At 36.9% G+C, this 68,684-nt stretch overlaps 2 protein-coding genes and 1 long non-coding RNA gene across 3 annotated transcripts; 1 reads left to right on the forward strand and 2 right to left on the reverse strand.

Annotated features, from left to right (window-relative positions):
- Positions 1–8,032: 8,032 nt before the first annotated feature.
- LOC145953390 (F-box/LRR-repeat protein At4g14096-like) lies at positions 8,033–9,396 on the reverse strand. The gene is made up of 4 exons (XM_083067330.1): positions 9,016–9,396; positions 8,681–8,914; positions 8,407–8,598; positions 8,033–8,104 (listed from the first exon to the last, which is right to left on the reverse strand). Exons 1-4 carry the CDS (start codon positions 9,394–9,396, stop codon positions 8,033–8,035), a joined length of 879 nt encoding a protein of 292 aa, XP_082923456.1.
- Positions 9,397–17,222: 7,826 nt separating this feature from the next.
- On the reverse strand, positions 17,223–18,656 carry LOC145953391 (uncharacterized). The gene has a single exon (XM_083067331.1). It carries the CDS (start codon positions 18,654–18,656, stop codon positions 17,223–17,225), a length of 1,434 nt encoding a protein of 477 aa, XP_082923457.1.
- Positions 18,657–35,790: 17,134 nt separating this feature from the next.
- LOC145953166 (uncharacterized) lies at positions 35,791–39,517 on the forward strand. The gene is made up of 4 exons (XR_014430721.1): positions 35,791–36,872; positions 37,306–37,924; positions 38,209–38,349; positions 38,505–39,517. It is a non-coding gene; the product is annotated as an uncharacterized LOC145953166 (long non-coding RNA).
- Positions 39,518–68,684: the final 29,167 nt, after the last annotated feature.

Here is a 68,684-nt window from a genome sequence, read left to right on the forward strand (position 1 = left end):
TCAGCCTCGGTCAACTGGCGGAAACGAGTTTTTGGAGCAGGAGTGGGCAACAAAGGGGGAGCTCGTGGCGGTGCGGCTGTTGGTTGTTGCGGTGGTGGTGCGGATGTGATGGTGCGGGTTAGAAGTGGAGCTGGCCAAGATGAGGCTGGTCTAGGGCGCTGGAAGCGAGAGAGATCAGAAAGCCTTTCCTCTTGCAAACGAGCCAAACCCACCGCCGTGGCCAGAGATTGAGGTTGCTGTGCTATCACTTCCCGGCGAATCTCCGGCTTCAAACCGGAAAGGAAGCAACTCAGGAGGAATGGCAGTGACAACCCCGTGACCCGGTTAGCCGTAGCCTCAAAATCTGTGAGGTAAGAAGAAACAGAGGAAGTTTGGGTTAGCTTAAAAAGTTTACCTCTAGGATCTTCGAATGCAGTGGGGGCAAACCGAGCTTCCAAAGCTTGAAGAAGGTGAGTCCAAGAAAGGATCTGGCCATTCCGGTACATCCATTGAAACCAAGCCAAAGCAGCACCATCAAGATAAAAGGAAGCCACAGTAATACGTTCTTCTTCCGGTGTGTTGTGGTAGTCGAAGAACTGAGAGATCTTGAAGATCCACCCCACTGGATCAGTACCATCAAAACGGGGAACATCCAACTTCAGAAAGTGGCGCTGGGAGGAAGTGTTATCTGAGGAGTGGATGAGACGAGGGGAAGAAGGAGTAGAGGTGTGGTGAGATTCCATAGTGGAGAGCCTAGTGTGGAAATCAGCCATTTGAGTAGAGAAAATGGCCATTTGAGAAAGCATTTCATCAACTTTATCTGAGAGACTTTTGGAACGTGTACCCTCAGCCATGGAAAATGCAATGAAAGCACCAAATGATACTAAAAAAAACAAGTGCACTGAATTTGAGGTCAGGCTGCCTCCTCAGAAAGGGAAAGATGAGGAATGAAATACTTTCTTTCTACCTTCACCAATAGCTTCGTACATGAATATAAAGTGCTGATCCTAAAGATTCACTAGGACAGGTGGCACACAGGCCCAAATAGCATAATAATAAAATCCTAACCAACTCCTTCTAGAATGATTCAAAAGCAACAATATTAAATAAAAGGGACCAAACGGTCAAAACACTAATGGTGAATGAAATCATCCCATCCAGCTGGCTTCTTTGACACCCTTTTAGGCCTTCTTTCATCCTCCACAATGGCATGCGTATCACCACATAAGTATTACCTGCAATTAAAATTTCGCAGAAAAATTTGTAGGAACAACGTTTCCTGCGAATTTTTATGAAAAATTCGCAAGAAAAATCACTCGTAATAAGAAAAATTATAGTTGTAGTTATATTTTAGATTTATGGTAAGTTAGTATTTTAGCCTATGAAATGTTTCCTATATATAACTAAAATTATATTAAAAAAAAATTTACCATAAATTATATATACAAATAAATATTATATTTAAATATATAAGTTATATTTAAAATTTACATAAATAGATACTTTTAAATATGTATATTGTATTTTAGATTTATGAAAAATAATTTATGTTATAATACAAGATTATTTTTATTTATTGATAATTTATTATAAAAATATTAAAATTTAATTCATAAATAAATATGTAAATTAAAATTAAATTAAATAATAAGTTAAAACAATTCCTAAAAAATTCTCTCGTCGAAGAAAAATTTCTAAAAAAAGAATTTCGATAGATATTTATATTTAATATATAGTGAGTAATGATTTATATTATAATAAAATATTATTTTTACTTATTAATAATTTATTTTAAAAATATTAAAATTTAATTCAATAATAATTGTGATAAATAAAAGCCAAATGAAGTTAAAAGAATATTAAGAAATCTTCTAATTGAAAATAAGTTTCTAAAGTACTTTCATATCTTATTCATATATAAAAGTTGATTACATATACAAACTAGTAAGTAACTTATACATAAGCATAATTAAATATAATATTGTAAATATGATTTGTTAAGTAGTGATAAACAATTTAAATTTAATGCATGTAGCATCTGCTTTATCATCTTATTTTTGGGAAAACAAGGATATTAAATCATAACAGTAAAAGAGATGCATGGACATGAGGGAGGAGTGTGGGTCTTAGCTCAAAAGGGAGGGGTCTTCACTTTCAAGTGATAGGTTTTGTGTCATAGTGTGTGACAATTTTATTTTGCTAGGGGAACAATGGGTGGTGTTGTTCAGTTGTGTATGTGAGCCCAAATTTTGCCAAAAGACCCATTCTCTGGCAGCATTTGGAGGAGCTGAGGGGAAGGTTAGTCAAACCATGGAAGTTGGCGAGGATTTTATCGATATTCTCCTACCATCTGAACAGCGAGTGGTGTCTTCTTATGAATCCATGCAGATGTATTTGCTGGTTGCCTTAATATATAGGTGTGCTCTAAATTGACATGCAATTCTTCCAAGGCCAGATTACATGGCAAAAACGTTGAACTAGGGGGTGTGTTTATCTCTAAAAGGTTAGATAAAGGGAGTATGTGATTGTGCTTGGAAGCTTGCTTTTCCTGAAGCATTTGTGGAACATTTACAAAGGAGACATTCGGTTTGCAACCCCCTCCTCATTCATTGTAAGCACACAATGACTAATAGGAGGGCTAGGCCTTTTCGATTTCAGGCAACATGGTTTAAGCATGATGACTACCCCGAGGTGGTCCAAGATGCATGGATTAAAAACAACGGGTACATGGTGGTTGTGCTAAAAAATGTGGTGGAGGTTTCAAAGCAATTAATTTAACTCTCTGAGGTCTTTGGAAACATTTCTCATAGGAAGAGGGAGCTTGCGGCTGTTTTTGAGAGGTATACAAAGAGCCCTAGAGAACATCGATTTTGCATAGCTTGTTCGACTTCAATGCATGTCTGTTGAAAGAATACGAAGACATATTGTTTCAAGAGGAAACATTCAGATATTTCAAAAGTCAAGAGAACAATAGGAATACTTCCTTCAGGAGAAAGAGAAATAAGGTACATGGCCTTTTCCTTCCATCTGGTGACTGGTGCACAGATGCAAACATCCTATAGGAGAAGGTCATGAGGTATTTTAAAAGCATGTCCTATATAAGAGAGTTTAGGTCAAAGTGATCAAGGTGTAATACTCCCTTATTTTTCTATGATGCTAATTAAACAGGCGTTTTTTACTCTAGTGAGTAATTAATGAGGAGGTCAATAAGTCTGCTGGGTATGAAATCTTATAAGATCCCTATGTCAAATTGTAACATCTTATTTTTTAAAAATAAATAATAAATTATTTAGAATAAGTAGAAAATATAATATAAATATTTTAATAATACAAATAAAATAGGGATAGTGAATAAAAAAGATTTTGGGTTAGACTATGAGTTTAATTCGAAGACTAATTCAAAAGAGAAAAATATAGAGAGCGTTAGATCATATACACATTTTGAAACCTAGAGCATGTTGATCAAGTTCAAAATAAAGACATAATCATAGCTAGTTTTGATGATTACAAATAAGCCTTTTGAGAGATAAAAGTGCAGCTTGTAGTTTGTTTTGAGTTTTTTGATAGATAAGAGTGTAGGTTGTATCTTATTTTGTGTGTTTTAAGCTTTGTTGGTCATGTCCTTTGTGTTTGGTAAGTAACTTAGCCTTTTGCCTCTACCTAAATGATGATTGATGATTTAGATGTGTTAGAATTGAATCATAAAGATAAATGATATAAAAACTTGAGATATTAAGTCTTTACTTAAAATAATTGATTATTTCAAGTAATAATCGATTATTTATTTTATTTTTTTGTAATCCGAGGAGTAGATGTTGTGATAATCAATTATTCAGTAAAACAATCGATTATTTCAAAACTTGATTTCTAGAATAATCGATTATTGTTCAAAATAATCAATTAAACTGTTATTGGTTGATTTTCAAACTTGCTAAGAATAAAATTATCGATTATCCATGTAAATAATCGATTATTTCAGTCGAAAAACTTATATATATTAGTTTTTACACTTTGAATAGAGAGATTTGATTCTTTGTGATATCTTTTTTTAAAAATACTATTTGAGAAACATTTTTCATTGCAAGAAGGGGTTATTTAACCTTTGGGATAACCTTATGGAAGCTTTCAAGAATTGAATTGATCATCAAATTCATGGAATGAAAGGATAAGCTACTTGATTGATTCACCTACTCGAATATGTTCTATACATAAGGTGAATTCATTCCTTAAACTTTTGTATTGATTGTTTTCTTAAGTAAGTTTCTTAAGAAGGGAGAATCTTGTAATGAGGTGCTACAAGTGAGTGTTTCTTGGGGTGCAAGAAGTGATTTTTTTAATAGTATATAAGTGTATTGCATATGGTATTGTGACTGTAAAACTTTTGATATCAAAGATTAGTAAAAAATCTCAATTGTGTTGATTGGAAACTGAATGTAGGTTATAAGTGGATATGGTCGAACCAATATAAATTGGTTGTGCATTTCTCTCTCTCCCTATACTTGATCTTACATTCTTGCATTTTTATTTTTATGCCTGTTAATATTTGTTGTGAGGTACAAACATTGAATAAAGACTTGAGTGAATTTAGAATTGTATTGAATCTAAACTACATATTCTATATGCAGCTATAGATCAATACACTTCTTTGAAAAGATTTAGAAAAAAAATTCAAAACCAAGATAGATGGGCAAGAAAATTTTTAATCAACCAATTCACCTCCTCTCTTCTTGGTTAGACCATCTTTTCTAACAGAGCACTCACAAGAGAAGACTAAGAGGAGACCACCAAGGAAGACATATATTAATAGCTGACACTATAAGAGGAACATCGTTCTGCGAGAATCATCCCCCATGTAGGGAGAAGTGAGATTTTTGACTCCTTGGACATATATGAGAAACAAGAATAGAAGGACGGTTCCTAAGTCCTATAGGTTATATGTTTAGTCGTATTGTATGTATGACTACATTGGTGAAATTGTTAATGCTTTGTTTACAATTTAGTACGATAGGTTGATCAATTTATTTGAATGATGAATGGTATATTTGAAGGGTGGGTTTATATACATATGTATTTGGGATTTTGGATTACATTGTATGGATCTTAACAATTGATTTTTTTTCCTGATGTGTATCAAAGTATGTATTAATTAATGGACCGATTGAATTGTAAATTTCATGAATACATGAGTTGTGGAGGAGAAAAATGCAAACTGCAAATATGCAATGCGCAAGTTCAACACCACGTTAGGCGTGAGAATGACCACATCGAGCGTGAGGTTTCGCATCCAATGTCATTTGACATTGATTTTATGATGAAGTTGACATCGAACGTAACTTAGACCATCTCAAGCAAGATTGAGACAAAAAAAAAAGTCTCAGACCTCACCACTTTGGGCACAAGTGATACCACGTCGGGTGTAAATACATTCTTGTTGGGCATTACTCCTTTTTCCATTTTGAGATGTTTTATTTTACTAATTAATTATTAAATGAGGAATCATGAAGAGGGATTTGATATTGTACACTAGTAGAAAGAAATAATTAATGAATAATTATATGGAAATTGATGAAGTCTGTTATGTTGATCATGTATGAATAATTATTTTGATATATTATTGAATGGTTATGATGGATTCTTTGATGATGTATATTGTGAGAATGTTGATGATGAAATATGATGAATTAGTGTTGTGAACAGACACTCGAGGAGTTAAGTATGCATATTGTGTTGTTGCATTAAGTGTATTGAGTTCATGCATTCACATATTTTTTTCATAGGATAATATAAGTATGTGTAGGTGGAATATCAGAAGTCATCTACTTGTGTCCTGGATGTTATGGTTGAAAACCTCTGATGGAAATGGGATGCTACCATGACTAGGTATAGGGATAAGAATAAATCAGGGACCTATAACCTCATCTCTTTAAAGTTTGGCCTATCCTACAACTTGTTTAATAAAAAGATTAGATTTATACTTTTAGAAAAAGACTATTTATATATATATAAAAAAGGTCAGATTTAGCTTACAAAAAATTTTGTTAGATTTGATAGGTTAATCTATTTATTTATATAATATAATAAAAATAATATATATATATATATATATATATATATATATTATTAAAAACATAGATAAACTAATAAATTTATAAAACAAATAAATTATTAAAATTTAAAAAAAATACATAATTATTTTTTTTCCTTATAGGTTTATTAACTTACAACTACAACTTATGCATAGTTATATATCAACATACATGACTATGTATGAATTATCGCTTCAATATTCAATTTTTCTCCTATTTTTTTTTAAATTTAAATTTTAATAATATTGAGTAAATTATATTTTAAAAATAATTTTGTTGATTTTAAAAATTAAATTTATTGATCTTTTAAAATTGATTCTTTAAAAGTTTAATAGTGTGTTTGGATGGAATATTTAAATGGAGTAATTCATTTTTTGAAGAATTTCAAATTCTTTGAGGTAAAATACCTTGTTTGGATGGAGAATTTATAAGGAATTTGAAAATAAAGTATTTGTGAAATTCCTTGAAATAGTAGAATTTCAAATTCTCCCAAAAAAATAAAAATTTGAAATTCCTCATATTTTTTTTCTTATTTCACTTATATATTTTATCTCATCTCTTATCTCTTCATGTTTTTAATTATTGAATATTCAAAAATATTTTTAAAATTATTAAATATTATCTAATATTAATTTTTAAAATTATTAAATATTTACTAATTAGTTAATATTTATTTTTATAAAATTTAATTTAAAAATCTCAACATATAAATATATTTTTAAAATTAATTTTAATATGACAAAATAAAATTATCATATCCAACCCAACAATTTAAAATTTGAAAATTTTGAATTGACTTATCCAAACAAAATATTTTAAGAATGATAGAAACTGAAATCAAGGTAATTCAAATACCAAGAATTTAAAAAAAATTTAATTTGTAAAATTTCTCATCCAAACACATCATAAGACCTTCAACTGGGAAACCCTCGGTTGCCTTACTTATTTGTTTTATATATGTAGAGGCTAGGAAGTATGATACATCAGAATGTAGTGGAGGATGGATGGAAACAACAGTCGTAACAGATTGCCTTATCACACCTCTTCTTTGTAGATGATGTTATTGTTTTAGCAAAAGGAGATATAGAGATTTAGAGTAGATGGAGAATGTGGCTCGTGTTCTGTTTTCCTTCTGCTCTCTTTCATGGTGTCTTTGGGGGGCTCGTGACAATAGAAGAAAGATATTTGAGATGTGACCAATATTTAGTTCACTAAGAGGATAGACAAATATCTGGGGTTTTGAATTTATGAAGGGCAAACTTGGAGGAGGGATTTCACTGACCTTATATTGAGAGGGCCAGTAGTGAACTTTCAGCTTTGGAAGAGTAGAGGTCAACCAATATGCATACATATTTATGAAGCCTAGTTTAATGACATATGCGTAAGGGACTCAATTTCCTGGATTGAGTTAGCTTGGTTTTATTTGTTTCAGCTTTTCTTGTTTTCTTATCTCGACTATAAAAAATATTTTAAAAAATCCTAATACAACTTTACAATGAAATATTGGTTATTCATATCTTTTGACACTTTTTGTTCGCTTCGTGATCATACACACAATTGTTCCAATCCGCATAAAGAGCATATGTAGATAATGTGAATAATCACATTAAGAAGAATACGTAATAATAACCACATATACAAGTTTAGCAACATAATGATTTAATAATTTGTATTTCTTTCGCAAAACCATTAAGACAAATGTTATCAAGTACAGTTCATTATAGGTTTTCAAAATTGCTCCCCATTCAGTAGGAGGAATGAAAATAACTTCCGCTGTTTTGAAGCTCTAAATTGAAAAGTCACTAGTCACCATTATGAGTGACAAAATAATTATTCACGTTCGCGTAGACTTTGTTCTACCTTGCTACTAATATCTTATTAGTTGGATACTTGTATTTAGCACCATCAACGTTTCAAAAAAAATTTAACTAAATAATCATCCATTTTTCTATTTAATAGGGTACATATTAAGATGATTGACAAAACATAAGCAAAAAAGGCAAAAACATGGAAGACCCTGCTCCCCCATTTTCCATAGCCTAATTAATCATCATATGAAAATTCAATAAAAGCAAAAGAGAACCCTCTTTTAATCAGTAGGGTCGACTTAATATCAGAGAATTGAGAAAGTATACACCATACACACGATCTTAATTCCAATGAGAAATAAATAAAAAAAACTATAGCTGTGTGAATATATGTGCCACTACTTCAGTCCAAGACTTTCTTCTTAATAATTTAATCAACTAAAAAGATGAAAGAATTAACATTTACATATGCTACTCTTATCTAATGCATATTAATTAAGTTTATGATTGCACATTTTAGAAAGGATACTTACCTCATAGCCCTCAAATTTGAGATACTTCACTTGGCTGAATTCTTGGAGGAGCACAAATGCACGGAACTCTGTTTCTGGATCTCTATTTATCGGACATTGATTCACAGTTACATTAAGAGAAGCATTATGAGTCAACAACGATTGTAACAGCTTAAAATAATGTGATGTAACCATCACCGCAATAACTGAACTCTATCAGATTGGAAGCAGAAAAACACATTGCACATTTAGGCGTGTCATAAGACATGGACTTGGCGTTTTGCACTATGATAACACTTTCAAGTAGAGGCACGTTTAGTGTAACACGTTTTGCATTTAACCAAGTGCAGTTTGTTGTTTCAAACACCTTGAGAACTGGTAAAGTAAGATTCATGTTTCTGTAGCTAGGGTCAACAGTAAACAAAATCCCAGACAACTTAAGGATTCTTAGTAATCCAAAATGAACAAAGTCACTATCATAAACCCTAATGGCACAAGATTTCATATTGAGCACCAACTCTTCTAAGAACTTGGAGTTGAAAAGAGAGTCAGATGCAAAAGATGTCAAGGCATCTCAAAACTTGTGTCAATATGAAGACTTCTAACACCCCTTATCAAGATGTTAGATACCCATGTGTTGAGAAGGGACACATCGTACTTGTTAACAACAGTAAGTGAAACACTTTCTAAGATTTTACTTTGGGTGAGAAGAAGTGCCCTATACACGAAGTTCATGAAGAACATTTTTCCACCAGTTTTTCTCTTAGGAGAGTAGAACACAGTGTCATCTAAGTCCAACTTGGTGATGAATGTCCATCGAAAAAGCCATTTCTTGGATGACACACACGTGCGAACTGCATCTTTGGTTGGGAGAAAAGAGAGTATGCGACTTATGAGTGGTTCTGGAAGCATGTTGATCATATCTACACCTTCATTTTTCTTCTGTCTCTTCACAAGATTTCGCTTGCGTACGCTAGAGCCAGTAACAGATGAACCAGAAGACTCCAACATCACTTTAAAAATTTCCTACAAATAACTAATTTGCTGCGTTAATCATCAAGCAATTAACTTAATTTTATGCATGACGTCTTCCAAAGTAGTAAAATTTAGAAAGTTAAAAACTAAGGCTTATTACTCACCAATGCCTCTAATAATATTGTAACATGAACACTATATAGAGAAAATTATCAAGGAAATTCTCTTTACCTCTTGGTCGTGGTTGTCAAGTTTTAAGAAGAATTTTCAATTCACATTTTTACAATGGTGTAGTAACCTGGTCTTTGCATTTGTCCTAGGGTATGAAGGAGGAGATGGAAAATAAATTTACGTGTTCAATTTATGTTTTCTCCGTCTTCTCCTGTTATAGACGGGTTTATGGTAACCCTTGTACCAGATTAATAAATTTTTTTGCTGTTAAAAAAAATATATATAGAGAAACCCGTAACTTGAAAGAATAAGAGCTGTGTAAACTCAGCAAATTTAAAGAACAAACGTAGCATTAAGGTGTCCTCTCACCAATTTGAGCAAATAAGAACTGAGAAGGAAGATGGTGGTGATGAAAATTGGTTTGTTTGTTTCAACTCTAGGAGCATAAACACGTTTTATTATGGAGGGAAAGCTGAATCCAGTGACGGTAGCGTGGGAAATAAAAGTATGACATATAAATGCAACGTCCCTTCAACTCAGGTTTTCCTTTTCTATATATATCCTTCACCTTGAGCCACGAAAAGTTGAAAACTATAAATGCAATAGGTAATTATTATGTCTACTTAAAATAATAATAAAAAAAATACTCTTACCATTTTATTTTATTTTGTCTGATACATAAAATTTTAACACAAAATTAAAAATATATAATTAATGTATCTAATTTTATTGAAAAAAATTATATAATTATTTTATATATTCTTAAATTTTCTATGTTTTTATTAAATTTAGATCCTCTCCTCTAATATACTTTTTCCAGCTTCTCTCTAGTAACATTAATAATTATTAGATATATTTAATGATTTAAATTTAATCTTATAATTAATGTAATTTCTTAAATAATTTTTATAAGATTAAATTTGAGTCATTAAATATATTTAATAGTTATTAATGTTGCTAAATATAGCTAGAGAGAATATTGTATGAGAGGATCCAAATTTATTTTTACTAATAAAATGAGTTCTAAAAAAATACATTAATCAAATAATATAATATGGTATTGATAGTTAAAGGCATAATAGAAAAAAAAATTTAATATTACAATAATATTATAAAACTATAATTAAATTAAAATAAATTAATTTTTTTTTTAAATTTCAAATAAATTAAAATAAAATAAGTATATACTGATTTATAAATTTTTAATTAATTTATAATTTTTTATTAATTAAAGTAAAAATATTTATTCAATAGTATACAAACTTTTAATATTTTTCATAAATTACTTAAGATCATGTGTTTTAACTTTATAATTTGTAACTTACACATTTTTCATGTTTTAATATTTTAATAAAAAACATTATCTTCCTTTCATATTGTATTATTTATTTTCTAAAATATTTTCTAAAAATAAATGTTTAATACTAAACAAAAATTATTTATGATTAATAAAAAATATGTATATCACTGAAGAAAAAAGATTTAAATATTTTGTTGATCTCCTTGATTTTAAATAAATTTATTTAAATTTTTGAAATTTAAAATTATTTTTTAATCTTGAAAATTACAAAATAATTTAATTTGTCAAAACCATCAATCACATCATAAACAATATCAAATTGAGTCAATTAATGAATGTCACTAGGATTTAATGCAATACATTCATTAGCAACAATATTAATAAATAAATTTTGTACAAAAGTTCAGTAATAAATATATTTTTTTTGTTAAATACAGAATAGGAGGGCTAAAGTTTTTTTTGTTTTTTTCAAGTTTAAAGGATTAAAATATATTTTTAAATTTAAGAGTTCAAAATCAGATTTACTTTATATTTAATGACTTAAAAATATATTTAAACCAAATAAAATATGTAAATGCATCTTTATAGTATTTAATATATCAATTTTAATACTTTTAAATTAATAAACTATTTTTTTTACTATATTATATAAATTAAAACTAGTACTAATTATATTTCTTTAATGTATGTATCATTGAAAAAATTATTTTTTATCCGTCATTGTTGAATATAACAAAAAGGGAGAACAATTTTCTTAAACTTTTTTTTACTTATAGATTATGACATCTACTCATAGTTCTAAAAATTGGACCAGTCATCAAACCGGTTAGGGTACTGGGTCAGTGAGTCAAAGGTTAAACCAGTAGATTACTAATTGAACTGTATGACTTGATTTTTATTAATTTTTTTAAAAAAATATTTATGTTAATTATATTTTATACTTATAAATTTTAATAATTCATATCTTATTTTAAATTTTAATTTTCATCTTATTTAAAATTATCTTTATTTTTATTTTGTATAAAAAAATACATAAAAAATTGCATGTTAAACTATATATTAATAGAAGTTAAAAGTATAAATAATATGTGTTCTTACCGGATTTTGGTCGTAGGGATGATCTGTCCAGTAAAATTGATGAGCCTCCTTCGCTGGTACGTTGGTGTTCCAAGATGGGGGTGGTACCTGCAAAAGAGACTCCGATGCTAAAGTTAGTGTCTGTGTGAATCATAGTCTCATATATATAATGCACGTACCTTTGTGTGAATTAGGGTTTTATTGGGCTTTTTGCCCGAAATAGGATATGCCATGATATGATATATCGTGGTATGATCTGTTGTGATGTGATATGATATGGCGTGATTGGCGGGCAGTTCAGGTCTGGGGCGAGATCCCCGGGCTCGGGTATGATCTGCCCAGTTTCTGTGCTTCAGATGCCGAGCTGACCTCGTTTGGTATGCGCTCGAGGATGTCTTTGTATCAGTAACCCGGGCTTTGAGCCTGGGTGCAAAATGCGGTTAGTACACTAGCCCCCCGAGCTCTGAAGGCCGTTGGTCGAAGAGTTGGGACCGGGCTCACCAGAAGGGAGAGTGGCTTCGCGTGTACGCTGTCTGAAGGTCCGCCACGTGTCGCGACTATTCGCGTGTTGGAGACGCTTAAGTGGCGCATTAAAGGTATTGACGGTTATGTAATAATGACTTCGTGGTAACTGTGCCGTTAGGTGTGTCGTTCGACTGACGCGTGTCGTGTCGTTTTGAAATTTGGGGAGAGAGTTTTTCTTTCCCTCGCACTTCCTTGTTTCTATCTTTTGGTCTTCCATCCTGACATCCTTGAGTGTGAGAGGGCTCTCTTTTTTTTCTTGCTTTCCTTTCGCCTTCTTTTCTTCTTTGAGTTTTCGGCATCGTTTCCGGTAGTCATTTTCTTGTTAGGCTCACTTTCTGGGGAGGAATACCAGGTATCTTTTTTTTATTCGTTTCTCTTCTTCGTTTTAATGGCTGGTGGAAGTGGTGCAGGGGCCTCTGGGTCTGCCGAGGGCAAGGCACGTGGCAAGACGGTAACCGCTGGAAGGGTTACCGCCCGGAGGCCAGACCCGCCACTACAAAGGGGTCCAGAGCCAGGTGTTCCTGGTTATGACTGGGTTAAGCCTGAGGTGGCTGAGGTTCAGAGCATTTTCCGCTCCTTTCTTGACGTGAATGCGCTTCAGAGTCGCACAGGGTCTGCGATCCTTCCATCTCCCATATGATTCGGCTTGAGCCTTGTCAGGCCGATGAGGGTGTGTACATGGGGAGGTCTACTGACCCTCCTCATTTCTATGTGTACCAGTGCTTTTTTAGGGATTTAGGTATTTGTCTTCCTTTCACTCAGTTTGAGTGTGATTTTTTGAACTTCATCAACTCAGCTCCCTGCCAGTTGCACCCCAACAGTTGGGGTTTTTTGAGGGCTTTTCAGGTCCTGTGTACAGTTTTGGGCATGGAGGTGTCTCTCCACGTCTTTCTTTATTTTTATCAACTGAAGATGGGTGTTCCGCCTTATGGCATTCTATCTCTGAGTGGGAGTAAGGCTGGGGGCCTGTTCACCCCCTATTCCCAATCTTATAAAAACTTCAAACAGGAGTTCTTCCGGGTGGCTCTTGTGGGTGTCAACCCGTTGGAGGACGAGGTGTTCTACTTCAGTGGCTTGCCTAAGTTTCCTTTCTATTGGTGCCCTAAACTGTCCAGATTTCACGGTTTGGGGGACTTAAAAGTGACGGCCTCGGAGGCGGCCGCCATTAAAGATCTCGCCGCGCTCCCTCGCCCGCTGGATTGCAAGCTTGTTCTGTCGCTTGCGAATTCGCGTTACAGGGAGAGGGGCCTAGAGAGTGAGTATTTCGTGTTTCGATAGTTGATTAGGGCTTGCGCGGTTTCCGTTTGCCAATGCGTTTCTTTTTATGATTGCAGGCATAATGGGGAAAAACTTGTGGAGAGAGCTCAAGTGTCGTTACAATGTTGTTGAACTGGAGGTCCCCGAGGAGGATGCTCCCTCCCAGAAGACCACCCGGAAGAGGAAGAGGAGAGAGGAGGAGGTCGGGGGAACCTCGGTCGTGCTGGGCGGTGAAGGGGTGGCTTCTGTGACTGCCGAGGTCGATGCCGTGGACCTCACCGAGAGCCCTCCGCCCCAGGGGGCGCCGCAGGCAGCAGCTGAGGGGCTGGCTGGGGCCGCTGGGGCGGTCGCCCATGTTGCCGAGCATGCTGCTCAAGTTGCCAAGGTGGTGGGTATCGCATCTCTTGTATATTTCTTTATTCTGTTGTTATGCTTTTTGTCTTGCTGATCTGAGGCTGTGTTTCGCAGGCTGAGGATGTCGCTGAGGTGGCTGCGCGGGCCCCCGGGCTCGGAGTCCATCCTGCCGAGGAGGGGGCTCCAGCCACCGAGCATACTGCTCGTGCTGCTGAGGTAAGCAAGGCTTATTCGTTTGTTGTTGTAGTTCTTCGTATGTCGCCCTGTTTACCTTTTGACATGAGCTTGGTCGTTGCAGGAAGGATTGGGAGTCCCTGTTGTTGACTTCCAAGATACTGAGCGGGGGACGCCGGCTTCTACTGCTTCGGTATCGCCGGTGGGAACATCCCAAGGGCCTTCCCGGGCTCCGTATCTGGCTCACCGTTTTGGGAAGGGGGTAGATGCGGTGCGGCTGGATCACGTGAGTGCCTCCGCTGATATGGACTCGCTGTGGAGTGCGGGGGTGACCGCGGAGAGGTTCTTTCCTCAAGGTTCGTTGAGCTCCGACGACCAGGGATTGATTGACAGGATTGGTCCTGAGGACAGTTTTGATGCTGCCCAGGTAATGCTGCAGAGGATGATGGGCATAATGGGTCACTGGAAACCCAAGCGGGGCCAGTAACAGCAGGAGCTTGCTAAGCAAGAGCAGGAGCTGGCTAAGCAAGCGCAGGAGCTGGCTAAGGTGAAAGGCTGGCTTCAGCCATGGAAGGAAGCGAACAAGATCCTGAAGGAGGATAACAAGGCCCTTAGCGCGGCACTCGACGAGGCGAAACGACGGGAGGCTGACCTCCGAAATGTGCGTAGCGACCTCACATGGCTGTGTAAGTCTCTTGAGATTGCCCTGCAGTCCAATGAGACGTACGCTTCCCGGGTGGGGGAGTTGCAGGAACTTGCCGCCTTTTCCCGATCCCGGGCTCGATCTTTGGAAGATGAGGTGACGTCCTCGCGTGATCAGGTGCGGGCTTTGGAGGACGCTGTGTCTTCTTTAAAGGGGGAGCTGGCAGAGGCGGCTGAGGAGCGGCTCCGCAATGAGGCCGTTCTGGGCGGTCGGGAGGACGAGATTGCTGCCTTGAGGGAGGAGCTTGCAGAGCTGGCAGCCGGGAAGGCAACTGTGGAAGAACGGCTTGCCGTGGTGGAGCGTTCCCTCGTAGCGGAGCACAAGAGGGGCTTCCAGAAGGCAACTCACCAAGCGCGGCTTCTTGCTCCTGGGTTCGACTTCTCTTCCATGCACGTGGAGAAGGTGGTCCGATCTGGGCAGCTGGTTCAGGAGGATGATGTCAATGACAGCTCTAGTGAAAATGCCTCCATTTAGGCTGTCTCCTGCAATTTTTGTTTCTTTTTCTTTTGTTCATGTATCGAACTGATTGTAAACTTGTATTTATACATGCGTATCTTTTCTTTCTTCATTGTGTTTGTGCTTGATTTTTCCACACTTGCGTGTTCTGGGACATATTTTTGGTGTTTATGGTGTGTTGCGAGTTCGGCCCACGTTTTCGTTGCGTGACCTGCTCATGGGAGTTTGATCTCGCCATTAGACTGATATGTTAGATTTTGTTTGCGATCCTAGGCGAGGGCGTCAGGCTTTCTGAAGTGAATGATCGCGTTGCGCTTGTGCTTGTACGCTTTTGACGTCTGTTGTACGCATTTTCTGAAATTTTCATAAGAGTTCATGCATGACCCTGGTGATGCGAGATTCTGGTTTTGTGGAGGTTCAAGTTTGACTTCCAATTTGGGTGAAGCGATTTACTCGCCCTCGAAATTGGGGCGGAGTGGTTTAGCTAAAGCTCGTACTCGACTTTAACTTGTGATTTTGCACGCGGCTTCTGATCTGAGTAAAGTGGTTGGGCTCAGGTTCGAATTCGACCTTGACTTTGGGTAAGATGGTTTTGTTGAGGCCGGTATATGTCTTGTAGCGAAGTGTATTTCGGTCTATTTTTTGGCTTTGGTTAAGGAAGTATAGGCTGGCTGACGAAGGTTTGGTTTTGACGTTTTGGTGGGGAATATTGAGATTTTCAACCTGATCCCCGGTTGAGATAAACACAGGCTCGAACTTGGCTTTGGGCAAGAGTGCCGGGATTCGTACTCGACCTCGAATTTACGTGCTTGAGGTTCGTGCTCGACCTCACATTTAGGTAAACGAACTACTTAAGGCTCGAACTCGGCCTTAGGTGTTAGTAGGTTCGTACTCGACCTCGAATTTACGTGCTTGAGGTTCGTGCTCGACCTCGCATTTAGGTAAACGAACTACTTAAGGCTCGAACTCGGCCTTAGGTGATAGTGCTGGGGTTCGTATTCGACCTCGAATTTATGCGTTTTGAGGTTCGTACTCGACCTCGCATATAGGTAAACGAACTACTTAAGGCTCGAACTCGGCCTTAGGTGTTAGTAGGTTCGTATTCGACCTCGAATTTATGCGTTTTGAGGTTCGTACTCGACCTCACATTTAGGTAAACGAACTACTTAAGGCTCGAACTCGGCCTTAGGTGATAGTACCGGGGTTCGTATTCGACCTCGAATTTATGCGTTTTGAGGTTCGTATTCGACCTCGAATTTAGGTAAACGAACTACTTAAGGCTCGAACTCGGCCTTAGGTGTTAGTAGGTTCGTACTCGACCTCGAATTTATGCGTTTTGAGGTTCGTACTTGACCTCACATTTAGGTAAACGAACTACTTAAGGCTCGAACTCGACCTTAGGTGAGAGTGTCAGGGTTCGTACTCGACCTCGAATTTATGCGTTTTGAGGTTCGTATTCGACCTCGAATTTAGGTAAACGAACTACTTAAGGCTCGAACTCGGCCTTAGGTGTTAGTAGGTTCGTACTCGACCTCGAATTTATGCGTTTTGAGGTTCGTACTTGACCTCACATTTAGGTAAACGAACTACTTAAGGCTCGAACTCGGCCTTAGGTGAGAGTGTCGGGGTTCGTACTCGACCTCGAATTTATGCGTTTTGAGGTTCGTATTCGACCTCACATTTATGTAAACGAATTACTTAAGAGTATGCGATAAGCAATAAAAAATGTATTATTTATGGTGTTTAATTTGTATGCCTCGTTAAAAACCCTCTTCAGTCAGAGGCTGAGGTGGGAAAAGAGTGCACAATCTTATTTGCATTTGAAAAGAAATTACTAAATAAAGCCTAGGGAGCTATGATGGGAGGGTTCCCCCTGCCTTGCTTGCTGCACGAGGAGATCTTCAGGCTCTCAGCATAGCACTGTCGAGCCGTCTTTTGGTTTGCCTTGACAGTGATGATTTTGCCGTCATTCCCGGGGAACTTCATGGTGAGATGCGGGGTGGATACCACCGCTCCGAGTTGGTTCAAGGTCGGCCTCCCAATTATGATATTATAAGAGGTATTGGCTTCTACAAGGAGGTATCGAACCATGACCCTTCTTGTGTCCGGGGGTGTTCCGAAGGTTGTAAGTAGGTCCACGAATCCGCGAGTGTGGACTCGCTCACCGGCAAAACTGACCAAAGGCTCTGTGTGTGGCTGGATGAGAGAATGAGGAACGTCGAGTTTAAGGAACGTTGGCCAGTACAAAACATCGGCCGAGCTTCCTTGGTCTATGAGTGTCTTTTGGACTTCCCAGTTAGCGATCTCTACCATGATGACCATGGGATCATCTTGGTTAGGGCTGATTCCCACATAGTCTTCATCGGAAAAAGAGATTGGAGGCGAGCTTTTGTGTGTGACCGCGGCGGCGGAGTGGGCGTAGTTGATGCTTCGAAGGTGTCTCCTCCGGGCTGAGCTGCTGGCGCCTCCTCCGGCGAAGCCGCCCGCGATCGTGTTGATTACTCCCCGTAGGGGAGTTGACTCTGTTTCCTGGCTTACTTCAGCTTGAACTGTGCCGGTGGAATTTTGTTGGGTTCCTGTGGGTAAGTCTGTGCGGGCTCCTGACCCGCGGCCTCTCCCCCGTCCTCGGCCGCCTCGGGAGCCTTGCTGTCGTTGGACATACTGGCCAAGGTGACCTGCCTGGACAAGTTCTTCGATGCGATCTCGGAGCGTGCGGCATTCTTCCGTGGTGTGGCCGTAGTTCCTGTGGTACCGGCAGTGTTTGGTCTTGTCGACACTGTTGGGACTGTGACCGGGTGGCGGGAGAGCTAGTAGGTTGTTGTTACTGGCTTCTTCCAGGATGTGAACTCTCGGGGCGGTTAGGGGGGTGTAGAAGTCGTACTTCCCGCCCCTATTTGCTTTGGCCAACTTCTTGAATTGGCTGTCATTGTTGACTTTTACCTTGTCTTTGTGTCCCTGTTCTTGTTTTGCGAGGTTCTTCCCTTGGACTTGGTCGCGGAAGGCTGAGTGTTCCTCCATCTGGATGTACCCGGCGGCGCGGGCACGTAGTTCATCCATGTCGCGAGGGGCGTCGCGGCATAGGCTGTCGACGAATGATCCGGGTTTGAGTGCCATGAGCATGGCGTGCATGGCGACTTCCGGGTTTAGATTTCGGATCCGGATCGCTACATTAGAGAAGTGCTCCATGAAAGCTCGCAGGGGTTCATCATCGTTTTGCCTTAGGTTGGCTAAGGCAGCTGAGGTTGTGTGGTGAGGTCGACTGGTGGCGTATTGTGCCATGAATCGCCGCACCAAGGTGGCAAAGCTGTCGATGGATCCGGCTGGTAGTTGGGTGTACCAGTGAAGCGCGGGCCCCTTTAGTGAGGTCGGAAAAACCCTACACAGTACAGCGTCATTGTTAGTATAGAGGTTTACCTGAGTTGTGTACGAGTCTATGTGCTCGTCGGGGTCCGTGGTGCCGTCGTAACGGTCAAGATGAAGGGGCTTCCACCCACGGGGCAGTGGGGTCTCCATGATCCCATCCACAAAGGGGTGACGGCGGAAAGGTTCATGGCCTTCGGAGGCATGAGTGGGGGCCCTACTGGTACCTTGTCCTGACCTGTGTGTTGATGCGTGAGACCGGTGCGTGGCAGGCCGGGAGGTTGGCGCTTTGGTCGTTGTCCGGGAGGCTGAATGTGCCTCTCCCCCATGATCGTTACTATCGCGTAGCGGTTGATCTGGGTGGTGTCGAGGAAGTTATTTAAGTTGCACATATTATAGACAAATATATTAAAATAAGTAGTTATTTTTATGCTTAATAAGACTCTTTGCTCTTTTATTAAAAATTCAATTCTCATTGTTATTTTTGTGATTTATGGTCTTTTAGAAAAAATTATAAAAAAAAATTTATGGTTGAACCGGTTTGACCCATCGGTTCACTGGTCAAATCGAAAAGTTATTAGTTCAATCCAGTTTGAAATAGGTCGAATGTATAATCGATCCAACTTAAGATTCGGACCGGCTAGACACTAGTTCCTGGTTCAATTGTCCAACCGACCAGTCTGACCCGGGTTTTTAAACACCCATCCAACAACATTTTAAGTGTTTGATATACTTCCAAAAAATGTTTAATATACATTTACAGCGTAAATTTTTTTACGTTGCCAACTTAAAAATTATCTTCATATTATTTATCAGAATTATTTTTAAGTCAACACACTTGCTACATATAACAATGTGACCAAATGATAGTGTAAAACAATTATTATTAATTAGTGCATAGTACATTTTAATTAAAACCACTCTTTTCTGTGTTTCATTGGATAATTAAATTTTGAAGCTCTAAATTAAAAGTTACTTACTGATGTAAAACGAAAATCAATATGCTTTTAGAGACACGTGAATGAAAGGCATAAACTAAGATAATAAGCATGAAACGACATTACAGTCCTAAAGCTGGCTCAATTGTTCTTTATGAAAATTCAATAACGGCAGAGCCAACAACACTTTTCTTTAATGACAATATCTTCTCTTTAAATTGGTCAAATTTGGACCAACGGAGACCCCGACAAGCTATGCATCTTGCTCTCTTCAAGACTCGAGCATTTTCCACTACAAATTTGGCAAATCTTACCTCATGTTCATCACCTTTAAGTCTTCCAAAATATACATCTTGCAGGTTAGTTAAGACACAAGGCACACATCTGGTCCCAAAGGTCATCCTCAAAAGAAAGTAGCTCCTGATGATCGAAGATAAATAATTATATTGCACTAGAATGAAATAGAAAAAACAATAATTTATGACATTATAATTAGAACAACTGAATGAAGCTGATCAGTAGGTTAATAGAATAATTTATTTGCAAAACTCCGGAAGATTTAGTCATCTACCTATGTATTTTGTAAAATTTAGTGATTATTTGGTGGCATAGCTAGTTTCAGTTCAATCAATTACTAACCCGAAAAACAAGAGTCTTGAGAAGTGGTGCTTTAGGTCTCTTACAACAAAATCTCTTGGGACGACCTTTGTATTGTACTTGAAAGCTGCTCTTTTCTGGGCTGCTACTTGATTTTCCTTGCTCTCTCTCTTGTTTCTGTGACCAAATCCAAATCAACTCGTCTTCCTTGGTCGGATTCCTCCTCAGAAAAAGTTGTAGTACGTACTGAAGGTTCTGCAATTTCTATCGGGATCATGGCGTCTGTTCCGTACACTAGATTGAAAGGAGTGTCTTGGGTCGACGAATGAACAGTCATGTGGTATGACCATAGCACTCGGGGAATCTCCTCCACCCATGAAGCGGCTGAGTCCTGGACGCGCTTTTTCAAACCCGAGAGTATAACCTTGTTGGCCAACTCAGGTTGGCCATTAGATTGAGGGTGTTCAACAGAAGTGAATGTCATTCGGATTCCGATATCCCGACAGAAATCGCGAACTCGTCCACTTGCGAATTGCGTCCCGTTATCCGATACGAGAACTTGGGGAACACCATATCTACATACCACATTCTTCCATATAAATGTCCTTACCTTCTCCGCTGAAATGGTTGCTACTGGTTCTGCCTTAATCCATTTGCTGAAGTAGTCTACAGCCACTATCAAGAACTTCAATTGTCTCACTGCGATTGGAAATAGGCCGAGAATATCAATACCCCACTTGTTAAAAGGCCAAGGAGACAAGATTGAATGTAGTCGTTCAGCTGGGGAGTGGTGCAACGACGCGTGTCTTTGACATTCATCAGACTTTCAAACCCAATTGACTCAGTCATTTCTCAAAGTGACCAGAAATACCCTGTTCATGCCACTTTGTATACCAGAGCTCGCCCTCCGATATGGCTTCCACACATGCTGCCATGTACTTCATTCATCACTCTCTATGCTTGCGATGCAGTCAAACATCTCAGGAGGGGGCTGCTAAAACCCCTTTGGTACAACCTTTCGTTGATGACTACAAACCTGGGTGCCTCTCTCTATATCAGTGATGCCTCCTTTTTGTCCTCTGGCAACTCCCCCCAAGTCAGGTATGCAATATAGGGTCCCATCCACGAATTGAGATCTTCTTGGACGAAAAGAACACTCTCCTGTGTCTCATTAATACTCGGTTGAGCTAAGGTTTCTTGGATAACCGACCAAGTAGCTCCTGGGTTCTTTGTGCTTGTTAACTTGGAGAGGAGATCTGCTCTCGAATTCTACTCTCGCGGTACATGGTTAAGTGTAAACTCTCAAAAATTTTTCGATAAGAGCTTAACCTTTTCCAGGTACTTAGCCAGTTGAGGGTCCTTTTCCTGGAAAGTGCCAGCTACCTGCCTCGTGATCAGCTGAGAGTCACTTCGCATTGATAAACACGTCGCCCCCATTTCCTTTGCCAATGCCATGTTGGCTAATAATGCTTCGTATTCGGCCTGGTTGTTGCTTGCTCGGAATTCAAAGCGTAATGATTGTTCCAACAAAATTCCTCCCAAACCTTCCAAGACGATCCCCGCTCCACTTCCTCCGAGATTCGAGGCTCCATCCACTGATAGGATCCACTGCGTCTCTCTGACACTACCCTCATCAACAGGTGAGGTCAGCTCTATCACGAAATTAGCTAGCACTTGAGCTTTGATTGCTCCTCTCAGCTCATACTTGATGGAATATTCTGATAGCTCTACAGACCACTTCATCATCCTTCCTGCCAGGTCGGGCTTCTGTAATACTTACCTAATCGGATGATCAGTTCGAACTACCACCTCATAGCTCTGGAAATAGTGCCTCAACTTCCACGCTGTAACCAGTATCGCAAGAGCCAATTTCTCAATTTTTTGATACCTCGCTTCTGCTCCTTGTAGTACTAGACTCATGAAATACACAGGGACTTGAGAGCCTTCCTGCTCTTGGACTAAAATTGCACTGATAGCTCGGTCGGACGCCGATATGTAAACCAACAAAGGGATATTCGGCCTTGGTTTCGTCAAGATCAGTGGCAACGCAAGCGACTTCTTCAGCTCCAAGAAAGCCTCCTCACACTCGGTCGTCCAGGTAAAACGATCATTCTTCCTTAAGCATTGAAAAAGCAAGAGGGCCTTGTCAGCTGCCTTTGAAAGGAAACGTGACAAAGATGCCATTCGTCCTGCAAGTTGTTGCACCTCTTTCACCGTTGCTGGACTCCTCATATTGATGATCGCCGAGCACTTATCGGGATTTGCTTCAGTGCCACGATGAGTTAGCAGGAAACCAAGGAACTTTCCCGCTTGGACCCCAAAAGAACATTTTTCGGGGTTCAACTTGAGCTGATACGTGCCTATGGTCTCAAATAATTATTGCAGGTCATTTAAATGCCGGTTCAGACTCCTTAATTTCACCACCATGTCATCCACATAAGCTTCCACGTTCCTACCCAGCTGGTTCACCAACACTTTGTCCATCAAACGTTGATATGTTGCGCTTGCATTCTTCAAACCAAAGGCATGACCTTGTAGCAATAATTGGCTTGATAGGCGATGAACGCGGTTTTGTCCTCGTCTGCCAGGTGCATTCGAATCTGATTGTAACCCGAGTACGCTTCCATGAAACTTAACAGTTCATTCCCCGACGCGCCATCAACCAGGCAATCTATATTCGACAAAGGGTACGAATCCTTTGGGCATGCTTTATTTAAATCGGTGAAATCTATACACATTCTCCATTTTCCACTACTTTTACGTACCATCACCACATTTGCAAGCCAGGTTGGGTATTGTATTTCTCGTACGTGTCCTGCCATTACTAACTTGTTCATTTCTTCGGCGATGGCTTTTCGTTTCTCCTCCCCAAATTTCCTTCTCTTCTGGATCACCGCTTTCGCGCCTGGGTCTATGGCCAACCTGTGGCACATGAAGTCGGGGTCTACTCCTAGCATTTCTTTGGCGTGCCATGCGAATGCCGACATGTTCGCTTTCAATACCTTTATCAGTTTCTCTGCGTCCTCCGGGCTCATGGATGTACCAATCTTTACTTTTTTTCCTTCCGTCATTGTCACCTCTTTAACGTCCTCGGCAGGGGCTGGTCGGCGATCGAAATGGCTTATTCTGGGATCTAAATCGACGGAGTGGACTTCCTGCTCTACCTGCGCAGTATACAATCGCCTTCGCGCCTTTAAGCTATCCCCGTAGCACTTCTGAGTAGAGATGGCAAAGTGGGCCATGGCCCGCGGGCCGGCCCGTTGGCCCGCCAAAAATTGGCGGGCCGGGCCAAGCATTTCAACCCGCTAACCCGCCAAGCCCGCCCTGTCAAGCCCGCCGGGCCAAATAGCGGGCCGACCCGCCACAACCTGCTGGCCCGCATATATATTTTTTAATTATTTTTATGTTTATTTTATTTTGATGTAGAAGATGAGGATGAAGATGATTAAGAAAAAAAGTAGAGACATCTTTCAAGAGAGCTTCTAATATTCTTAAAATAAAAATTTAAAGTTAATTAATTGTAGTTAAACTTGTTTTGTGGACTATCAAAAAATTTAGTGTATAAATAATTTGTAAGCTTATAATTTGGTTTTGATTTTGGTGTAAATGGACTAATTTCTATTTGATTTTGTTTTAAGTTTGTAATTTGTTTTTGTTGAACATATATTAAGTACAATATGTATGCATTTTTAATTTCATATGATTATATTTATTTATTTGTAACAATTTTTTTTATTTAACCATAAAATAATTTTTTTCCATTTTTTTTATTTTTTATTTTTGTAAGCGGGCTGGCCCGCCAGCTTGCCCTTAGGCGGGACGGGCCAGCATCTCCAGCCCGTTTTACATTGGCTGGCCGGGCTGGCCCGCCCCGTTTTTGGCGGGCCGGGCCAAAACGGGCTGGGCTGGCCCGTTTTGCCATCCCTACTTTCGAGCAACCTCCTGGTCCACTCTAAGGACCCCCACTGCACCGTTCGGCAATGGATACTTTACCTTCAGATGGGAAGTGGACACTACTGCTCCTAGCTTGTTCAGCGTTGGTCTGCTGATCAGGATGTTGTAGGATGATTGAGCGTTGACCACCAAATACCGAACAACCACCGTTTTCATCTAAGCTCCTTGGCCAAAGGTCATCTCCAGATCGGCGTATCCCCTCGCGATGACCTGGTCTCCTGCAAAACCCACTAGAGTCCCTGCATAAGGAATGAGTCGGTCATTAGGTATTTTCATCCCCTCGAAAGCTTCCCAGAATAAGATGTCCGCGGAACTTCCCTAGTCGATCAACACACGTTTCACATTATAGCCCATTACAATCGTCGATATAACGACAGGTTCATCCTCGTGAAGAGCTATTCCTTCATAGTCTGAGTCCGAGAACGAAATCTCAGGCTGAGATGGTTGCCAGAACTCTGATAATGTCAGCACCGAGGGGGTGTACCTCTTTCGGGCAGCTGAGGTAGCTCCCCCGCCGGCAAAACCCCATACGATGGTATTGAAATCCCTGTGGATGGGTTGCTAGTGGGCCTCTGACACCTTCGTTGGTGAGTCCCTGGGGGGAGACCTTTCTCTGTATTGTTCTCTCCTAGATCCACTTTCAATGTGTTTACGTCGCCTCTCCGAAGAGCATTCCTCCTACTTTCTTGCCACGAACTTTTTCAGTCGCCCCTCTTTGATCAAACGCTCGATCTGCCTCCCTAGGATGAAACAATTTTCAGTGGAGTGTCCATGAGCTCTATGGAACTCGCACCAATCAGTCTTAAAGGGTCCCAATTGACGTTCCATCGCCGCTGGAAATTCAAACAACGATGCGTTGTTGACATCATGAAGTATCTGTCGCCTGGGAACATTGAGTAGAGTAAACTTCTCTTTGTCATTGTTGTGTGTCCACTCGCCCCTTGACCGACCACCATGATCATCCTACCGGTAATTGCCCTCCTTCATGTTGTAACGGTTGCGTCGCTTACTCTAATCCGATCACGGTCGGAGATGCTTATTTCCCTCCTTATTGCTGCCCCATGCTTCTCGGCTTTCCGCTGCTCTTTTGTTGATCTGCCCTTCCTCTGTCTTAATGTGACTCAGTGCAAAGCCTCTCACCTCCGACATCGTCTGGCACTTTGCTCTTTCCAGCGTGATGTCGAAAGATCCAGACCTCAGGCCCTTCTGGAATGCAATGACAGCCATCCTTTCGTCCAACGACGCTATCCTCAAGGCGACCTCGTTGAACCTTTGCAGGAAGTCCTTCAGAGACTACTCGCGCTGCTGCTTGAGGTCAAACAGGTCCGACGTGATCGGTGGTTTCTTCTTGTTAGCGGCAAATTGTGCCATGAAGAGCTGACTAAAGACATCGAAGTCGGTGATTGATCGGTCAAGGAGACCACTAAACCAATCGAGTGCTACCTTTTTGAGTGTGCCCATGAACATTTTGTAGCAGACTTCCATGCTCCCTCCACAAACCAACATCTAAGCTCGGAAATCCGTCAAATGTTGGTTGGGATCCTGTGTTCCATCAAAAGGCTCGACTTGGGGTATCCGATGATCCCTGGGGATGATCTCGGCCTCTATGGCTTCCGAGAAAGGTCAAAAATCCCTAGGGACTTCCATCATTATGTCTTCCTCCACCGTCCTGGTACTGGCCGCTATTCTGGCCTGCATCTCGTCCGCTCGCCTCCTGATCTCCTCGTTTTCGCGTTGAATGGCCTCCTCTCTCTCCCTGGACCGTGCATTCTCCTCTCTTAAGCCATTGATCATGGCCATCATCTCCTCCATGGTAGGGTGCTGTGAGTCGTTGTTCGATGTGCCGCCTCTCGCCATGGTAAAGTGCAGGTTCTTATGTATGATTTGGGGCGTAGGAAAAGTTTTACAGTAGCCCCACGATGGGCGCCAAAATGTTCCGGCCAAAGGGTGGACTAGGGTTTCTTCCTAGGTTAAGCCTCCGAGCCAGAGCATTCAAAAGTGTAATCTGCCTTCTTAGCTTTAGGGTTTTAGGTTTTATACTTTCTCGTTCATGGGCCTCCTAGGCCCCGTGAACGTGGGGATTTCCTTAATTGTTAATATTTGGATAATACTTGGGGAAGTGAGCCGAGGTCGTAGCCGGCCCATCACATAGTCGGCCCATCGCCAGGGAGAGGGTAAGGTCGGAATTCGATCAGCTTGTGAAGGCAAACAGATCGGGAATACGCCGAGACGGTACAAATGTCAATATATGTTAAATCAATATTTTGGACAAGAATGCTTATAACTCAAAAGAAGTGAAAGTATGAACGCATCACATTGCTTTCTATATATATATATATATATATATATATATATATAGAAAGCAAGGTGAAATAAAGAAAATAAAGTTGATTTTGATTCACTTATAACTCATCTTTTCAATTGATAACAAGTTGCGACTTTGAAAAATAACTTCAAGAGGCCTATACCAATGTGATTTTAAGTTGTTTGAAGATGAATTGTGCAGTATGCTTTTTTGCAATTTCACATTGTTAAAAGTTGATGATCCAATATAAATCTTTTTATCTATATATATATATATATATATATATATATATATATATATATATATATATATTTAGTGTCATTGATATTAAAGAAGGAAAGGATCGATACCATAAAAAAAAAAGATTTGCATAAATAGTGAAATATAATGATGCGGAGTGTGATCTTCAATGTTCTTGTCATTTGTTTGAATTTAAGGGAATACTTTGTAGGCATATAACAAAGATCTTAATTGAAAAAAATGTGAAAGAAACCCCTTCTTGTTACATTTTAACTCGGTGGAGAAAAGATGTAAAGCATAGCCATATCATGTGCTAAATTGTTATGATGAGATAAGTGACCAAGGTGTGGAATTTGATAAGTCTTGTGCCAACTTTTATGAGGATGCACATTTAGCCAATTCAAGAAGAAATTATGATTTTTTTATGGAATGGATAGATAAAGCAAAGGAAAATCTTAAGGATGATATGGGTTGGGATAGCAATAAACAAATTACTCTACCAAGTATTGATCATGTAATAGAATCAAGTGAAAAAATATTATCTCCTTTACAATTGTGCGTAGCAAAGGTTGTTCACCATCCAAGATAAAGGAATCCAAAATGGAGAAAATAATAAAGAGAAAAAAAGGTAAATATTAAACTTTTTTTGTATGGGATATTTGATTACAATAATTTATTTATATCATATAAAATTACAATTCTAAGGAGCAAAAAAGACATTGAACAAGATCACACAAGTTTACCATATTCAATCATGACTAGTGAAATGGTAATATATATCATGCAATTTATTTATTTTGATATGAATTGAGAAATTTGTTTTCTTGCTCATAGCATCTTATTTCTTTAATAGGCTACCCCTACTCACTATATAGCAACTCAACATGACACTTGGGCAAATTCCATATTTTCTGAACCATCATAAGTTTATCATACAAGTATTCTTGTATTTTATTATATAATTGCTTACTATAGTGGATGCTTAGCTAACTTTTAATGTTATAATAAAAGTATCAAGAATTTGGGATAATGTCGGCTAGCGATAGAAGCTTTGATCTCAATCACTAAAAATATAGTAGTAGGTAAAACTAATTTTTATAGGCCACATTTGTTAAACGAAGCAAGGCTTTAAAATATGACTTGTTTTTATTTATGAGTTTGTGGAATTACAATACAGGTTTGTTGTTTTTGAGAACTTTGTTGTGAAGGGTACAATGTGAGAAACTAGACACGTGCATAGGAGCCATGGTCAAAAATCACCTTGGATTAATTTTTTGTTGTAACTAACTTTTGTTTTCAGAAGGCTTAATCCAATTTAGATTTTGAAGAATTGTCATTTGATTTGTCCTTTTAGATATTTGTTTCTCTTCTTTTAATTTATATATAAAACTTTGATGTATGCCTCCAATATAGTATGCATAATGGATGTTTTGAGAAGGCTTAATCCACTTTAGTCCCAACCTAGATTCAACCTCAGTTATTATTACTGTTGTAGATGAAATTAATGATGACTTGTATTACTTTCACTAATAGAAAAGTGTCCTTTTCTTGCAAATATTTCTACAAAAAAATATTCGCAATTTTTTTTTGCGAATTTTCTTGCAATAATAATTTCACAAATTTTTGTACGAATTTATTTGCAAAAATTAATTTACAAATATTTCTTACAAATTTTTTTATAAAAAATAATCTACAAGAAATTTTTGCAAATTTTGCTACAATTTTAATGATCATAGAAATTTTTTTCAAGAATTTTATTTTATTTCTTGCAGATTTTCTTGCAAAAATAAATTCGCAAGTAATGTTATGTTTACTAAATGGTAGAAAAATTTTGCAAGTAACTTTTTCTACAGATTTTCCTGCCAATTTTAATCCGTGAGAAAAATCAAAAAAATATTTAAATTTATAAGTTTAATATTTAAAAAAAAAATTAAAGTCTCACATCGATTGAAAATAAAACAATTAAAGAGTATATAAGTTGGGGCAACACTTACCTTATAAGTTGATTTGTATGGTTGAGTGTTAGGCTTATAATTTACAATCTTAGAATTTAAAAGATTATGTATCACATGTTGGAGGCGTGAAAACAAATGTTTCGGATGAATTCATTGTGAGTATTTGAAAGTTGAAGAATTATTGATAGAATTTATAGTAATTTCTTTAATTTTTTTCGTAAAAAATATTCTTGCAGGATTTCTTGTGAAAAAATTCGCAGGAAACTTTCTTGCGAATTTTTTTTGTAGGAAACTTTCTTATGAATTTTTTTCGCAAGAAATTTCGCAGGAAAATTTATTACGAATTTTAAAATTCATAAAAACATATTATCTACGAAGGTATTACCTATAAATAAAATTTCGCAGAAAAATTTGTATGAACAGTTTTTTGCAAATTTTCCATAAAAATTGCAGGAAAAGTCGCATGTAATAACAGAAGTTCTAGTAGTGTTTAATGAGGTTATCTTTGTTGGAATTCATGATGTTGGGATGCTAATAAGAAATACTCCCTCCGGTTTTTTTTCGTAGTCGTTTAAGGTTTTGCACGGGACTTAAGGAAATTATTGATATTTTAGTATTCAAAAATATTTATTACTTACTTTCCTATTTTACCCTTTATTTTTTTTTGCATTTTTTAGACTGTTGAACTACTTCATTAAATAGTTGTCCCTTTTTTTTTGTTTTTCTATAGTATTTTGTTGGGAACATATTGCTCTTATAAATGCACATTAACTTTATATGAGTAGTTGGAGAAAAATTAGGTAGACATTAAAAATAAATACACACATTATTCAAGAAACATGTATTAATTATTAAGGGTAAAAATGAAAGAAAAAAATTAATAACTCATTGATTTTAGTAACATGACAATGAAAATAAAATAACAAACTCTGACAAAACGACTATGAAAAAAAAAATGGAGGGAGTAGTTTTTTGGTACTTTTGGCCTTCCCAATACTTATTCTCCCTGAGATTACTGGACTTCAATGTATAAAACTTCAATTTCTAGCTTCCATGTACACTTTGATCAAATTTGCATCTGTTTAAGGATCTCTAAAATATTTTTCTTAGATGGATTTTGATTTAATATTATGTAGCGTGTTTTCTTATTAGTGTTTAGTATAACATATTAATTCAAGACATACAAAGTGGTGTTGTCACTTTTTTTTACTTACTTTGTTGCACTCTTAAGGATAGTTAGGATCAAAGATTTGGTAAATACCATAGTTGTGCCTAATTGTGGTTTTACATTTGTAAAACTATGTTGTATGCCTCCAAACTTTGTTAGATGCCAATTTTAGCTCTTTAGTTTTTTAGGCTTTATTTGTAATTCTTATATGCTAAAATGTTTTTATTTTCTCAAATAAAACTATTAATTTATATTAGTTTATACTTTATTCTAGATGTAACATTGTCTTTATGATATATTCATAAGTAATTGGTACTATTTTGTCTTTACTAACTCTTTAAGAAACGTGTCTTGGTTGATGGGCAAATATCAAGTTATTTATTAGGATATCTGGGGTTAATGATTGCAATGGTTGTAGAAGAAGATGGTCAATCACCTTATCAACCTACGACACTATAATAAAATAGACTTTTAATGGCATTTAATATAACTTTTAGTAGCAATAAAAATTGTTACAAAACCTTTTACCGGCATTTCACACATTAGCCATTGTATGCAGTGTCGCTAAAACATTTACCTACAATTATTCTATATGCTGGTAAATACCCTCATAATGGTCGGGAAAAGTGTATAATTTTTTGTGTTATTTGTTACTTGCATTTAAAATTGCCGCTAAAAGTTTAAGAAAAGATTTATCATACTTTTTAATTATCTTATTTCTAGTCGATGTAGGACTTGTAAGATGAGTACAAATACTCTTTAGTTACCTTATTTCTAATTGATGTGGGACTTAGAAGATGAAGGTTATCTTCTAAGTATATATTATTTAATTTTTTTAATTATCTTATCTCCTAAATACCAACTTAGAATAGTAAGTTATAGGCCTAACACAACCTTATAAAACATACTTGTAAGGTAAGAGTTATCATTCACTTATATACTCTTTAATTATTTTATTTCTAGTCGATGTGAGACTTAAGTTTTTTTTAACAAATAATTGTCACTAATAGTAAATTTTGATATGATGTAAATATATTTTTAGTGGCCATTATATAATAGTCATTAATATTTTTATTAAATAATAAATTAGAGACAATTAATTTATTGTCATTAAATAATTATCGGTAATACTAAATTTTGTTGTACTACGAATTAGGCATGACAATCTAACTCGTCCCTGTGAGTATCTGCCCTAACCCGCTCCGATTTGGACAGGGAAAACCCGTGTTTATCGGGTTCGGGTTTGGGTTTGGGTTTTCCCCGATTGATAAAATCGGGAGCAGGGGCGAGGACGGGGATGTTAATACCCACCCCGCCTCCGCCCCCATACCCGCCCTTGTCCCCGCCCTGCTTAATAATATAATTAAAAAATTATTTATATATATATATAAACCAAAATTAGAAATATTTATATGTAAAAAATTTATATTATTTTTCTTTTATTTTATTTTATTAAAATTGTTCATATTTATTTAAAAGAAAAATAAAAAAATAGGAGCGGGGGCGGGGGCGGGGCGGGGAAACCTGAACCTTGCTGAGGGCGGGGATGAGACTTAGATTTTACCCCCAACAGGTATCGGGAGTGGGGAACGTAAAACCCGCCTCTACCCCGCCCCGTTGCCATGCCTAGTGCGAATGAATGGGAGTGGTATGAAAAAAATAAAAAGTAACTTTAAAAAAAAGACTAAATTATAAAATGTTTTCTTATAATAAATTAAATGCATATTTTATTATAAAATTATTGACAAGTGTAACTCTTTAATTGGTCGGAGAATATTTAGTCCCATGCGTTTAGAGGACATAATATTTCTCTTGTTTAAACTAAAAAGAAAATGGTTATAAAAAAATATTTTCTAAATAAATAGATGAGAATTGTTTCTTAAAAAATAATTAAATTAAATTAAATTATCGTTAGATGTAATTTTGTTAAAATAATTAGGTCTTCACAGTTTAAAACACACTTAAAAACATGTTTATACTTTAAAAATATTGTAATTAAATATTGCACTTAATAATGTTGGTAAAATTTATTAATTTATGCTGATTAAGTATTGTTATATAATAATTTACCTAATTAATTATTTTTTATTTTATTTATTTTAAATGTTTTTAATTGAATCCCTGATTTTAATATGTTAATTATACCAAAATTTCCTTTCACGTTTATATTTAAATTATATTTCATTTTAGGGTTTAAATAATGTAAATTGAAAAATAGGGGATGAATGTTGTGGTGGCAAGATCCTAACCATTGGTTAAGGAGGTGCCACTAGTATAAATAGGGGATGGTTGTATCATTTGGTTGTAAGCCAAAAAAAGTTTAGAAGCATTCAATACAACAAGCCTTTCCTTCTCTCAAAATCTTCCTACCTCTCCCAATCTTAAACACTTCCTTCTAGCCTTTAAAGTTTCCTCCCAACAAAGTGGTATCAAGAGCCATAAGATCTTCAGAGAAATGGCAAATACTGGAGTTCCTTTTCAAGTCCCGATGCTCACCAAGAGCAACTATGACAATTGGAGCTTAAGGATGGTAGCTCTCCTTGGTGCACATGATGTCTGGGAGGTGGTCGAGAAGGGCCACACCGAACCAGAGAATGTAGAGAGTCTTTCTCAAGCTCAAAAGGGTAGCTTGAGAGACTCAAGGAAGAGAGACAAGAAAGCTTTCTATCTAATCTATCAAGGATTAGATGAAGATACTTTTGAGAAGATTTTCGGAGTCAAGACAGCCAAGGAAGCATGGGAGAAGCTCAAGATCTCTTACAAGGGAGCAGATCAAGTAAAAAAGGTACGTCTTCAAACTTTGAGAGGAGAGTTTGAAGCTTTACATATGAAGGAAGGTGAACTAGTCTCCGATTACTTTTCGAGAGTTTTAACAGTTACTAATAACCTAAAAAGAAATGGTGAGAAGCTAGATGATGTAAGAATTATGGAAAAAATTCTTAGATCATTGGATCCAAAGTTCGAACATATTGTCACCATTACCGAAGAAACAAAAGACTTGGAGGCCATGTCAATAGAGCAACTTTTTGGTTCGTTGCAAGCTTATGAAGAAAAGAAAAAGAAGAAGAAAGAGATCATGAAGCAAGTCTTCAAGGCACATGTTGATTCAAGAAAAGAAGAAAATGCACACAACCAATCAAGGCGAATTTATAGTCAAGAACAAGGACGACGGCGTGCATATGGACATGGACAAGGACGAAGGCCTAACAATAATAACCAGAGAAGAGAAAGCTCTAACAGAGGTCGTGGGAGAGGAAATCCGAATTCAAGGTATGACAAGTCACGAATCAAGTGTTACAATTGTGATAAGTTTGGACATTATGCTTCTGAATGTAGAGCCCCTAACAAAAATAAAGTCGAAGAGAAAGCCAATTATGCTGAAGAAAGGTGTCAAGAAGATGGTACCTTGTTATTGGCTTACAAGGGCCAAGATAAAGACGAGGATAATCAGTGGTACCTTGACAGTGGAGCAAGTAACCATATGTGTGGGAAAAGAAGCATGTTCGTAGAGCTTGACGAATCAATAAAGGGAAACGTGGCTTTTGGAGATGAATCAAAGGTGGCGGTGGAAGGAAAAGGTAATGTCCTCATCCGACTAAAGAATGGAGAACATCAATTTATTTCCAACGTATATTATGTGCCAAGCATGAAGAGCAACATCTTGAGCTTAGGACAACTCTTAGAGAAAGGTTATGATATTCAACTAAGAATAATAACCTTTCTATAAGAGATAACACAAGTAGATTCATTGCAAAGGTGCCAATGACGAGAAATAGAATGTTCGTGCTCAACATTCAAAGTGATGGCCCACAATGTCTCAAGATGTGCTACAAAGACCAATCGTGGCTTTGGCATCTTCGATTTGGCCATCTTAATTTTAAAGGATTAGAGTTGCTCTCCAAGAAGGCAATGGTGAGAGGGGTGCCTTGTATTACTCACCCCAACCAAGTCTGTGAAGGATGTCTACTTGGAAAACAATTTCGATTGAGTTTTCCAAGGGAGTCAGACTCAAGAGCTCAAAAGCCATTAGAACTCATACACACAGATGTGTGCGGACCAATCAAGCCAAGATCACTTGGTAAGAGTAATTATTTCCTTCTCTTCATTGATGATTTTTCAAGAAAAACATGGGTATATTTCTTAAAAGAAAAATCAAAAGTATTCGAGAACTTCAAGAAGTTTAAAACCCATGTTGAGAATGAAAGTGGTCTTCTGATCAAAGCTTTGAGATCCGATCGTAGAGGAGAGTTCACATCAAAAGAGTTTCAGAAGTATTGTGAAGACAATGGAATTAGACGACAATTGACAGTGCCAAGATCGCCTCAACAAAACGGAGTGGCTGAAAGGAAGAATAGAACAATCTTGGAGATGGCAAGAAGCATGCTTAAAAGTAAGAGACTTCCAAAGGAGTTTTGGGCTGAAGCTGTTGCATGTGCAGTCTATCTAACCAACCGCTCTCCAACAAGAAGCGTTAGTGGAAAAACACCACAAGAAGCATGGAGCGGTAGAAAACCAGGTATTTCTCATCTTAGAGTCTTTGGAAGCATAGCTCATGTGCATGTGCCAGATGAGAAACGAAGTAAACTTAATGACAAAAGTGAAAAATACATCTTCATTGGTTACGACGCCAACTCCAAAGGGTATAAACTCTATAATCCTGATTCAAAGAAAACAATCATCAGTCAGAATGTAATGTTTGATGAAGAAGGAGAATGGGATTGGTCGACAAATTGTGAGGATCATACCTTCTTCCCGTGCGCTGAAGAAGATGACGTGGAACAACAACAACAACCGCAAGAGACACCTACTACTCCACCCACTTCACCAAATACAACCCTTCAAGATTATGAAAGCTTAAGTGAAAGAATGCCACGTTTTCGAAGTCTCCAAGAAATATATGAGGCAACCGAAAATCTAGACAATGTTACCTTATTCTGTCTATTTGCAGACTGAGCCCATGAACTTCCAAGAAGCAATTGAAAAGAAGAGTTAGAGAAATGCAATGGATGAAGAGATCGAGGCAATAAAGAAGAATGATACTTGGGAGCTAGTCTCGCTTCCAAAAGAACACACAGCAATTGGTGTCACGTGGGTCTACAAAGCAAAGAAGGACTCCAAAGGAGAAGTTCAGAGATACAAAGCAAGATTGATAGCGAAGGGCTACAGTCAAAGGGCTGGCATCGACTATGACGAGGTATTTGCTCCTGTTGCTCGACTAGAAACTATTAGACTTATTATATCATTAGCAGCTCAGAATAATTGGAAGATACATCAAATGGATGTCAAATCTGCCTTCTTAAATGGAGTTCTTGAAGAAGAAGTCTACATTGAGCAACCACAAGGATATGAAGTTAAAGAAGAAGAAGATAAAGTCTTGAGATTAAAGAAGGCTCTTTATGGATTGAAACAAGCTCCGAGAGCTTGGAATGTTCGGATTGACAAGTACTTCAAAGAAGTGAATTTCATCAAGTGTCCATATGAGCATGCACTCTATATCAAAGCTCAAGGTAAAGATATTTTGATTGTATGCTTATATGTCGATGACTTGATCTTTACAAGGAACAATCCAAGCATGTTTGAGGAATTCAAGAAGGATATGACCAAGGAATTTGAAATGACCGACATGGGGCTTATGGCATATTATCTCGGAATTGAAGTAAAGCAAGGAAACGAAGGAATTTTTATTACTCAAGAAAGCTATGCTAAAGACCTCCTCAAGAAGTTCAAACTGGATGATGCTAATCTAGTTGGCACTCCTATGGAATGCGGCATCAAGTTCAGTAAGGATGAAGAGGGAGAAAAGGTGGATCCAACCCTCTATAAAAGTCTTGTTGGAAGTCTGCGCTATTTAACTTGTACAAGACCAGACATTCTCTATGCCGTTGGAGTCGTGAGTCGGTACATGGAAGCTCCAACAACTACTCTTCTCAAGACTGCGAAGAGGATTCTTCGATATATCAAAGGTACGACAAGGTTTGGCTTATACTACTCAAATTCTAACGATTACAAGCTTGTTGGATATAGTGATAGCGATTGGAGTGGAGATATGGATGACCGAAAGAGCACAAGTGGATTTGTGTTCTACATGGGAGACACAGCCTTTACTTGGATGTCCAAGAAGCAGCCTGTTGTCACTTTGTCTACATGTGATGCAGAGTATGTAGTTGCAACTTCATGCGTTTGCCATGCTATTTGGCTACGCAACCTATTGAAGGAGTTAAGCTTGCCACAAGTGGAGCCAACAAAGATTTACGTGGACAACAAGTCGACAATAGCATTAGCAAAAAACCCAGTCTTCCATGATCGAAGTAAGCACATCCACACCCGTTACCATTACATTAGAGAATGCATCAGCAACAAGGATGTGCAAATGGAATATGTGAAGACGCATGATCAGGTAGCAGATATCTTCACCAAACCGCTGAAGAAAGAAGTCTTTATGAAGTTGAGAAGTTTGCTTGGAGTACAAAATCAAGTTTAAGAGGGGGTGTTGGAATATAAATTGATTTTGTATGTTGGGCTTAAAAGATAAAAGTCCAATATTAGCAAAGGCCCAAATATAATTCTAGAAAATCCTATCTAAAAGATTCTAGAATGATGTACAAAATATCTATAGATGTTTATCCATAAGATGTTTCTAGATAAGTTTAGAAAATTTTATAATTATAGGAATGTTTTAGAAAGTTCTAGAGAATGAATTATAGCCCTTAGATGAATGTTGTGGTGGCAAGATTAACCATTGGTTAAGGAGGTGCCACTAGTATAAGTAGGGGATGGTTGTATCATTTGGTTGTAAGCCAAAAAAAGTTTAGAAGCATTCAATACAACAAGCCTTTCCTTCTCTCAAAATCTTCCTACCTCTCCCAATCTTAAACACTTCCTTCTAGCCTTTAAAGTTTCCTCCCAACAGTTACTGGTGAAGTTTTGTTGGACTTTCTTCAAAAGTCACCATTTCTTGAGACCCTTGTAATTTTTAAGGTTGGTAATATTGATTGAATGTAGCAAATCGATACACTAGGTTCGGCGTAGTAGAAAGTGTTGGATTAGTATTTATAAGATCCTAATGTATAAATTAACATTAAAAAAACTATTATTTTTTATTGTAATTTTGACTGGTCAAGAAAAAAAATTAGTTTAGATCACATAATACATAAAATTTGGTATAGTGATTAATTATGTGATCTCAAATTTGTCTTTACTCGATAACTTTAAAATAATGCGTGAGCCATGTTTAATACATTAAGAAAATTAATATATTATATATAAATGGTTAACTATATCCTCCCAAAAGAAACTTGTGATAACTACTGTTTTGTTTTTTTAATTATAATTTTAATTGTTTAATTTATGTGTGTTATGTTATTTTATTCCTTGTGATACAATTTAACTAATTATTTTTGTTGAACACCAGGTAGTTGAATTTGACGAAGAGTTCTCGAACCCTGATAACGTGCCATTTTGTTTTATATCTAACCTTCAAGTGCTAAAACTTGGACATTTTGATGGTAATGAGCAAGAACTACGTTTCATCAAATTTGTAATGGAAAACGCTCAAGTTCTATCAGAATTTCCACCTCTCTTTGCCTTTCATCCCTCACCGTTCTCAAGTTTTTTGGAATCACGCTTATTAGTGACCCTTCTAATCGGTCGCAAAAGTTGATCCTTAACTTCCCAGTTCACAGAACTTACGAGGCAGAAGACTGCACCTGGGTTAATGTTAAGAGTGTCACGTTTGAAGTTCCTCTACTTGAAGTGCTTTCAGTGAGACATCCAAGTTGGTCAACATTGACTGTGTCACGTACTAAGTTCAAGTTTCGTGCCTCGCGTCTTACACAATTCACTTATGGAAGTTAAATGTTACCAGGAATGTTTACTTTAGAGTTAGATATTCATCTGCACATATTGCTTCTGTTAATATTTTTCCACTCAAGTTTAACGGTGAGAATAATGAAGAAACCGCATTCCTTGCTTATAAGCTTCTCAAAAAGTTCTACAGTAATATGCAGTGTTTAAAGTTTCAACGCTCGGAGGTATGCTTCTTTGATTTTTATTATTTAGTTAAATATTGACAAATGATCATAAAATTTAGAGTCTCATAAGTTTAGAAATGCTTTTTGAGAATTTATCTACATGAAAATATTCTCTCTTCTTTTTATGTAGAGAAGTTCTGAAGTGCTTCTAAGTTATATCTAATTATATCTAATTATATTCTTAATTTCTGGTTTTTTTGGTGTATTAGGTGTTCTATCTTGTTAATTATGATGTGTTAATGTATGTGATTGCCAAGTTACTAACAATTTTTTCGGTCTTGCAGATTCTTGAAGTAGTGAAAGATTCTATCGTGGCTGATTCTCTTAAATTTGAAATGTTGAGGCATTTGGAGCTAGGGAATGTTGCTGGAGAAATTTTGTTGATGTTCCTTATGTGCACACCATTTCTGACTCTTATTTTAAAGGTTAGTAATCGATTGATTGGAACTATAGATATGCCTTCTAATATTAACAAAATTATCACGAAATTGGTTTTATGCCTTCTAATATTAACAAAATTATCACGAAGTTGGTTTTTTCTTTTCATTGTTATAATTATTTATCTTTGACTGATTATCAGGTGCTAATTCAATTTAAGGAAGAGGTTTTGGATCCCTGGTGCCTTCTTGTTTTGAATCTAACCTTCAAGTGGTGCATTTTGGAAGACTTAACGGTGATGAGCATGAGAGGCGTTTCGTTAAATATGTGTTAAAAAAAGCTCTAGTGTTGGAGACAGTGAAATACTTCATTACTTGTGAATTACGTGACTCTAATTTTGATTATGTTAAGAAAAAGATATTTTCTTTTAAGAGAAGTGAAAAATTGGAGTTAGTCGAATTTATTAGAACTTTTGGAGGGTGATGCTTCAATGTCCTATCGTGCTTATGATTATTATATACAGTAATTATTTATGCCTTTGTAGATCTTATATGATATTGATTTTCGTTTTAAATTAATAATGACTTTTTAATATAGAAATTTGAAGTTTAATTATTCAATTATTAATAGGAAATATGGTATCCATATCTTACAGAACGATATATATTTTTTATTTGTAACTCAATGAGTTGGACTTGGAGCGTAGATATTAATAATATTTTATCCCTCGTCTTTTTTTTTTCTTCTGATTTGTTTTTATTACGGAAGAGAAATAAAAAGATTATTAAATATTCGCAGTTACAAGTAACAAGTAAGAATATAGATTTTACAAAGTCATTACAAGTATTTAGTCAATTTGAATAAGAGGATAATATCCAAGACAAAGCACACAATAATAACATTTTTATGTTGGGATTATTTTTAAATTTTTAACATGTTTGACTTTCGTTATTTTTATATAATTTTATTATTTATGAATAGTTTTTTTAAAATATAATTTGGTAGGGATAAGAAAATTAGGGAGATATATTATTATTTGGAATTTTTTAAATAATATATAATAAAAAATACATTTTTTTATGTCTTTTTCTTTTAACAGCGTTCGTTGTTCACCCTCTTTTGCACTTGTTATCAATTGAGATAAAAAAAAATGTGATTAAAATTTGTTATATTTTTAAAATTTTGAAGTGAGATAATATTATTTATTTGAAACATGGTGAGTAATTTTTTTTGATAAATATTATTATGGAACACAATTATCTCATACTAAAGAGCATAAATTAATTGAACCTTACTTCATCTTTCTTCTTGAATATGCAATTGCAATCTACAATCTTTGGATCAATTGGTTTCATAAACAATTTCTCAAGTTTGATTCTTGTGGAGGGATTCAAGTTATTTTTTCATGACACCAATCCATTGTGATGCTTCATCGCAATTAATTGTCTAATGGAATGAACTATGTCCCTACTCATCAATGTTTTTTTTTTGCAATAGTAAGTGCAAAAGCAATAGAATCCTCATACCTTTGAGGTGGTTTAGTTTGTCTTCTTAGCCTATCTCCAGCCAATATATATACACAGATTGTTATCACTACTTCATCTTGTGTCTCTTCTGATTTTTGTTTTGAAAGCTTTAGTTTCAAGTTTCATCTTTTTGCTAGCATCATAAAAATTCAACTTTATTATCATGATCCTCATGTGATATTGGGTTGAGCAAGATTTTCTCATCAAAAGTAATCAAGAGTTTTGATTCTTGAAGATCCTGCATAACCTGTACCTTTTTACATCTTGATAACCTAAAAATATGCATTTATTAGCCCTTGGTTCAAACTTTTCTTCATTTACATTAGCATAAGTTGGACACCTAAATACGCGTAAAAATGAATAATTTGTGGTAGAGTCTTATCACATTTCTTTAGTCTTGCCTTCAATAGCTATTGAAGGAAACTTGTTCACCAAATAACATGCAATATTAATTGTTTCTATCCGAAATTGCTTAGGCAAACCTACATTGAGAGCTTGCAACAAACTCTTTCAAGCAATGTCTTGTTTATTGGTTCTGTCAAGTCATTTTGTTGTGGATTGTGCCTTATAGTTACAAATTTACAATATCCAACCTATATATTAAATATGATTTATTGAAATATGCAACAAACAAGGAGTTTTAAGAATTTTTTAATTAATTTTACTTACTATTTATTAGGAGAAAAAGGTTTCTACTTCTCAATATTTTTAAAAATCTATACTTCCATGCTATTCTAAAATGAATATCTCTTCTTAATTTTTTTTGGTCTCCACAAGTTTTGGATCATTACACCTTAATTATTTTAAAAGAAATCAAATTTTAGTAATTACCATTGACTAAACTACTGTTATTCCAGTTGCTTCACCAAAATTTGATTGTTTTTTAATTACAAGTGAAAGTGTAATTGTACAAAATTTATGGAGTTCAAAAATAGTTACAAAAAGAAGTATTTTCTTTATATATTTATATATAATATCTCTTAATTGTCTTTGGTCTCCACAAGTTTTAGATAGTTACACCCTCAATTATAACAAGAATCAATTTTTAGTAATCATCACTGACTAAACTACAGTTGTGCCCTTTACTTCACCAAAAAATGATTTTTTTTATAACAAGTAACAGTGTAATGATCCTATAAGACCCGTAAACCCCTTCACTCTTATTTTCTGCCCAACCTCTAAACTTTTTTCCTTGTTGACCACTTTCCTTCACTTTTCACCCTTTAGCTAAAGTTAATACATTGTTGGTATCATTTGCAAGTTGTTGAACATTAGGAGTGCAAGGAAGTCTTAAAGTCATGGTTAAAGTTCCGTAGTCATTCCTCAACCTTGGAGTCTTGTAGACACTTCTTCTTCTCTCTTCTCTTTAGCTCAAAGCTGGATTCTTCTTCGTTTGAGGTAAGGGAAGTTGTGGTTTTGGGGTTTTGGGTCTAAAATGTAGGGTTGATGAATGGATTGAAGGTTAATGTCGGTAAATTTGTGAAATATGCCATTGTGGGGTGGATTCATGATGGGGTTATTTTATGGTATTTGTTTGAGGGGATATTTTATGAGGGTTATTTTTATAAGGTTATTACACAAGAATACTCCAAAATGATGAGATATTGTCCGCTTTGTGTAACGTAGTGAGTAGATTTCAGAGTTTAGTTGACTCTAGAGAGAGGAGTATATAAGGGTTTCTCTTAGAAGGGAACTTTATAAGTTGATTCTCAAGGAAACTTAGAGAGAGGTTTTAGAGAAAAGGACTCTGGGTCCGTGAGCTCCTTTCTCTCCCAAATTTCTCTGTTTGACTCCTCTTCTCTTCTAGATTACTAATCTATTCTATCTTCTCTTGGAATTCAGGCTAGGAAGCTTGCTTTTGGTGGATTGAAGTCCGCAGGTCGAGCTTCAGGAGAAAATTCTTCTTCTTCAAAGTTCTAGGCCATTTTGGGCCAATCTTCAGGTGAGGGAAGGTAGAATGTATAAGGTTGGTTGCATGTGAGTTTAGAAACTTGATTGATGCATGAATGTTGAGAATCCATGGCTGGATTGGAGAAATTGATCATATTTTGGGGTTTTGGAAAAAATGGGGTTTTTAGTGATTTTGATACATCGGATGGGTACATGTTGAATCTGAGTTTGTTTTTGAGTTGTATGGAGCCTATGCATTGTGTTTCTTTGTTTGCATGTGGCTGGATTTGCTGATTTTTAGGTGTAGGAGGAAATCTTTGAAGTTTTGGAGGCTGTTGTTTGAATTTGCGCTGAGTAGAGTTCTTGGCACCAAGCGTTCATTCATCAGAGGCAACCATTAAAACTCACGCAAGGTGCGAGGCTAGTCGCACCGGGCGTGAATTGAAATGGAGGTCTTTGGATGAGTTCGTGTCGGGCGTGAGAGGAGCCACGCCGGACACGATATCAAATAGTGTTGGGTGAGGAATTTTACTAAGATGGCACCAGGTGCATGATGGATGCATCGGGCGTGGAGACTCTAGATAGTCTCTGTTTCAAGAATGCTGGGCGCGAGCTGAGCGTGTCGGGCGTGAATGAGTTTTAGGACTTTTGGGTTGGGATTAGGCCGGGCGCACTCAGGCTGCGTCGGGCGTGAATATGTTTATGAATGATTGATTTGAAATGATGCCTATGCATGTTTAAAGTTGAAGATCTGATCATATATGTATGACATGTGATGTATGGTGATGCATGATTCATATGTATGTTGGTAATGATATGTATGAATGTTTAAATATGATATGACATGTGTATAGGTTCATATGAGAATGATACTGATCATGATGGTGGATTGACCATGTATAATGTATGATGCATTATTGCATGTGATGCCTTATGGCATGTGTCTAGCCTAGGACTTGAGGAGAGGGAAATATTTTTGAACTGGAAGAGCTCACATAGAGTCTCTTGAGAGTAATGCTTGGATAGGCCACTGATATAAATAAGAGTGGTGCTTAGATAGGCCACTGATTTTGAGTGAGAGTGGTGCTTGGATAGGCCACTAGTGGGTGAGTCTCATCTAAGTCCTTAGCTAGTGTTGAAGCTGGGTATGAGGTCAAGGGTTATTCCCTTAACCAAGTACTGGAGAAGGTGTGTGGTTCCTTGCGAATAGTCTCATCTAAGTGACTTGGTAATGCATGCCAAGGTCGTGTAAGCATATACCTAACTGTGTTATACTTGACAGTGGAACTGAACTTCCAATTGTATAAGTGACATCATCCGAGTAAACCTAAGTGAGGATTTATATCCTGTTTAGTTGTGACCGAGTGGGCGCATTGGGCGTGAAAACGGTTAGGGTTGTTTCGGTAGGATTGGAATGTCACTTATACTGCTCTCTTGTTAGGGAGATGTCCTAGGTGTATGCGTGACGACGCATTAGATGATTGATATGTATTGATATCTGTCATGAGTTGCTATTATTGTATGATTCCTAATATGATGAAGTGTGTGGTGTTGACTTCATGTTTGATGAATTGATGATTGATAATTAATTTGGATTTATGTGTGGTATAGATTTCATTTTGTACTTGAATAGTTATTTTTTTTAAACTCTAGCTTACCCTTCTGTTTCCATGTTGATGGACTGCAATGATCATATTGTGTATGAGAGCAGGTCAAGGTTAGGTTGGATCCATTTGATGTGACTATTGCGGGACAGGGAGTTTGGTTTTCGTGTTAGAATTACCATTTTGGGTAACGGTTTTGTCTATGCTTAACCAGCACTAGGGTGATATTATTTTGGGATGACTATACATATATGGTGCTATATTTTGTACATAGAAACCTAGTTATTATTATTCTTATATATGTCTGTATGTATGAGTTGTCCAACTTTAATATTTCTCTTAGTTCACTAGTAGTAGTGTGATTCTACTAAGTGTAGAGACCATGGTGGGTCGTTACACTTTAGGCCTAAGTCCTCACAATTTTACTTTTAATTACCCAAAAGGCATCTTAACATTGGAGTATGTGTGTGCTTCATAAGTTATTATTTCTTTTCTTATTTTATTGATGTTGAACTTGTTTGTATCCCAACAATCCTCCCCTCAAACAAGGGACCTAACCTTTCATGCAGCAGAATTTATCTTTATATATCACATTATCAGTTATGAGGGGTTATGAGAGTTGTTATCACATCCAACCTTGCGCCTTTGATATCACTGATGGGGTTATTTTATGGTATTTGCCTAAAGAGATATTTTATTAGGGTTATTTTTATAAGGTTATAACACAATCATACTCTACAATGATGAAATATTGTCCGGTTTGGGCCTAAGCTCTCACGGTTTTACTTTTGGTCATTACCCAAAAGGCCTCTTTAACATTAGAGTATCTGTGAGCTTTATAAGTTATTATTTATTTTTTTATTTTATTAATGTGGGACTTGTTTGTATCCCAACAATTCAAGGGGGTTTGTGTTGAAAATTGATGATGGAGGAGGCCCATGGGCTAAGGGCCCAACTACTAGGGCTATGGCAAGGAGGATACATGAAGAGTGGGCCCAAGCCCAAGGGAAGCCCACCATTTTGTTTTGTTGGGCTTTAACTCAAGCCCAAGTAGATTAGGGTTAGTATAGGGTTGGGCCTTGGTGCCTTGTATTTTCTTTTGGGCCTTGTATTTTCGGCCTTTATAGTGTAGGAATTACATGTAGAGGTCATTTGAAATTTAGGGTTAATTAAGGTTGCATGTGCATTTTCATTAGCATGTAATTAGCCTTGCATTTGATATGCATTTCGGCCATGTGCACACATGCACATGGTGTGATCTAAATGCAGTTCAAATGAGAAGCTAATCACATGCCAAATGATGAGCACATGGGAGGTTCCGGGTTTGGCTCCCAAAATTTGAATTTTGAATTCAAATTTTGGGCGCCTAAGGTGAAGTAACCATACCATGGTTTCACTTAACCTTAGGCTAACCCAAGGAACACTTAACCTAATTTTTCCCTATATATTCTCTTTGGCCGAGAGTTTGTACTACTTTTGGATCATATATTGATGATATATTTCTCTTTGAAATTCATCACTTCCGAGAGTCACCTTGCTTCCTACTCTACCCTCCTTGAGTGCTTCTCCTTGTAGAGTTAGGATCTTGTTCTTCTTTGGGACTTGGCTACATGCAAGCTTAGGTCACCTTGGCCTTGTGGAGACTCCATTCCTTGAAGCATCTTCCAAGGAATTCCGTGAAGGCTTGAAGAGTTCATGTGCTTCCAAGAGGAATCACATCAAGTGGTATCAAGAGCTTCGGTCTTCAAGAGATAAGTTCATCTTCTTGAATGTTGATCCATGGTTCAACTTGTTCTTGTGTTCATCTTATGTTCATATTGTTCATCTTGAGTTTTTGTCACTATTGAGTTGATTCTTTCCTAGATCTAATTTTGCCTTGAAAATTTGATGGATCTAGTTTCTTGTGCTTGAATGGTTCATATATGCGTCTTTGATTATATGCTTCATGAATCATGCTCCAATTCCTTGTGCTTATTAGGAAAATTCTGCCTATGATCTTTTTGTTTTCTAATTGAGTCTTCCTTGAAATTTTATTCGGTCATTGCTTGATTGAGTCCATTTTTTTAATTTGAATCCATGTTTTGTAGTCATGTGTAGTTCTTGTTATGTTCAATTTTCCAAGCTATGCTTATGTGGTCCGTTTTGAATTTTGAATTGCATCTTGACAACATTTTTCTGGATTTGGCCGAGATCCATTTCTTTTCTTTGGTATAAGCTCATGAGTTTTGTTTCAATTTGAGTTCATAAGCTACTACTAGATCATTAGTAGTTTTCTTAGAATTTTAGGCTTCCAAATTTTTGAAAATGTCTTACACAAAAATTTTAAATCCGTGAGGTTTGATCTTGTTGCATTGGTGTGTGCTGGAAAATTGTGTTTGAATTGCAATTTGAATTTTAAAATTGGAGCCAAAACCGTGCATGTGCTACATAAACCAACCAAGCATCAAAAGCATGTCACATGTTCATTACATTTTAACCTAATTTGGGTGGCATTTGAATTTCAATTTGAATCCGGATTTGGTGCTTCAATTAAGGTGTGACCGAGACTTGTGTGACTCTTTTTAATTAAAAGAAAAAGGCAACTCCTAGGATTAAAAAAAATGCAAAAGAAATTTGATTAAAAAAAAAAAGTGCTAAACCTAAATTTGAAAGGAAAAAGCCAATTAAGGAGTTTAGTTTCTCAATTTGTTTCTTCTCGGTTGCTATTTGTATTTGATTCATAAAAAGAATTTTTCAGCTCACCTATTTTGAGTGTTTGGTTTTGTGCATCTACTCTAGAACTATTCCTAGGTCAATTCCTTCTTGTTCTAGTCAACTACTTCATTTGTGTCATATAAATTTGTCATTGTCTAATCTACTCTTGTTTTCCTACTTCTTCAATATCCTTTGCTGCCTTTATACTTGCGTAAATTCAAAGTGTGATCTAAGTTTGACTTAGCTTATCTCCCTAGAAGCTAATTCTATAAGGGTCATCAAAAGAAGCCTAAGGAAAGGAGGAGAAAGGAAGCTAGAGGTGGCTTTTGGACTTGACTACTTAAACACAAACACTAAACACTCTTGGCTGGAAATTTGGTGGAGGCTGGACTGGAAAACCGTGAAGCATCTTGGAGTTTAATTTCACTTGTATTTGAATTTAAAAAAAAAAATTATCTAAGTATTAGTGACGGATTTTAGAGACTAATTTTTCCTTACTAGTTTGAATTTTTGTTGCAAATTTGGTCTCTAATTCATCACTAATTCTTTGTGGCTGTTTTTAATTCTTCATTCCAGCCACTTGTTCATTGCTGTTCTGCCTTTTGTTTACCTTGTAATTAGCCATTTAAAGGAGTGTCTTGGGGGTGTCTTTGGTACACAACCATCTCTCCTTAGTTAGTCAATTTTCGTTAGTACTTGGTGAGAGTGGTCCTTGATTGATCTTTGGTATCTCTCAAGCTCTCACCCTAGGACACGTTTAGGTAGTTTAATTTTGTTGCTTAATACTTGTTTTTATTTGCTTTCATACGCCTAGATTGTCATAAATCACAAAAACATCAAAAAATCATTTTCATTGAAAAGAATTTGGTAGAGATTAACTACAAAGGGGATTAGTAATTTTTACTTGAAGAGGCTTGGTTTTTAAGTGGCTCTTAGTAGCTCACCTCCCTCCAAAGTTCAATTTGTATACATAATCCTCCTAGTACTTAGTCTTAACCTTGCACAAAAAAACAATTGATTTTCAAAATTCATTTTTCAAAAAGCAACTTTCTCCTATAATGGAAGAGTTTTCTACTCCTCAAAGTGATAGTAATTCAAGTGATTACAATGACTTGTCAAAAGTAATACATGAATTAAGATCACTTAAGCTTTGGAAGAAGCAAGAAGCCAAGCAAAAAATTAAAGAAAAACTTGAAAGAGAGGCTCAACTTGCTATCTTAGAGGAAGAAATTCGTTTATTAAAGGAGAAAGAAGAAAAGTTTCACCACAAGCACCGAAGTAGACATAGCTCCCAACATAGTTCAACCCTAGGAGAGTCTATAAATGATGATAGCCTTGCTTTAGGAGATCATTATCAACCACCTCCTAGAAGAGTACATAGGACCCCCAAGTCAAGGGAATCTAGGGTAGATCTCCCTTATTTTCATGGAAAGGATGATGTTGAGGGGTACCTAGATTGGGAAATGAAGGTGGAACAAATTTTCACTTGCCATCAAGTGAAGAAAGAAAAGTTTCCTTAGCCACTCTAAGTTTTCAAGGTCACGCCATGTATTGGTGGACTTCCTTAGTGAGAGATAGGCGTCTCCATAATGACCCTCCAATGCAATATTGGAATGAATTAAGGAGTGCCTTGAGGAGGAGACATATTCCCTCTTACTACACTAGGGAGCTTATCAATAAGCTCCAAAGACTCCATCAAAAAAATATGACTATGGAAGAATATAGACAAACAATGGAGTTATATTTAATGAGGGCTGGTATTAGGGAAGAAGAAAATATTACAATTGCTAGGTTTTTGAGTGGTTTGACTTTTGAAATAAGAGATAAAGTAGAGCTTCTCCCTTATAGGGATTTGAATGATTTGGTTCAACTTTGCATCAAGGTTGAACAACAAAATTTAAGAAAAGGTTCTAAAAGCTCATACTCATCATCTTATTCTAAAGTTGACTACAAGAGGGAGGGCAAGAAAAATGATTTTGAAAAAAACACTTTTCCCTCTAAAAACCTAGACAAGGGTAAAGAAAAAGAAAAAGAGAAAAAAAATAAACACTTCACACACTAGCACTAAGACTAGTGACATAAAGTGCTTTAAGTGTCTTGGGAGAGGCCACATTGCTTCTCAATGCCCTACTAAGAAAGTTATGATTTTAAGGGGCCAAGACATTCATAGTAGCCAAGATGAAGCTATTACCTCTTCATCTTCAAGTGAGGATGAAGAAGAAGCAATTGAAGAAGAGTCATGTGAGGTTACTTATCCTTATAATGGGGAACTTCTTATGATGAGAAGGATCCTCAATAACCAACCTAGTGATACACAATCCCAAAGAGAGAACATCTTTCATACAAGATGTAATATTTCAAACAAGGCTTGTTCTCTCATAGTGGATAGTGGATCTTGGTGCAATTGTTGTAGCACTAGGATGGTTGAGAAGTTGGGATTGACTACCACACCCCACCCAAAACCTTATCAACTTCATTGGCTTAATGATGATGGGGATATGGTGGTCAACCAACAAGTGGAAGTAGAGTTTTCTATAGGGAACTATAAAGATAAAGTTAAATGTGATGTAGTTCCTATGGAGGCTTGTCATATTTTATTGGGTAGACCATGGCAATTTGATAAACAAACTCATCATGATGGTCTAACTAATAAAATAACTTTCACTCACAAGGGTAAGAAGTTTGTGCTTCATCCTCTATTACCTTCTCAAGTAATGGAAGATCAAGTACAAATGAAGGCCAAACGTGAGCAAGAAAAGGCAAAACAAAAAAAAGTTGAAAAAAAAAACATTCTAAAAATTAGAGAGCAAGAGGATTGATGGAGGAGGCCCATGGGCTAAGGGCCCAACTACTAGGGCAATGGCAAGAAGGATGCATGAAGAGTGGGTTCAAGCCCAAGAAAGGCCCATCACTTTATTTTGTTGGGCTTTGCATCAAGCCCATTAGATTAGGGTTAGTATAGGATTGGGCCTTAGTGCCTTGTATTTCTTTTGGGCCTTGTATTTCCGGCCTTGTAGTGTAGAAATTTCATTTAGAGGTCATGTGAGTTTAGGGTTAATTAGGATACATGTGAATTTACATTTAGCATATAATTAGAAGCACATTTGGTGTGCATTTCGGCCATGTGCAACACATGCACATGGTGTGATCCGAAATGCAACTCAAATGGCTTATTAATTACATGCCAAATGAGTGCACATGGGGGGTGGACGGTTGGCACCAAAATTTGAATTCTAGAATTCAAATTTTGGCGCCTAGAGTTAAGATAACCATACCATGGTTTTACTTAACTCTAGGTAAACCCAACTTAAACCCTTAACCTAATTTATCCTATAAATTCCTTATGGCCGAGTTATGTAGTCACTTTGGATATTATTGAATGAGCATTTCTCTCAAAGAATTCTCTCCTCCGAAGTCACCTTTGCTTCTAGCCTCTACCCTACTTGAGAGCTTCTCCTTGTAGAGCTAGGACACCTTGTCTTCTTTGGACTTAGCTTGAATGCAAGCCTAGGTCACCTTGCTCCTTTGAGGCGTCTCAATTCCTTGAAGAATCATCTAAGGAAATCCGAGAAGGAGTGAAGAATCCATGTGCATCCAAGTGGAAGCACATCAAGGATTCTAGAGAGACTAGTGTTCCCTCTCTAGAGATAGTTCAAGGAGAGCATTTTGATCCAAAACTTTTGTCTAAACCCTCTCTCTTTCTTGAACCATCATCTCATATCCTCATGTGTAGAGGAACACTAACTTGCACTACCACATCTTCTTTGGAAACTTCTCTACCTCTTGAGGTGAAAAATCTTTTAAATGAATTTGATGATATATTTCCCAAAGAAGGCCCAGTTGGACTTCCACCTTTTAGGGGAATAGAGCATCTAATAGACCTTGTGCCTGGCGCTAGTCTTCCAAATAGACCAGCTTATAGGACTAATCCACAAGAAACCAAAGAGATAGAGAAGCAAGTACAAGAGTTGTTGGAGAAGGGTTGGATTCAAAAGAGTTTGAGCCCTTGTGCTGTACTAGTTATATTGGTGCCAAAAAAAGATGGAAAATGGAGGATGTGTTGTGACTGTAGAGCTATCAACAACATCACCATAAAATATAGGCACCCAATTCCTAGGCTTGATGATATGCTTGATATATTTTCCAAGGTAGATCTTAAGAGTGGTTATCACCAAATTAGAATCAAAGAAGGTGATGAGTGGAAAACTGCTTTTAAGACTAAGTTTGGATTATATGAATGGTTAGTAATGCCATTTGGGCTTACTAATGCACCTAGCACATTCATGAGGTTAATGAATCATGCCCTTAGGGATTGCATTGGTAGATTTGTAGTTGTTTATTTTGATGATATCTTAATCTATAGCAAATGTCTAAGTGATCATGTGGATCACCTAAGACAAGTTTTTCTTGTCCTTAGGGACAATCACTTGTTTGCCAATGTGGACAAGTGCACTTTTTGTGTAGATAATGTTATTTTTTTAGGGTTTGTAGTAAGCAAAAATGGGGTTCATGTTGACCCCGAGAAAATCAAAGCCATCCAAGAATGGCCTATTCCTACTAATGTAAGTGAAGTTAGGAGCTTCCATGGTTTGGCAAGCTTTTATAGGAGATTTGTTCCTAACTTCTCTACATTAGCTTCACCTCTCAATGAGTTAGTGAAGAAGGATGTGGTCTTTCAATGGACAGAAAAACATAACTTAGCTTTTCAAGATCTAAAGCATAAGCTTACTCAAGCACCTGTGCTAGCTCTGCCTGATTTTTCTAAAACTTTTGAGCTAGAATGTGATGCTTCAGGACTTGGCATAGGAGCTGTATTGTTACAAGGTGGTCACCCCATAGCTTATTTCAGTGAAAAACTTCATGGGGCTACCTTGAACTACCCTACCTATGACAAGGAGTTATATGCTCTAGTTCGTGCCCTTCAAACTTGGGAACATTATCTTGTGACCAAGGAATTTGTCATACATAGTGATCATGAATCACTTAAATATTTGAAGGGTCAACATAAATTAAATAAAAGGCATGCAAAATGGGTTGAGTATTTAGAACAATTTCCTTATGTCATCAAATGTAAAAAGGGCTCTACTAATATAGTAGCTGATGCTTTGTCAAGAAGACATGTTTTATTGAACACCCTAGGTTCTCAAATTCTAGGGTTTGATGACATCAAGGAGTTGTATGAGAAAGACCTTGATTTTGCTAACTTTTATTCTTTATGTATTCAAAAACCTTACCAAGGTTACTATATTTCTAAAGGGTTTCTTTTTAAAGAAAACAAGCTTTGTATACCCCAAGGATCTATTAGAAAACTTTTGGTTAGGGAGAGCCATGAGGGTGGGCTCATGGGGCATTTTGGAATTGAGAAAACTCTTTCCCTTTTGAGAGAGAAATTCTTTTGGCCTCATATGAAGAGAGATGTCCAAAGGTTTTGTAGTAGTTGCATTGCTTGTTTGCAAGCAAAGTCTACCACTAAACCTCATGGGCTTTATACCCCCTTGCCTATATCCTCTTCTCCTTGGGTGGACATTTCCATGGATTTTATCCTTGGCTTGCCTAGAACCCAAAGAGGAAAGGATTCCATATTTGTGGTAGTGGACCATTTTAGCAAAATGGCACACTTTATTCCATGCCACAAAGTGGATGATGCAAGTCACATTGCTAAATTATTCTTTCAAGAAATTGTGAGACTACATGGGTTACCTAAGACTATTGTCTTCGATAGAGATGTTAAGTTCCTAAGCCACTTTTGGAAAACTCTTTGGGCTAGGTTAAGAACTAAGCTTCTATTTTCTACCACATGTCATCCCCAAACTTATGGGCAAACTGAGGTAGTCAATAGGTCTCTAGGGACTATGTTGAGGGCAATCCTCAAGGGCAACAAAAAGTCATGGGATGACTACCTCCCTCGTGTGGAGTTTGCCTATAATAGGGTGGTTCACAAGACCACTAACATGTCTCCTTTTGAGATTGTATATGGCTTTAATCCTCTTACTCCTTTGGATTTATTACCTCTCCCTGATGTGGCTTCTTTTATTCATAAAGAAGGAACATCTAGGGCTGAGTTTGTTAAGAAATTACATGAGAGGGTTAGAGATCACATACAATCCCAAACTGCAAAATACCAAAAATATAATAATAAGGGTAGGAAGGAAGTTATCTTTAAGGAAGGTGACTGGGTTTGGCTCCACCTTAGGAAGGATAGATTTCCTTCCAAAAGAAAGTCTAAACTTAGCCCTCGAGGAGATGGACCCTTCCAAATCCTTAAGAAAATAAATAACAATGCCTATGTCCTAGATCTCCCGTCTGAATATGGTGTTAGTTCTAGTTTCAATGTTTCTGATCTCTCTTTGTTTACAGGACTAGCTACCCATGAGGAGGCTGCATTGGATTTGAGGACAAATCCTCTTCAAGAGGGAGGGGATGATGGAGGAGGCCCATGGGCTAAGGGCCCAACTACTAGGGCTATGGCAAGGAGGATACATGAAGAGTGGGCCCAAGCCCAAGGGAAGCCCACCATTTTGTTTTGTTAGGCTTTAACTCAAGCCCAAGTAGATTAGGGTTAGTATAGGGTTGGGCCTTGGTGCCTTGTATTTTCTTTTGGGCCTTGTATTTTCGGCCTTTATAGTGTAGGAATTACATGTAGAGGTCATTTGGAATTTAGGGTTAATTAAGGTTGCATGTGCATTTTCATTAGCATGTAATTAGCCTTGCATTTGATATGCATTTCGGCCATGTGCACACATGCACATGGTGTGATCTAAATGCAATTCAAATGAGAAGCTAATCACATGCCAAATGATGAGCACATGGGAGGTTCCGGGTTTGGCTCCCAGAATTTGAATTTTGAATTCAAATTTTGGGCGCCTAAGGTTAAGTAACCATACCATGGTTTCACTTAACCTTAGGCTAACCCAAGGAACACTTAACCTAATTTTTCCCTATATATTCTCTTTGGCCGAGAGTTTGTACTACTTTTGGATCATATATTGATGATATATTTCTCTTTGAAATTCATCACTTCCGAGAGTCACCTTGTGATGGAATCATACTTTGGAGTGCAAGAGGTGACATACTCAAAGATCCAAGAGGAGTTGGCTAGACATGAAGGTTTGGGCCTGTCAGGGCCCATCGGGCCCATTGGGCCTGGGAAGGCCCAAGTTGAACTTTTCATGGGCCATATTTTGTTATAGCTAATTTCATATGTTTTGTATACATGATGTTAGTATAGGTATCATATATTTTGGTCTTGTATTTTGGACCACATAGAATAGCATTTTAGGTTTTAGGCTAGTTGGGCCTAGTTTTGGGCTTCATGGGCCTTTGGGCTTTTGGTACCCAATATTGGGCTCATTTTCATTCTTGTAATTTTTCCTTTCCATTGTATTTGTTTGACCATTGTATTTAGGTCATTAGATTAGGAAAATACAAGGAATACTAAAGTAGGCTAATTAGGTTAAATTAGGTTTAATTTGGAAGCCATTTAAGTTACATTTGAGTCACATGTTTTGCACCTTTGGTGGCTGAACATGTGACCTCAAATTAACCCTAAATGACACTCCAAATTACACTTAGATGCACCTTAGGTACCTGAATTTTCGGAGTAGCACATGGGAGCCAAAATTTGAATTCAAATTTTGGGCGCCACATGTCACCTTTTGATTTAGGCGCCCAAAGTGTGCAAAACCATGCTTACTTAAGTGTTTCATTCACCATTTGTATTCACTTTGAATCTTAATGAAATTTGTGAGCCATAGTGCCGAGTTTCCTCTCAAAGTCTCCTTGAGTTCATCTTCAAAAACCTTAGGAATTCACCTAGAATCCTCCTCTTTGAAGTGTGCTCTCCATTGATGCTTGAGCTTGGATGCTTCCCTCCTAGTTCTAGGCTGATTTCATCCGTGAGTTCATAGCTTGCAAGTGTTCTTGAGTTGAAGAATTCATCCTCCATTGAAGAAGATCCGGCCTAAGCAAATCCATGGAGAAGATCATCCATCACTTCTCCTAGGTTTGCTATCATTTTTGGTATCAAGAGCAAGGTTCTTCTTGGAGATAAGTTCTCTTGTGTTTTGTCCGATTATTTTGCTGTTTGTGTACTCTTGTATGTCTTCTTTGAGTTTCTATTCGGATCTAATTGTTTTGAATCAAATTTGTTCCATAGATCCATTGTTTGATTGTTCTTGATTTCTTCCACAATCAACTTGTTTAGGAACTATTTGCTTGTGCTATTTTGATTTTATTTTGAGTCTCTCCATTCTTGTATGTGTCCGTGATTGGACTTCATGCATTGCATTTAGATTTTGGTTTTGAATCTATGTTTTGTCTTAGAAGTTTGTGTTTAATCCTTACATGTTGCCAATTCCTTGAATAACATGTTTAACCTAGTTTTATTTTGAATTTTGTGTCTACATATTGCTCTCGGTTTTGCTTCTCTTTTGCCTACCTATATGTGCTTTTTCTTTTACCTTATTGTGTTCATAATTTGCTATTAGTCCTAGCAAGTTTCTTTAGAGTTAGGTTTCTATTATGTTCTTAAGTTTTCAAATCACATTCCATTGAAAATCTTATAAAAATTTTTGTGACTCAAAATTTCAAGTGTAAACCTACTTCTAGTGCACTCTTTTTGTGGATTCAAATTTTAAAAAAATTAGAGGCTGAAAACAGAGATAAAACAGAGCCTAAAGTGTTCAAAAGATCAAAAAGAAAAGAGTTCAAAAGGAATCCAAACCAAAAACCTAAAGACTAGTGCACTAGTTATTCAAGTTACTTGAAATTTGACCTAATTTTTGGCTGATTTGTATTCTCGGTTTCTATAGCTTGGAATCATTGAAAATTTTGAAACAAAAGGCAAATATACTCTCTGGACTCTTAATTTGATACTGGAAAAAGAAAGAATTAAAAAAAAATAGAGAAAGAAAATTAAAAGGAAAAAGCCGAGAGGTATACAAGTTGAAAAACCTACTTGATTCCTTGTTATTATTTTGGCTACTACTTTTGCTATACTTGTCCAATTGTATTCAAATTTTTTTTGTTTTGTTCATCTATTCTAGTACCTATCTAGGAACTCTTCTCTCTGAGTGCTAGCTTTTATTTGGAGTCTTAATTTTCAGTTTTACTTGTTGAACTTCTTTGAGTCTTGTCATATACACATATTACTCTTAATTTTGGTATAAGCTTTCCAAATTGTGCTTTGTTGCTTGTCTAGTTTTCTTTCAATAATTTCCTGTGCTGGAAGTGGCCTTAAATCCTTGCTCAAGGATCAAGCATTGCTCAACAAAGAGTAGGAAAAATTTTGGACACTATAATCACCAAATTTGACCTAATTTAGTGACCAAAATCATCCTAAATCTCCTTCACTTGAGTGACCAATTCCTTCACCTTGTGAGGCAGCCACCTTAACCTCTTTGTTGTGTTTCTTTTGCAGGTCCAGGAGCAGCATATTGAAGGATTAGTGGTGGATTAAACACTTGGTTAAGTGTTAGAAAAGTTGAACACAAAACCGCCACTAATTGGTCACCAAAGCCGCCACTTTATTGCTTTTTAGGCTAGTTTAATTTTTGTCAATTCTCTTGTATTTTTAAACCAATTTGTAAAGCTTGGAGGGAGTATTAAGAAGCTGGTCAGGTATATCTACATCCTTGATAGACTCTCACGTGTAGTACTAGTGGAAGTGGCTTGAAAATTTCATATGTTTCAAGCTTCCACTTAGGATATCCGACTAGTTGCTTAACTTGTTTCTTTCAAGTTTTCTTGTACTTAATTGCTTTACTTTGTTGCCTATAAACGTCTAGAATTGTGTAGTTTTATTTGTTCACGTTTAGTTAAGTGTTAAAAACAAACCAATTGTGAAAAAGCATACAAAAATTTTTGTGAAAAGTTTTGAGGAATTGGAAATACCACAAAGGAGTTTAGTGATTTCCACTTGAAAAGGCTTGGTTATTAAGTGGCTCTTTGTAGCTCACCTCCCTTGATAGTGCAACTTGTACACTTAGACTTCCAAGTGCTATTTTCATTCCTAGAAAATACCAAAAACATTTTATAACTTTTTGCATAGCATACAAATTCTTTTGCTTAACCATGAGTCATCATTCTCAAGGTAGTAGTGACTTTGATACTCCTAAAAGCTTTGAAAGAATTGTCAAGGAGGTTGAAGCACTAAAACTTTGGAAAAATGATGAGATGCTTCAAAAACAAAAAGAGAAACTTGAAAAAGAAGTACAAATCATGGCTTTGGAACAAGAAATCCAAAAGATTAAGCAAAGAGAAGAAAAACTTTTAAAAAGTTTAAATAAAAATAAAAGTCCAAAAGGTTCTTCTAGGAGCTCAACCAAGAGCTCCAATGATTCTCAAAACCAAGATAATGATGGTAGTATGCATATGGATGCTTACTATCAACCAACACCTAGGAGAGTCATTAAAGAACACAAAGTGAGGGAATCAAGGGTTGATCTCCCTTACTTTCATGGTAAAGAAGATGTGGACGCCTACTTAGATTGGGAGATGAAAGTGGAGCAAATCTTCACTTGTCATCAAGTAGGTGAGGAAAGAAAAGTTTCTTTGGCCACCCTAGCTTTTCAAGGACAAGCCATGTATTGGTGGACATCCTTGGAAAGAGAGAGAAGACTTCACAATGATCCTCCCATCACTTATTGGAATGAATTGAGGAGTGCTATGAGAAGAAGGCATATTCCTTCTTATTATAGTAGGGAGCTTATGGATAAGCTCCAAAGGCTCCAACAAAAGAACATGAGTGTGGAGGAGTATAGACAGAAAATGAAGTTGTATCTCATGAGGGCTGGGATAAGGGAAGAGGAAAGGTTGACCATTGCTAGATTTTTAAGTGGTCTCAATTTTGATATTAGAGATAGAGTTGAGTTACTCCCTTATAGGGACCTTGATGATTTGGTCCAACTTTGTATAAGGGTGGAACAACAAAATTTGAGAAAAGGCAAAACTCAATCTAGCTCTTATATCAAGAAAGAGGACAAGAGGGAGGGTCAATATGACTCCTCTAAAAATTCTAGTAAAAGTCAAGAAAAAGAAACAGAAAAAGAAAATAAAAATAAAAATATTGTCACTTCTAGTAGTAAAACTAGTGACATCAAATGCTTTAAATGTCTTGGGAGAGGCCATATAGCTTCTCAATGTCCAACTAAAAAGGTCATGATTTTGAGAGGACAAGACATTTATAGTAGCCTTGATGAATCTAGTTCTACCACTTCAAGTGATAGTGAGACTAGTAAGGAAGATCCTCAAATTGAAAAGCTATATCCTGTTGATGGTGATCTTCTTATGGTCAAAAGGCTTCTTGGAAGTCAACCTTGTCCCACTTCACTATCACAAAGAGAGAACATCTTTCACACAAGATGTTTAGTTTCCAAAAGAACTTGTTCTCTCATTGTTGATAGTGGATCATGTTCAAATTGTTGTAGTACAAGGTTGATTAACAAGTTAGCCCTTACCACCATTCCACACCCTCACCCTTACAAACTTCATTGGCTCAATGAAGGTGAGGAATTGGAGGTGAATCAACAAGTGAAGGTCAAGTTTTCTATAGGGGATTATAAAGATAAAGTTTTATGTGATGTGATCCCTATGGAAGCTTGTCATATTTTGCTTGGTAGGCCATGGCAATTTGATAAACAAACTATACATGATGGCCTCACTAACAAAATATCCTTCATTCATAAAAATAAGGAAATTGTTTTTAATCCTTTAACACCACCCCAAGTGTTTGAGGATCAAAAGCAAATGAAAAAGAAAAGAAACAAAGAAAAGAAAGAAGGACAGAGTGTGGAAAAAGGGGACTCCACTAAGACATTTGTGACAAAAGAGAGTTATTTTATGACCAAGCAAGATTTGAAAAGAACTCTCTTTATTCATAAAAGTCTTGACTCTTATCCTAATGCTGCCACTTATCTTAAAATTGAGAATGAAGAACAAAATGAATTTCAAATAAAGAATTCTTCTCAACTTCGAGATATAGTGAAGAAGGAGTGGACTATACCTAGTGTTACTCCTTATACTACTTCCTTGAAGGTGCACAAGGAAGGAAGTATTTCTTTGGATTTCATAAAGCATCCAATTTTTGGTTTACATTGTTTAGTAGATATAACTTGTAATAATATATATTCTATGCTTGATCTTATGGGAAGTTCTTATTTTTTTGAACTTAATATGTTTCCTTCCCTACAAGACAAAAATAGAATATATGACTATGAGTATCTAATAAACAATCAAATCCAAAATTGTTTAGGACGTTTTTTAGTAGTATTTTCTTTATATTTTAGGAAAAGCCTAGGATACCATTTAGGGTACTTTAGGCAAGATATTGTAGTGTTTAAAAATCAGTTTTTTCATTGTCTTAGTCATAGTGTTCTTACATTTTTAGGTTTTACTTCTAGGTTATGCTTAGAAGAGGAGCCTATTTTTAGAGAGTCTAATATTTTATCTTTCTTTGTTAGGTTAGATACTAGGACTCCTCTTAGGATCCATGATCTTTTCTCTTACCATGTTACTTCTTATTCCTTGCATATTTTATATGTAGGTGTTAATTTTTCTTCCATTCATCCTCGAGATTTGAGGACAAATCCTTTTCAAGAGGGAGGGGATGATGGAATCATACTTTGGAGTGCAAGAGGTGACATACTCAAAGATCCAAGAGGAGTTGGCTAGACATGAAGGTTTGGGCCTGTCAGGGCCCATCGGGCCCATTGGGCCTGGGAAGGCCCAAGTTGAACTTTTCATGGGCCATATTTTGTTATAGCTAATTTCATATGTTTTGTATACATGATGTTAGTATAGGTATCATATATTTTGGTCTTGTATTTTGGACCACATAGAATAGCATTTTAGGTTTTAGGCTAGTTGGGCCTAGTTTTGGGCTTCATGGGCCTTTGGGCTTTTGGTACCCAATATTGGGCTCATTTTCATTCTTGTAATTTTTCCTTTCCATTGTATTTGTTTGACCATTGTATTTAGGTCATTAGATTAGGAAAATACAAGGAATACTAAAGTAGGCTAATTAGGTTAAATTAGGTTTAATTTGGAAGCCATTTAAGTTACATTTGAGTCACATGTTTTGCACCTTTGGTGGCTGAACATGTGACCTCAAATTAACCCTAAATGACACTCCAAATTACACTTAGATGCACCTTAGGTACCTGAATTTTCGGAGTAGCACATGGGAGCCAAAATTTGAATTCAAATTTTGGGCGCCACATGTCACCTTTTGATTTAGGCGCCCAAAGTGTGCAAAACCATGCTTACTTAAGTGTTTCATTCACCATTTGTATTCACTTTGAATCTTAATGAAATTTGTGAGCCATAGTGCCGAGTTTCCTCTCAAAGTCTCCTTGAGTTCATCTTCAAAAACCTTAGGAATTCACCTAGAATCCTCCTCTTTGAAGTGTGCTCTCCATTGATGCTTGAGCTTGGATGCTTCCCTCCTAGTTCTAGGCTGATTTCATCCGTGAGTTCATAGCTTGCAAGTGTTCTTGAGTTGAAGAATTCATCCTCCATTGAAGAAGATCCGGCCTAAGCAAATCCATGGAGAAGATCATCCATCACTTCTCCTAGGTTTGCTATCACCTTGCTTCCTACTCTACCCTCCTTGAGTGCTTCTCCTTGTAGAGTTAGGATCTTGTTCTTCTTTGGGACTTGGCTACACGCAAGCTTAGGTCACCTTGGCCTTGTGGAGACTCCATTCCTTGAAGCATCTTCCAAGGAATTCCGCGAAGGCTTGAAGAGTTCATGTGCTTCCAAGAGGAATCACATCAATTAGGGATTTTTTTGTTCTTGAAGTAAGGTTAAAATGTGATGATTCTCTTGAGTTTTGTGGATGCATGTTGTTTTTCTTGGATTTTTTGAGTTGTATGATGTTAATGTTGGAAGGTTTTTGGGTTGCATGTCTTAATCATTGCATGGGTTGAGAGGATTTGGAGATTTGAGTTGTTCATTTGTGATGGAAGAGCATGGGCTAAAGGCCCAACCACTAGAGCTATGGCCAGGAGGTTACTTGAAGATTTGACTGCTTCAGAGCTTAGTGGGCCCGATGGGCTTGGTGGGCCTAGGGTGCTTCTCACTTGGGCTTTGATTGATTGAACACCATGTTTTTATTGTCTTTTATGAGTATAGGAATTTACTTTGTTGTTGGTCTTGTATTTTGACCATAGTTTAGGTTTAGGCTAGTTGGGTCTAGTTTTGGGCTTCATGGGCCTTTGGGCTTTTGATACCCAATATTGGGCTCATTTTCATTCTTGTAATTTTTCCTATTGATTGTATTCACTAGACCATTGTATTTTGGTCATTAGATTAGGTTTTTAGGAGGATTACATTAATAGGAGAAATAGGTTTCATTTAAGCATCATTTAGAAGTAATTTGAATTGAATTTGAGTCACATGAATGGCATGGGAAGGATCCGGCCATGTGAGCCTCAAATTCACTCCAAATCACCCCTAAATGACACTTAGATGAGGGTAGCATCCGTGTGAGTGTGTGAGTTGGCCAAAGTTTGAATTTCAAATTCAAATTTGAAATTCAAACTTGGCGCCAACTTGGTTCACCAAGGTGCCGTCCAAGTTAACCTAATTTTCCCTCCTATAAATGTAACCTTTCTCACCTTGTAACACACTTTTGATATATGAGAATTTTCTGAATATTTCTTCAGCCAAATTCCCTCAAGAGTCACCGAATTCATCCAAGAGAGAAAACCAAGAGAATGCCTTCAAAAACCTTAGGAAAACCTAGTTTCCTTTTCTTTGAAGTGTGCAATCCCTTGAGTACTTGAGCTTGGGTGCTTCCGTCTTCTAAGTTCAGCAAGAGTTCATCATCTTCATGAGTTCTTCAAGAGTACTTCTACCTCCATTGAAGAAGATCCGAGCCTAGGAGGAGTTTAGGAGGAGATTGTGTTTCACTTCTACTACTCACCTCCATCATTTTTGGTATCAAGAGCAAGGTCTTCAAGGAGATAAGTGTTCTTGAGTTTTGGTCCGAATAGTCTTGTGATATTTTGTGTTTTTTGTGTTCTTATGTTTGTCTTAATTGAGTTTCAATTTTCGGATCTATATTTTAATGTTCTTTTGTTCCATAGATCCATTGGTTGATTGTTTTTGAATTTTCTTCCACAATCAACATGTTTAGGACCTATTAGCTTGTGCTTGTTTTGATTTAATTTGAGTCTCTCCATTCTTGTATGTGTCCGTGATTGGACTTCATGCATTTGCATTAGATTTTGGTTTTTAATCCATGTTTTTGTCTTAGAGTTTGTGTGTAGTCTTTCTATGTCACAAAATTCCTTGAATAGCATGTTGACCTAATTTTTTCTTTGAGTACATTGTTCATATTTTGCTTTCGGTTTGTGTTCATTTGTGCCTACCTATATGTGCTTTTTCTTTTACCTTATTGTGTTCATGATTTGCTATTAGTCCTAGCAAGTTTCCTTAGAGTTAGGTTTCCATTGTGTTCTTTAAGTTTTCAAATCACATTCCCTTGAAAATCTTCTAAACATTTTGTGACTCAAAATTTCAAGTGTAATCCTACTTCTAGTGCACTCTTCTTGTGGATTCAATTTTAAAAAAAAAAATGATGATTAAGAGGCTGGAAAACAGAGTTTAAAACAGAGCCTAAAAGACCTAAAAATTTGAAAAGAAAATAGTTCAAAAAGAATCCAAACCAAAACCTAAAACTAGTGCACTAGTTTCACATTTTCACTTGAAATTTGACCTAATTTTTGGCTGTTTTGTTGGTTCGGTTTCTATAGCTTGGAATCATAGAAAAATTTGAAACAAAAGGCAATTATACTCTCTGGACTCTTAATTTGATACTGGAAAAAGAAAGAATTAAAAAAAAAATAGAGAAAGAAAATTAAAAGGAAAAAGCCGAGAGGTATACAAGTTGAAAAACCTACTTGATTCCTTGTTATTGTTTTGACTACTACTTTTGCTATACTTGTCCAATTATCTTCAAATTTTTTTTGTTTTGTTCATCTATTCTAGTACCTATCTAGGAACTCTTCTCTCTGAGTGCTAGCTTTTATTTGGAGTCTTAATTTTCAGTTTTACTTGTTGAACTTCTTTGAGTCTTGTCATATACACATATTACTCTTAATTTTGGTATAAGCTTTCCAAATTGTGCTTTGTTGCTTGTCTAGTTTTCTTTCAATAATTTCCTGTGCTGGAAGTGGCCTTAAATCCTTGCTCAAGGATCAAGCATTGCTCAACAAAGAGTAGGAAAAATTTTGGACACTATAATCACCAAATTTGACCTAATTTAGTGACCAAAATCATCCTAAATCTCCTTCACTTGAGTGACCAATTCCTTCACCTTGTGAGGCAGCCACCTTAACCTCTTTGTTGTGTTTCTTTTGCAGGTCCAGGAGCAGCATATTGAAGGATTAGTGGTGGATTAAACACTTGGTTAAGTGTTAGAAAAGTTGAACACAAAACCGCCACTAATTGGTCACCAAAGCCGCCACTTTATTGCTTTCTAGGCTAGTTTAAATTTTGCAATCTCACTTGTATTTTAAAATCAATTTGTAAAGCTTGGAGGGAGTATTAAGAAGCTGGTCAGGTATATCTAACTCCTTGTTAGCATTCTCACGTGTAGTACTAGTGGAAGTGGCTTGAAAATTTCATATGTTTCAAGCTTCCACCTAGGGCAAACCGACTAGTTGATTTATCCTTGCTTCCTTCAAGTGTTTGAACTTTAATTGTGTTTACTTAGTTGCTTAAACGTCTAGACTTGTGTAGTTTTATTTGCTCACGTTTAGTTAAGTGTCAAAAACAAACAAATTGTGAAAAAGCATACAAAAATTTTTTGTAAAGTTTTGAGGAATTGGAAATACCACAAAGGAGTTTAGTGATTTCCACTTGAAAAGGCTTGGTTATTAAGTGGCTCTTTGTAGCTCACCTCCCTTGATAGTGCAACTTGTACACTTAGACTTCCAAGTTCTATTTTCATTCCTAGAAAAGACCAAAAACATTTTATAACTTTTTGCATAGCATACAAATTCTTTGCTTAACCATGAGTCATCATTCTCAAGGTAGTAGTGACTTTGATACTCCTAAAAGTTTTGAAAGAATTGTCAAGGAGGTTGAAGCACTAAAACTTTGGAAAAATGATGAGATGCTTCAAAAACAAAAAGAGAAACTTGAAAAAGAAGTACAAATCATGGCTTTGGAACAAGAAATCCAAAAGATTAAGCAAAGAGAGGAAAAACTTTTAAAAAGTTTAAATAAAAATAAAAGTCCAAAAGGTTCTTCTAGGAGCTCAACCAAGAGCTCCAATGATTCTCAAAGCCAAGCTAATGATGGTAGTATGCATATGGATGCTTACTATCAACCAACACCTAGGAGAGTCATTAAAGAACACAAAGTGAGGGAATCAAGGGTTGATCTCCCTTACTTTCATGGAAAAGATAATGTGGACACCTACTTGGATTGGGAGATGAAAGTGGAGCAAATCTTCACTTGTCATCAAGTAGGTGAGGAAAGAAAAGTTCCTTTGGCCACCCTAGCTTTTCAAGGACAAGCAATGTATTGGTGGACATCCTTGGAAAGAGAGAGAAGACTTCACAATGATCCTCCCATCACTTATTGGAATGAATTGAGGAGTGCTATGAGAAGAAGGCACATTCCTTCTTATTATAGTAGGGAGCTTATGGATAAGCTCCAAAGGCTCCAACAAAAGGGTATGAGTGTTGAGGAGTATAGGCAAAAGATGGAGTTATATCTCATGAGGGCTGGGATAAGGGAAGAAGAAAGATTGACCATAGCTAGATTTCTAAGTGGTCTTAATTTTGACATAAGAGATAGAGTTGAGTTACTCCCTTATAGGGACCTTGATGATTTGGTCCAACTTTGTATAAGGGTGGAACAACAAAATTTGAGAAAATCCTCTTTTAAAGGAAAAACTCAATCTAGCTCTTATGTTAAGAAAGACTACAAGAGGGAGGGTCACTTTGATTCCTCTAAGAAATTTGGCAAAGAAAAAGAAAAAGAAAAAGAAAATGATAAAAATAAAAATATTGTCACTTCTAGTAGCAAAACTAGTGATATCAAATGCTTTAAGTGTCTTGGGAGAGGACACATAGCCTCTCAATGCCCAACTAAAAAGGTGATGATTTTGAAGGGGCAAGACATTTATAGTAGTGTTGATGAGTCTAGTTCCACTACTTCAAGTGATAGTGAATCAAGTGAGGAAGACCATTCCATTGAAAGTGCATATCCTTGTGATGGTCAACTTCTCATGATTAGAAGGCTTCTAGGAAGCCAACCTAATGAGTTCCATCTTTCACAAAGGGAGAACATTTTTCACACAAGGTGTAAAGTTTTAGACAATGCTTGTTCTCTCATTGTAGATAGTGGGTCTTGTTGCAACTGTTGTAGCACAAGGTTGGTGGAGAAGCTTGGTCTTACTATTATTCCTCATCCGAAACCATATCAACTTCATTGGATTAATGAAGATGGGGATATTAATGTTAATCAACAAGTGAAAGTCAAGTTCTCTATTGGTAACTATGAAGACCAAGTGGTTTGTGACATAGTTCCAATGGAAGCTTGTCATATTTTGTTGGGAAGGCCATGGCAATTTGACAAGAAAACCATGCACAATGGCCTTACCAATGAAATTACTTTCACTCATAAAGAAAAGAAATTTGTACTACATCCTTTGTCCCCTTCACAAGTAATAGAGGATCAAGTACAAATGAAAAAGAAAAGAGAAGAAGAAAAAAAAAACTTGAATAAAAAAAAAGAAAAGAAGGAAAAGAAGCATAAGTTTTCAAAGAAGGATGAAGAAAAATCTTTTCTAAAAGAAGGAATTCAACAAGAACCTTTAAAAAAAAAACTTTGATTGTTGAAAAACTTTCTTACATTCTTCTTTGTAAAGGTATGCTTCAGTGTCATAATTTAAGTATTGAACTTAATTCTTTATCTCCTCAAATTTCTCATTTATTAAAAGAATTTGATGATATATTCCCTAGTGAAGGTCCACAAGGCCTTCCTCCTTTTAGGGGTATAGAACATCAAATTGATTTTGTGCCTGGGGTTAGTCTACCCAATAGACCAGCCTATAGGACAAATCCTCAAGAAACTAAGGAGATCGAGAATCAAGTCCATGAATTATTGAATAAGGGTTGGATACAAAAAAGTTTGAGTCCCTGTGCTGTGCCTGTATTGTTAGTGCCCAAGAAAGATGGAAAATGGAGAATGTGTTGTGATTGTAGGACCATTAACAATATCACAATCAAGTACAGGCACCCAATCCCTAGACTTGATGATATGCTTGATGAGTTACATGGTGCTTCCATATTTTCTAAAATTGATCTTAAAAGTGGTTATCACCAAATAAGAATTAAAAAGGGTGATGAGTGGAAAACTGCTTTTAAGACCAAATTTGGATTATATGAGTGGCTAGTTATGCCTTTTGGTTTAACTAATGCACCAAGTACATTCATGAGGCTTATGAATCATGTCTTGAGAGAGTGTATAGGAAAATTTGTGGTTGTTTATTTTGATGACATTTTAATCTATAGTAGATCTCAAGATGATCATTTTGGACATCTTAGAGAAGTTATGATGATCCTTAGGGAAAACCAATTATTTGCAAATTTTGAAAAATGTACTTTTTGTGTGGATCATGTGGTTTTCCTAGGGTTCATTGTAAGCAAAAATGGGGTTCAAGTGGATCCCGAGAAAATCAAAGCCATTCAAGAGTGGCCCAAGCCTAAAAATGTTAGTGAAGTTAGGAGTTTTCATGGATTAGCAAGTTTTTATAGAAGATTTGTGCCTAACTTCTCTAGCATTGCTTCACCATTGAATGAGCTAGTTAAAAAAGATACTTTATTTAATTGGACTTCAAAGCATGACCAAGCATTTCAATTACTTAAAGATCAACTTACTAATGCACCTATTTTAGCTCTACCAAATTTTGAAAAGACCTTTGAGCTAGAATGTGATGCATCAGGAGTTGGCATAGGAGCTGTGTTATTGCAAGGAGGACACCCCATTGCATATTTTAGTGAAAAACTAAAAGGTGCCTCCCTCAATTACCCTACCTATGATAAAGAGTTGTATGCCTTGGTTAGAGCTTTACAAACTTGGGAGCACTATCTTGTGTCCAAAGAGTTTGTCATCCATAGTGACCATGAGTCACTTAAATATTTAAGAGGTCAAGGTAAATTAAATAAGAGACATGCCAAATGGTTAGAGTTTCTTGAACAATTTCCATATATTATTAAATTCAAGAAAGGAAAATCCAATGTTGTAGCTGATGCTTTATCTAGGAGACATACCTTGCTTGTGTCTCTAGGAACTCAAATTCTTGGATTTGATAATGTTAGGGAATTGTATGAAGAAGATCTTGAATTTGGTGTTAATTATAAAAAATGTCAACAAAAAGCTTTTGATGGTTTTTATATGGCTGAGGGGTATTTATACAAAGAAGGAAGATTGTGTATACCCCAAGGATCCATTAGGAAACTATTAATTAAAGAGAGTCATGAAGGTGGGCTTATGGGGCACTTTGGTGTTGATAAAACCCTTAGTTTGCTAAAAGAAAAATCTTATTGGACCCATATGCGAAAAGATGTCCAAAGGCATTGTTTTAGATGTTTAGCTTGTTTACAAGCTAAGTCTAAAGTAATGCCTCATGGAACATACACACCTTTGCCTGTTGCTTCTTCTCCTTGGGTAGATATTAGCATGGATTTTGTGCTAGGTTTACCTAGAACCCAAAGGGGAATGGATTCTATTTTTGTGGTAGTAGACCGTTTTAGTAAAATGGCTCATTTTATTCCATGCCACAAAGTAGATGATGCAAGCAACATTGCAAAACTCTTCTTTAGAGATGTGGTTAAACTTCATGGGCTTCCTAAAACTATAGTTTCAGATAGAGATACAAAGTTTCTAAGCCATTTTTGGCGTGTCTTATGGTCAAGACTAGGAACTAAACTCCTCTTTTCAACTACTTGTCATCCTCAAACAGATGGCCAAACTGAGGTAGTGAATAGATCTCTGTCTACTATGCTTAGGGCAGTCCTAAAGGGTAATCATAAATCTTGGGATGAGTTTTTACCTCATATTGAATTTGCCTACAATAGGGTAGTTCATAAAACTACCAATATTTCTCCTTTTGAGGCTGTTTATGGGTTTAATCCTTTAACTCCTTTGGACTTGATACCTCTTCCTAATGTTGAACATTTCATTCATAAGGAAGGGACTTCAAGGGCTGATTTTGTTAAGAAACTTCATGAAAGGATTAAAATTCATATTCAAAATCAAAATGAGAAATATGCAAAACAAGGAAGTAAAGGCAAGAAGTCTATGATCTTCGAGGAAGGTGATTGGGTTTGGCTTCATTTAAGAAAAGAACGTTTTCCAAATCAAAGGAAGTCTAAACTCAGTCCTAGAGGAGATGGTCCCTTTCAGGTCTTACAGCGTATCAATGATAACGCCTATAGACTTGATTTACCCTCTGAATATGGAGTCAGCACCACTTTTAATGTCAGTGATCTTAAACCTTTTGTAGGTGCTAGTGATGATGAGGAAGAGTCTTCAGATTCGAGGACGAATCCTTCTCAAGAGGGAGGGAATGATGGAAGAGCATGGGCTAAAGGCCCAACCACTAGAGCTATGGCCAGGAGGTTACTTGAAGATTTGACTGCTTCAGAGCTTAGTGGGCCCGATGGGCTTGGTGGGCCTAGGGTGCTTCTCACTTGGGCTTTGATTGATTGAACACCATGTTTTTATTGTCTTTTATGAGTATAGGAATTTACTTTGTTGTTGGTCTTGTATTTTGACCATAGTTTAGGTTTAGGCTAGTTGGGTCTAGTTTTGGGCTTCATGGGCCTTTGGGCTTTTGATACCCAATATTGGGCTCATTTTCATTCTTGTAATTTTTCCTATTGATTGTATTCACTAGACCATTGTATTTTGGTCATTAGATTAGGTTTTTAGGAGGATTACATTAATAGGAGAAATAGGTTTCATTTAAGCATCATTTAGAAGTAATTTGAATTGAATTTGAGTCACATGAATGGCATGGGAAGGATCCGGCCATGTGAGCCTCAAATTCACTCCAAATCACCCCTAAATGACACTTAGATGAGGGTAGCATCCGTGTGAGTGTGTGAGTTGGCCAAAGTTTGAATTTCAAATTCAAATTTGAAATTCAAACTTGGCGCCAACTTGGTTCACCAAGGTGCCGTCCAAGTTAACCTAATTTTCCCTCCTATAAATGTAACCTTTCTCACCTTGTAACACACTTTTGATATATGAGAATTTTCTGAATATTTCTTCAGCCAAATTCCCTCAAGAGTCACCGAATTCATCCAAGAGAGAAAACCAAGAGAATGCCTTCAAAAACCTTAGGAAAACCTAGTTTCCTTTTCTTTGAAGTGTGCAATCCCTTGAGTACTTGAGCTTGGGTGCTTCCGTCTTCTAAGTTCAGCAAGAGTTCATCATCTTCATGAGTTCTTCAAGAGTACTTCTACCTCCATTGAAGAAGATCCGAGCCTAGGAGGAGTTTAGGAGGAGATTGTGTTTCACTTCTACTACTCACCTCCATCAATTTGCTGGCATAAGTTTTTTGGGTTTGGGACGCTGAGTGTGAGTTTTCACGTTTAGCATGACAATTTGGGAGTGCTGCTGGAAAAATGAGGCTGAGTATGAGAT

This window comes from Cajanus cajan, chromosome 11, assembly GCF_000230855.2.
Source record: "Cajanus cajan strain Asha chromosome 11, NIPB_CcT2T_4, whole genome shotgun sequence".
Taxonomy (NCBI): Eukaryota; Viridiplantae; Streptophyta; class Magnoliopsida; order Fabales; family Fabaceae; genus Cajanus; species Cajanus cajan.

Coding starts and splice junctions, on each gene's coding strand:
- LOC145953390 (XM_083067330.1), bottom strand. CDS start 9,396: ATGTTGGAGTCTTCTGGTTCATCTGTTACTGGCTCTAGCGTACGCAAG. Junction 8,915..9,015: donor TGTCCCTTCTCAACACATGG/GTATCTAACATC, acceptor TTCAACTCCAAG/TTCTTAGAAGAGTTGGTGCT. Junction 8,599..8,680: donor ACGTGCCTCTACTTGAAAGT/GTTATCATAGTG, acceptor CCAATCTGATAG/AGTTCAGTTATTGCGGTGAT.
- LOC145953391 (XM_083067331.1), bottom strand. CDS start 18,656: ATGGCACAATACGCCACCAGTCGACCTCACCACACAACCTCAGCTGCC.